Source organism: Strix uralensis, chromosome 1 (genome assembly GCF_047716275.1).
Source record: "Strix uralensis isolate ZFMK-TIS-50842 chromosome 1, bStrUra1, whole genome shotgun sequence".
In the NCBI taxonomy this organism is placed as follows: Eukaryota; Metazoa; Chordata; class Aves; order Strigiformes; family Strigidae; genus Strix; species Strix uralensis.
The window spans coordinates 65417928-65471478 of NC_133972.1; the positions used below are offsets into that span (position 1 = coordinate 65417928).

A 53551-nucleotide genomic window follows, 5' to 3' on the forward strand; every position below is an offset into this window, starting at 1 on the left:
ATGTTACCCATCACTGCTGTGAATATGCTGCAACACTCAGGTACTGTGGGACCTGCTTTGCAGTGGGGTGTCCTTGATCAAACAGATCCAAAATCTTTCTCTGCATACGTAAACACTGAACAAAGCTGAACATAACAGAGCCAAAAGCTATGATTTAGCAGCTACTGTAGTTAACTGATCATGATCAGCAGACTTTATTTAATAGGGAGGTTGCCTCAGCTGATAAGTATTTATAATATCAACTTCTGTGAACATTTTAAAATATTCTTAACATTGTCACTGATGAACTATTTAATGTCTGGAGATTGTTGATTACCTGTAATTTCCCCATTCTCAACCATGAGATTGTCACTACTGACTCTTGTGACACTGTCATATGATGGAGGAAAGGATGCTGAGGACAAAGTTTCAGACTTGTCAGGACTCCTAGCATAGTTTTCACCCATCATAGATGCAATAAGTCCTTCTTTTTCTGGAGCAGCATCTCCAAGAGTGTCAGTACTGCAGGTTCTGTGATGGTACAGGTAAGAAGCCTGCTTTATGGAGCGCAGGAGCAAATGACTCCTGTAGGCACGCTGGATGACAGTGGCAGAAGCTTCCTCTTGTCTGTGTCTGAGCGTAGTAGAGATTGGCTCATAGGACTTTTTTGATGGATTGGCAGCCATGAACTTCTCCTCCATTTGTACTTTTAGAGTATCCAGCTCCCCAGAATCTCCTAACACTCGTTTGGTAAAAGCAAACAAGATATCCAAGCAGTGGATCCTGTCTCCACTGACCATAGGCAGGTCCATTGCTATGAGTTCAACTCTGTTTGGTTTTGGTACACGTAAAGGTTCAGCCAGAGCATCTGCAAAGTCTGAAAGCACAGAGAAAGTTATAAACTGAGTTGCCTCAGGATCAAACTTCTCCCAGATTTCATAAAAGATGTCAAAGTCATCTTCCCCTAAAGGTGCTGTACTTTCCTCAGTAGCAGCATTGAAGTTCTCCAGAATAACAGCTATATACATGTTTACAACAATGAGAAATGATACAATGATGTAACTTACAAAATAAATAATACCTATGGCAGGTTTACCACATTCACCTATAGTACCATTTATGTTTGGATCACAGTATGGTGGCCCAGTGTTTAAAATAGGACTGAGAAGACCATCCCAGCCAGCCGATGTGGTGATTTGGAAGAGACAAAGCATGCTGTTAGCAAAGGTTTGGAAGTTGAACATATCATCAATGCCATCTTCCATCTTCACATAGGCAAAGTTAGCCATGCCAAAAATGGCATAAATGAACATGACCAGAAAAAGCAAGAGACCAATGTTGAATAGAGCAGGTAAGGACATCATTAATGCAAAAAGCAGAGTTCGAATTCCTTTGGCAGCCCGAATGAGTCTCAGTATTCGTCCAATCCGAGCCAAGCGAATGACCCTGAAGAGTGTAGGTGGTAAGAAATGTTCAAATGCTTTACCGATGCCAGAAAGCAGTAAGGCTAAAATGAAAAGGACAATAGTTGGTTAGAATATCACATTTCTGTTTAACTAGTAAGTAGGGTGAAATGATAATATCTGTATAGTTGAAAAATATCTGACGTGTGTGTGGTAAGACCCTATCAGAACAACCTTTAATAGAAGTTAGAGTTGAAAGAATAGCTGTAGAAAACAGCAATTATGAACTATATTCTTCAGCCACCACAAAATAATACCTGTTGCACTAAGGATGGCGAGCACCTTTCTATGCACAACTTCAAATACCCATATCAGTCGACACTCGTTGACTGATGGTTTTCTTTGACACTGGTTGCATGAATACTTCAGCAGGTGCAGGTTATGTATTTACCTTCCAAATCTGACTTCAAATACTGACGTTACAAAGCTAAAATAAGTAAACAAGATATAATAACAATGTAACAGTCATAATTTAGATAATAGGTAGTCAAGATTTGCAAACCCAGTGGTGAACATAGAAGTTGTGCATACCACTCTACAATGGTCTTTAGTTCATTTAGGGACATAGTTACCATATGGATGTTATTTTATCTTTAGTTTGCATGAAAAAATGACAGACCTAGCAGCACTAGAAGAGGTTTCACTTTTCTAAGTTTAGATGGTCTGGATACATTTTTCTGGATTTCCACTCCAGGAACTTAATTTGTCAAGGAAGAGCCATATTCTTACTAGAATATTACTTACCCAGAAACTTAATTAATACTAAAGAAACAAAATATTTTTCTTCCCCTAAATGCCTTCTGCGATTTTGGCAGTACTGGCCCTAGGAATAGTTAAATTGGCAGAAAGTTCAAATTGGCAGAAGAGCTCTTTACCCCATTCTTTCATTGCAATCCTTTCAAATAAAATACATTTGTGGTGTTCATTTCTATCCTGAAAATAAGTGTTCACACTCTGTAACAATCAGCTATGCCTGAGTTTCCAGAAACTGAATTCTCTAGTCTATAATCTAATTCCAGTCAATTCTCTGTTACAAACACAGATGACAAAACCCAGCAATTTCTATCTGATCGAAGATTTCTTAGTTGGCACTAAATCTGTAACAATGGAAATTATCACATAATGTGGTCTTGGTATGATGGGTTATTCATTTTGTCTTTCAGACTAGAAAAAAAACAAACTCAAGAACCATTATGAAAGATTTTACATAACACAGCTACCTTTTTTCTTTTTTAATACTTTTAATAAAAGAAAACAGCAGAAATTTAGAAAATATTATTTAATATTATTTTAATATAATCATGGTGGGTTTTTTAGTTTGTTTTCCTCAACATTTTACAGTATTATGATTTCCATTTCAATGTCCATTTGCAGTTGATAAATTTAAACTATTTTTTTCTGAAAAGAATAATAATTGATTTAGTAAAGAATTTGCCAAACCAATTTTACTTACCAATAAATGACATGATCACAACAACCAAATCAAATATGTTCCAGGCATTTGAGAAATAGTACTGCCTCAGAGCCACCAATTTCAGTACACATTCTGCAGTAAATATGGCAATGAAGAGTATATTGATTTGGTTAAGTACGTTAGTCTTTGTTGCACTTTGCTCATAGGTTTCCACCATCATGGTGATCATGTTAAGGCAGATGAGAATCATGATGACAACATCAAAGGCTTGGCGTGTTACAATGTCAAAAAGGAAACCTTGGTATCTGTTCTAGAGGAAAAAAATACATCTGGCATCAGTTATGAAAGTAGAGAGTACTCATCCATACATCCATACACCCATCCATGTTTCCAACAGCTCCAGTTTTTATGCTGCAAAGTCACTTCACTATCGTGAAGTCAGAGAAATTTAAGGAAGGCAGAATATAAAAATGACATTAAAAATTCCTTCCCATCCTGAAATTTAAAAAGTTCCAAGGTGAATGTAAAACCCAACAATAATTATGCAGAGAACTGAATAAATATTTAACCTGTAAAATCTTTCAATGCAACTTTTTGGTATGGAATTGACTTTAGAGCACTGTCTGAGTATCACTGTAAAGACAGTATAAATAATTTATATGCAATATATAAACATATGCACTTTTCAGTGAATTAAATTGCACTTTTGCAATGCATTTTCCTTCTGAAGAGTTCAGACAGTCTTACCAGTGGTCTTGGAATGGGTTTTTGAGGTTTCTTGGATCCCAACTTTTTCATTGCATTGTAATATTTTTTCTGTTCTTCTGTCATAAAGATATCTTCCCCACCTAGGTATATAAAGAAATTTCATTGTTATTTGGTGAGAAAGCAACACTATTGTCATTACAAAGTCTAAAATGCTGGAAACTAACATTCCTTCCTTTTGCTGGTACCAGCCCTTTTCATAATGCATAACTGTGTCCAGAAAAACAGAGTGGCACAAACTATACATTCACAGAGCAGAAGTCCTGGGGTGAAACTCAGCTAGCTCAGAAAGCATGAAAATAAAGGACCTACTGAACATCTGAACAGGAGCAAATCTTTCCCTGTCTTCCCACATCCTGGTCTTGTTGAATATCCAAAATAGTCATCAGAGCATCTGTACCAGACTGCTTCTGAGTAACTAGTCTCTTGTGCTCAGTTTCCAAAAAGGAGCAAAATTTTAAGGGGCTGCAGAGAAGATGTCATTGCCCTCAAAATGTTGGGAAAGAGCTAGGTGTTCAAGTTATAGGTGAAAAGAAAGGAGGAAGAAACTCACCCTATGTGCTACTTGTGCTAACTTAATTACTAATGCTCTTGTAAATGCCAACAGTATTTTTAGATTCTATGCATAACAAGGACCTTGTTCTCTAAAGATAGCATTGCTCGAGATACAGTAGGTTCCTGGGTGCACAACCAATATACTTATCTTTTTCTTTTGTTGGTTGAAGTTGTCAATAATAACACCAACAAAGAGATTAAGGGTAAAGAAAGATCCAAAGATGATGAAGATCACAAAGTAGAGATACATAAATAGACTATGCTCCATTTGCGGCTGCTCATTTACCTGCAAGAATGAAAAGCAACATGATAAATTACCAGTAAAAACATGGGCTCAATTTAGAATAATCTTCATATTGCAGATCCTCTCACAAATTGATTCCAGGAGGAAACAATATTTACAGCTGTACTGGTAATTCTCTCAAAATTGGTATAGTTTAAAACTACCAGTAGTGCATAATACAATATATTTTATGTATACGATACTTTTAGAAGGGGCATGAAATGGTGGAAGAAAGTAACATTCATATAGTGACTACTAGATGCATCAAAATTCTAGGACCTCTTAGGGACATTATGGCTCAGATGCTGACTGCTTTTCCTTCTGAAATTAAAGATGAACCTTACAAAATGATACACCAAGCACAACACCTGATAGAAAACTAACCAGAAAACACAACTCAAAAGAATAGTACTACAAAGTGTTTATACTATGACAACTTGTTAATTTGATTTCTTTTACAATGTTTGTTTATGTAGTTTCTGGCTAGATCATTGCAGAACAGGATAATTTAATTCATATTGATATATTTGCACTGAAAATCTTGTAGAGAAAACTTAGTCTTGGACTAATGGTGAATGAGGTTTGGTTGTTGGTTTGTTGGTTGGTTGGTTGGGTTTTTTTACAAAAGCTGATCGTTGTGGGTTTTTTTCTATTCAAACCTGACTTAGAATCCTACCATTTTTGCAATTGATTGAGGTCCTGCTAAAGTCAATAGAAACAGTTACTGCATTGGACATTCTTGACATGATTTTCACAAGCGTTTCAGAAGCATCAGTTCAGCTTCTTCCAATAAGAGCTGTAAATTGCTCAGTACTTGAAAAATCAAGAAAACTATTTAGAAGTCTAATTCCAACCCCTCGCCATTAAAAATCTCAGCCTAGATATTTTTTTCTTCTTAGCAAAAAACTTCTTTTATGGTTATAATGGTTTAAAACAGAACCAGAACAAGAAATATAGTCTTTCAAATTGAAACACACATACACCCATTTTTATATATGGTTACTTTTAAAATTATTTGATTCCTTTGAAGTCATGATCAAATTAAGATAGTCTCTTCATTTTAAATTCTTTACCTCCAAAGACATACCACTTTGTTCCATAACACTGGATGATACTTCTGATAAGATGGAAGACATTACTGTTGATATAAACAGTAGGTAAAATAGTACTAGTGATGTCTGACAATGTATTTTAAATGGTTGCTTATCCACAATAGCTTGATTCTTGATAAGTTTGTGTTTATGTTTTGAAATGAGCTTTAATCTATGTCACTGTAAAACATTCAGATTTACTCCGAGTTTGAGTTTCATAAAAGATGTGTGAAGGTAGGTGCCTCCATGTGAGTGGAAACTCTGAACTCCCCTGCTAGCTGATGGACATTCAGTTATCAGTAGAGTCAATGTAGTATAAAGAGGTGTTCAGATGAACAATATAGATATCCAGGGTAAGCTGAAATGCTCCGTAGATCCCTCTGACCATACTGACTAGCTATCCATTAACCATACGGAGCAATTGGAGGTGAACTCATATGGAGACCTTACAGTATAGGTAACTGCCTTTAGGTGAGTGGATCTAGAGTTGAATCCCACTACCCAGATTAAGATACTATGAGTCATTCATAGATGAAATGTTTACATCACCTGATAAAAAATAATTATTGAAACGATCTAGCACAAACAGCAGATATAAAAGTGCAAAATTCATAACACTTTAGCAGAAAGCAGTAGCATTAACAAAAAATACAGTTTGAATACAGTGACTGACCTCTCGTGAATCTACTGCCGCATACATGATGTCCATCCAACCTTTAAATGTTGCCTAGAATGAGAGATTATGGAAGATATGTTGAACTTTCAGTGTAAAAGTCTTCACATCATTTATAATATCTGAATGACACTGACTGGAGTGAGAGCCTTTGGTATGGTCACCCACATATACCACCAAGCTCTGACTTTAGGGAAACTTGCTCCTGCTGTGTGTGTGGCATTCTCAGGATGTGAAAGCTTGCTACGGTGGGACAGAACATGTTGTCCTAGGATGCTGACAGGGCAAAACTTCATTAGCACGGTCTCCTGAAGGCCTTACAACCCTCATGGTTGAAAAAAAATCTGTACTACAGAAGATTAGTTCAGTATTCGCCCCAACTTTTCTCCTGAGATTGAATCCACCTCTCAGTCTCATGAACGTACTGGAGGCTGAAGGAGCACCTGTCTACCAGATCCCTCCTTACCACCTGGAAAATCACAGCAGCATCTAAATTGTCTTCCTATTTCCACTTATGTGCATGAACAGTACTGGTGTTTGAACAGCCAGCTACAAGGGAAGAGCAGGCTGTATGATACCACTCTTTTCCGTCACCCAGAGATGAGTTAGGAGTTGACAGGAGGTCAAGCCCATCTGACATGGTGCTGGGTAGTGAAAGCAAGCATCACTTACCACCTGAAGAAGAGCCAAGTAGCCAGAGCCAACATTATCAAAGTTGACTTTAACATTGACCCAGAATATTTTTCCTGTGTTATTATACATGCTACAGTCTGTTATGTTATTGATCAGACTATTTAATTCTGAATCTTCTTCTGTCAGATTGACACATTTCCCAAACTTCCCAGCAAAGAGGTTCACTCCCATGATGCTAAAGATGAGCCAGAAGATAAGGCAGACGAGCAGAACATTCATGATGGAAGGGATGGCTCCCAGGAGGGCATTGACAACCACCTTGGATGAAATGGAAGAGGAGAAACACACTTCAACAAAGATGTGCTCAAGTATTTGCTCAGTGCAATAAGGAGTCACTTAGTCATCTCAGGAAACAGAAACTTAATCTTTTCCGTGTAAATACTAGTCACAGGTGACATGGGTACCTTGAACTAAGATTCAAAGTTCCATAGTATCTCTTAGGCTTTCAAATGAATAATTGATACTTTTTGGGCTGCTGTGAACCACTACACATAAGTATACTACAGTGCAATCCCATCCTCTTTTGATGAGTTTCCCTTGGTTTTGGAGTGGGGGATGTTTTGTTTGTTTGTTTGAAACTTTTATAACGTAAAATTTCTAAAGTATTCATCCATAAGCACTAGTGCAGAGGATTGTATTATTAAGACTGTAGAAAGTAGTTTTTAAAAGGACCAGTAATAACTCTCCACTAGTATTTTTCGAGATCTATTATTTTCAGCGGATTGTGTTTAGGGTCTTTTGGGGTCTATAACCATGAGCTAGGTACTTTTACTCTGCCAGGTGCTGTATAATCACAGAAAATGTCAATGTAGATTTTAAGTGTATGCTAAGACATAACAGATTGCTTCATAAAATGGGGCAGTGTAAGGAAACAATGAAACTATATCTTTGAGTTTCACAGTGAAGACAATGAACTCAGCAGTCAGGTAGCAAAAGGAGAACTTGATGGACCAGAACAGAAATGAAGCTTTGTGAAGGTTTGTGTAGACCACGTCACATACATTCTGCATAGCAAGACAGAAAGTATGATGGTACCTGTTTCAAAATTGATGCCTGACACGGAAATTTTGATACAGTCTGTTAATTACTTTAATGCAATTTTTCTCTGCCTTCACAGTGACAAGATTGCCGTCAGAGAGCTTTCAGTCTCTCTTTCAGAAGATATCCAAAATCAATCTACATCTCAGCTGCATTGAGGCTGCATTCCCATGTAAAGGTGTGACAGTGATACCGTATGTATTTCTATCATCTGTTTTCACATACCAGAGTGTATTCCATAGACCAGACTTTTTCCCAAATGTCACTGTAGTTATCATACTGTTTCACATTGCAGTGTACAGATGCATTTTGTATGTGGCTGAGGGAATCCTTCTCTGCATTCGCACAATGGTAGATTTGTAATTAAACATAATTAATGCCCAGCATCTTCATGCTGTTGCGGTGCTCTTTTGATGGAAAAAAAGCAGTAGATATTCTACAGACAAACACTCCTGCTTTTTGAAAGAATAAGTCTATTTGGAACAATAATGCGAGCAAAGTAGCTCTTACTAGTCTAAAGTTTTTGTAAATCAATCCAGTAAAAACTTACAGAATGGAGGTGATTCTTTCCTCTGAATTAGCTTGCCATCAGACTTCAAAAATTAGAATTGTGCTCACAGTTCTTATTATTTATTTTTGGCTATCTCAGCAAGACGGGAACACAAGAATGTTCCATCGCTACTCAGTCAAAGTTCTGCCTACTCTAGTTTTAGTTTCAATGGCACTTAGAATCAATCACTCAAGGACAGTCTATAAGGAGCAGCCAAGTACAGAGGAGTACAGAAAAGGTACCTTTTAAAAATTCATTTTATAGGTCCTAAACTGAACTTCGGGTAGACATGTGAACTTCATAAAGACAGTCATGAATTACAAACCCATTACATGTTTATTAGTACTGACAGGCTTTAATTTGTATTCAGTCTTACCCTCATTCCCTCGAATCGTGACAATGCTCTTAAGGGTCTTAGAGCTCGGAGAGTCCTAAGAGATTTCATGGGGCCAAATGAACTGCCAAAGAGGTTTATTAAAGAGACCTGAATGGGAAGACAAAATAAAGCATTAACAATGTCCTGACATACATTTCCTTTACTCTTGTTAAAAGAACCAAAACAAGACAAAACTAAATCTCCCCGTATATTCAATGCCCAGAGTGCAATATCCTGAAACCATCATTAAAGGAGGCAAGAGTACTGTCTTAACTTTGCATCCAGAAAATAATCAGTGATTCTGCTATCATATCCTGTGCCAGGACCTGTGTAGAAACACCGAAGGCAGAACTTACATCTACAATGAGGAAGTCCAGCCAGCACCAGGCATTGGTGAAATACTTCTTGAAGCCATAGGCCACCCATTTCAGGAGCATCTCCAGAACAAAGATGAAAGTGAACATTTTGTCAAGAAATGCCAACATAATTTTAATACTTTTTCTCTCATTTATATGGATATCTTCAAATGCCTGAAATCATAATATATAGATAAATGGCAAAAGTCAGAGACGAGCTTTATAAAATGAAAGCCTAGCATCATTAAGACCCCTTCGTCATTCAGTATGTTTTACACAGATCTAAATACCTTCTTTTACTCAAATCTATGTCAGCTGATAAATGTGTAATTCTCCCTGTCCCTTCTCTTTCTTTTTCTCTATATACTACAGTCCTGTGGACACACACATCATGCACACTGGAATCCTAGGAGGAAAGTAGATTTTTTAGAAATTTTTTTCGAGAACTTTATACATTGAAGAGAACTAAGTACTACTTTTTTTCAGGTATTAAGAGTCACTTATTTGTTTTAATGTTATAAAAACTCCTTTATATTTCACAAATGTGAAATAACTTCCTGATAAAAATCCAGTATCAGCCAGAAGAGAAATAGCTTCCAAGATTTATATATTTTTAGCTTTGCTCACGCTCTAATTTTTAATAATATAACAGACTTGCAATAATTATAGTGAATAAATGACTGCTATGTGAAGCCTCTTTTCTCCTTATGAGTTCAAAGATATTTGCTGTGTTTTCTACTAAAAGAACTTGTCTGAGCTCAAATTAAAGTTAAAAATGCTTCTAAATAAATACATGAAACTGTGCTACACTAACCAGGGCTCCGCTGCTCAGAAGAATCATGAATATGATAAAGGATTCAAACCAGGAGTGTTCAACAATCTGGTAGCAGGTTTTTCTCAGATTCCACCATGTTTCTCCTCCAAACTTTATGGCACTACCCACATAACAACGAAAGTATCGAACACAACCTGAAAGTGAAAGACAGCAATGAACGATTGGAAGGAATGTACATGCATGTGAAGGGCTGCTCAAGAAACTTCTGGGGGCAGGGAAAAGTCAATGGTCACATTAACTGCATCTCATGTTTTGCCATGAGGAAAAAAAAATTAAGAAACATCTAATTTTCTTTGCCTTGTAACTCCTATTTATATACACATAAACTAAGTGGAGTCCTTTGGACGACTTTCCACTGTTTCAAGATATTTCTGTAGATACTGGACACGCTCTTACTGACCTGCTATTTGGGCATACAAAACTTCAGGGTCATGCATTCTGTTTAGAAGGCAGAGACAGATACCCTGGAACAAAATGGCTTGGAGACACAGAAGGTAAACTGTTGTTTTCAATATTGCAGCATTATACTGTGCCTTGCAAGGTCCATTCATTTATTTATTTGTTTCTGAATGTATGGAGTGACTGATCTTATATCATATAGCTAGAATGTGACATAGTCTTTCAGGTTAACACATAGGCTATTTTCAGGCTCACCAAATTATTTCTTATAACAAACAATGACACCAGGGCCCTCTAACATTTCCTGACCACCCCATTACAAAATCCTTGGTTTGATTACTTATTATTTTTGCCAAGAACTAACTCACTTTGGCTAACATCTTCCTTGCTCTGTGCTATTTCATGTTTTCATTATGTCAAAAAATGTCAGTCATTTCCAAGCATGGGAAAAAATGTATATATGTGTCATATATATGTGAAATCTTATATATGATAATACATAATATGTATATATAATTCATATATATGATAGAATATAATATATGTTAAAAGATCTGATCATCTTTCTTTCATAATCCCAGTTTCCGTAGTAATGTGGATCTGGGATACGAGATGAGGCAGGGAATGGGACTTGTACAAGACAGGGGCTTTTTTTTTTTAGCGCAGAAATGTGTGTTAGGTATAGATTTGCTGCACCTTCAGTTGAGTTCTCTAATGGTTTTCCCACAGCAGGCACACTTCAGCCTGGGACTAGAGAGCACAAAACAAGACATTTCACATTTCTTCTCTGGAGTGGGGGGGTGTGTGGTAATAGTTACTTCTTTTGTTCTAACAGCTATACTGGCAAAAAATGCCATCGATAAAGTAGTTTTGAAAAAAACCCTGTAGCTCAGAAATCTGACATCTGGATTATTAATGAATTATTTGTGGGTTTTTTTTTCTGGAGAAAAAAAATTGCAAGGTAGGTACAGTGGATATCTCAGGATTTATGTTGTATAACAGTGAAAATATATATATATTATTACTACATAGAGAATACTTTGCATTCAGGTACACCTCTCTAGTTTCAGATAATTTCTACATGCTTCATTGTTATTGATTCAATCCTAAAACTGTGCATTAGAAGTTTTATTGACCCAAAAAGGGCACAGAGGAAAAAAAAAAAAAAAAAAGGCCAGCTCCGCAGAACAGGGCAATGAGGGGATGGGAGTAATTACAGCCAGATTTGATTTATCCATGTTCTTGTCAGATAAAATATCCAGGAAGTGGCACTTGATTGAGAAGGCGATGATGAGAGAAAGGCTTTGCCTTTGGGAGTGGAGAAGGAAAGCAAGATCAGAGAGATGTGTGACCTGCTGCTGGGCTCCACATAAACAACGCTGGAGAAGTCCCTCATGATCATTTTGTGGTACAGGGAAGCTTGAACGGGCAGAAAACAACAGAATCAAAGAAAACTTGGGGGATGGCTGGTAATTGTGGTGGTCAGCCAGGCTGACTGGGTGAGCAAAGAGAAAGTTGGAGCACCAGGAAGAATTTTGCCACAGTTATAATTTGTTTAATGCAACACACTTGAAAGAAACAAGCCTATAAACTGGATTTATATAGTTTATTCTCTCACAACTAATACCAAGAGTGCAGAGATTACTCCTGGACTTCAGTAATGACTGTTATTTGGGAAAAATCTCAAGAGCTATTTCTTTGCATCTTGTCAAAAACACATGTTGTTACAGATGTTAGAGTAGGAAAAATTCATGAGAGGGCTGAATATACCCCATAACAACCTGTGAAGCTAGATGTATGATGATTTGAGAAGGAATTCCTAGATTAGCACCGTATAGAAATTCAACTTCATCCTAGCAGCTTCTCTCTGCTTATTTCACTCCTTTGTTACAGAGATTGTCCATGAAATGTTATTCAAGGAATAAACATTTATACTGTTGTATTAACAATTCTGATGTGCCAAGTGCCTTGCTCCAGTGGCCATTGCCAGGTGAGATCTGATCACATAGACTTCTCTTATGTTAAGCCCCAGAAGTGACTTGGATGCTGTCCAATAGAGCGAAACTCATCTCACTTCACTATAATAATCTCATTTTTAGGGACCGGGTCTATGCCATTGCTCAGGTCCCAGTTAACAGCAATTGTCTTTAAGGAAAAGAGGGTTTATTTTTCAGGTGTCATGAGCTCTCTCTTGACTAGAGAGGGAAAATGATTTGGACAATTTATCCGATTTCTAGATAACTATAATTAACTGAAAATAATCTGCCCCTATTGTCTCAGCATCACTAGAGAAACAAGTTGGGTTTTGACTCTTCTCACTCCCCAGTAATGAAATCACGAGAGCCTTACCTTCTGGAAAACATTTTTCTGGAGTCTTGAAGTCTTCAGAAAACTCCGGAATCTGTCTCAAAAGATCTTCAGGATTTGTCAGATCCACTGTGCTGCCTTCAGAAGGGCTGATGCTGGCAAACTACCGAGCAAAGTAAGATCAGGTATTGTTTCTTTCTACATTCAGCTCCAAATGAATAAATTAATCCATGAACAAATAAAATTCAAATTAAAACTTGGCTATGTGCTAATATTTCAGGTAGTGTTGGTAATGCAACAAACTTTGTGATTTTAAAACTCTATGAGTTTAGAAGTACTAATAGGTGCATCAAAAGCTGTATAATTACAATATCTATCTACATGAACCAGATGTAACTGCCTAATAAGCTGGTAAATCGAAGCTTTTAAATTGATTATAAGTATAGGTAGTTCTCAAACCAGAATAAACTACTTGGGTTAAAACCATGAAATCATAGAAAGATGCATCCAAACAGGAGAACCAGATAAATATATCTGGTATTGTATCAGGAACTGAACATCCATGACAGTATTTATGAAGTAGAAATTGGAATCATATTATATAGTCTCCAGTTACAAAGCTTTTTGCTGTCCCATTAAACCATATATAATGTATGATGAGTAAGTAGTTTGTTACAAATTACTTTATACTTTTGTTCTTTTCTGTTTGTGTATTGTTGTTTGTTATTTTTTGAATGTATTCTTTATTCAAAATTATGTTAAAAATACTTTTAATTTATTACTATCTTTAATGTCATAGTGAGAAACTCATTTAAAGTATTATGTTTCTTGAAACTGAGATACTTGGGATACAGGCAGACTTTCTGGAATTTCCCACTGGAAGCATATTTCTCTTTCAATACCTTTTTTTTTTTTTCCTTGTTTCCTTTTTTTGTGGGCTCAGATTTCAACAAATGGAAAGTAGCAGAGAAGATGTTATGAATTATTTGTTTGAATCAAATTATTTTGCTGTTTTTCCATTTCTAAACACTCTCTTTCCCATTTTTTCTTAAAAATCAATACCTAGAAACCCAGCATGGCTTTGATTTCATTCACAGAATTCCAGCTCCATCATTAACCAGCCGGACTGACTACTGCAAGGTCAGAGACGCTGCACTCCACTCCAGCAAATCCTTGAACAGAAACGTACCCATGATTGACAAGTCAGTATCATTTGGAAAAAAAAAAAAAAAGTTACCTCTTTTTGTTCTGGTGATGATGGTTCAACCTTCCTATCCTTTCCTAGGTAACGCACACTAAATTCTTCAGAGGAAAATCCTGATCCTTTACTCCAGCTGCCTGAATTTTTCCCTCTTTCTCCCCTTTGTCTCAGGTGATTTTCATCCTGAAAAATAATCTGCAAATTAGAGAGGGTTTCTTTTCTCTTTTTAGGGAGTGGACAAGTTGGAAGGGAAAGAAAGATAGGATATGCATTTCATTTAAAGTGGGACTATCCAGACAAAAGTCATAAGATACGATCATTTTGAGTCTCTGATTTTACCTAAGGATAGAGAAAGGGGCATTTTTCCCAACAGATGTGCAGCAAACTAAGGAATTTTAGTGAACTAATGGAAAGTTAAGGGAGAAGTTTTGCATAGGAATTAAGATGAAAACTTAAGGTGGGAAATTTTGAGACCAGAACAGCAATCTTCTAAGGTTAAAATAGAACTGAAAATTCAGAGAACACAAAGAAATAGCATAATATATGCTATCATATAGGAAACATGACCTTAATAGAGCTCCTCCATACTTAATCTTTTCTAAATTCTTCTAATAATTACTACATACTACACACAGCAAGGCAAATCAAAGAGTGGACCAGAGCTGTAAATTCATGTTATGAATCCATGATAGTGTTCTTTATTCAGAACATACATTTTTGCTTTGTTATGTAAATAATGCCAAGATAGTTGGCATTATCCACATACTTTTACATAAAAATTTCAAGTTCACCAAGGACTGCCACAATTATTTATGGACAATCTATGGGCTATGCAATTACCCATGTGTAACACTGTGTCTGCTAGGCATTCCTGAAGCAAACCCAAAAATTTATGGTCTGTCTTTTAAGACCATGAAAGAATCTGAATTTTAAAAGGGTCCAGGTGATAATTTACCCTGGCTCTAAACATTTGTACCTTTGGCTATACTTCAAAATTTGATAACTCTCTGGAAATGGGTCAACGTATGCCACCCCGTTCTGTTAGAGACAGTCTTTTATCATATATGCATCACAGTATATATATGATCCTATTGTTCCAACACCAATAAACAAATTCATTACCTGTTTGCTGTATTCTATGTCTGTAAATGTGCTCAGTTTATCATCATCTTCAAAACCCTCACTTGTATTCTCTGCCTCAGCAATAGGGACACAAACAAATACATTGGGATTGCTAATAAAATCATCAAGACCTGAATATTTGTCCCCATTCTTATCAGCCCATTCATTATTGTAATTCTCTTTACAATTTTTTATTTCTTCACACTTGAACCCAAGTGTGTTCTGTGCAGTCAATTTGATTTTCTTCCTGTGCGCTTTTTTTATATGCCTGAGCTTTCCACAACAGGTATCCCACGTAACGCTCTTCACAAAGTGAAATCCCTTGTGAATCCGAGCAAAGGCAATCCGAAGATTGTTCATCTCTCCGTCATCCTCTGCTGTCTGGAGACAGTCAGTACTGAAGGAATTCAGCAGTAACGCAATAAAAAGGTTGAGAACCTGAAAGTCGTTGAAATAACAATAAAATTAAGAGTCAGGAGAGTAGCATTCAGAAATCTAAACTCTAACTTTGAAGAACACAGATACTATCAAAGTTCAGTCTTACTGAGCAAACCAGAACAAGGTAATAATGAAATGACTATGACTGATCACATTGTGGTTGATGAAGTAAACTTCTCTCGGAACGTTCAATGTTTCCATGACCCTCTTCCCCCAAAAAGTTATTTAAAACTGTAGCATTATTTGGCCAAAACAACTTTTTGAAGGTTATAGTAGTAACAAAGACTATGGTCATGCTTGTCAGTTTAATAATATCTCTTCCTTCTTCAAACTAGAAATAAATCAGGCCTCTGTGGAGCTTACTTCCAAAATCCTGTGAGATCAAATGCAGGCCTAGAAATTCCATCAAATCTACAACACTGTCACAAAAATCAAAATCAAGAGAATCTTGAAGTGAGGTTTCCTCCCTGCTTTTGAGTACATTTAAACAGAAAAATTTATAAACCCCACTTTTTTTTGTTTGTTTGTTTTTGTTTAAAGGGAATGGGAGAATTTAATTTTTTTTCCTATTGTTTCAGTTTGGGATGGAATCTACATATCTTAATTTTTATCACATTAAAACTGGGCAGATAGCACCCTTGAGTCATCCAGGGACCACAGCTACTGGAAAATATTAGCCCTCCAGAGACCAGTTCATCCCATCTGTCTTAGCTATTGATCTTAGGCTGGAATAAATCTCACTCCCAGATACCTCTCTATTTCCTTTGATAATAAGAAAGCCTAGACAAGGAGTGTAAGCTAAGCATTTAATTGTTTGTCAGTTAACATTATTCAATATGAATATCACTCACAGCATTTCATCACTGAAATCAATCACTGTGGTTTAGAACAGTCAGGACTTTCAAACCAGGAATTTGGGATTCAGCCACAGAACATGTATTTCCCATAAAGAACTGCCTAAACATAATAATTTTCAGCGTTTTTTTTTTCATTAAAATTGGTATATTAATGATACTGAGAATGACATAAGAAACAAAGCTACTAAAAAGATTTTTATGATTTGGGCATTAAGAAAGGATAGAACAAGACCAGGAAGGCAGACTGCCCCTTACACCCCAGCACAGGTGTGTGAGGCTGTGTAGGGTATGTTATAAAGGATCTAGCTCTTGGGTGTAAAAGTATTTAGAGATAATCACAGAAAATCCTGTTTTCAGTGGTAGATGTGTAGATACTGCCATTTGCTCATAAAAAATTCAATACTTGAGAGAAATCTTTAAAAAAGAAAATGTTTTTTAATTTGATTTACAGAGGAACTTAAGCACTTAGCTCCATTAATTCAAGCAGGTAAGCCAAATCCCAAAACGTGAAGAAACATAGTTGCCTGTATTATACTTGTTGCAAAGATATTCCTCATCACATTGCCACATGAAAAGGTCAAGTGATGCTGGGTGCAAAGCACAAAAAATATGAAAATATGGAGAGTGGCTCAAAGGTGAAAGGCAAATGAGGCTTTTGCAGACTATAGCACACACGGGTAACTTTTCCAGCTGTGTTTAGGGAAACTACCTTTTGTTGACAAAATGCCAATTAAGTAGATTCTACCATAGACAGGCTGAAAAGTAGAAAAGATTGGAAAACTCACCACTAAATTTCCTATCACCATGACCAGCAGAAAGACGAGAAGGCACAGTGGTTGTTCAGCAACCACCATGCAGTCCCACATGGTCTCAATCCATTCTCCACACAGAATTCGGAAAATTATGAGGAATGAGTGGAAGAAGTCCATCATGTGCCAGCGTGGCTCGCCATTTTTGTTTATTTTATGGCTGTTCTCCCCATAGCTTCTCCCAAAAAGTTGCACCCCTACTATAGCAAAAATGAAAACGATAATTCCCAGGACGAAGGTCAGATTGCTCAGTGCTCCCAGGGAGTTACCAATTATTTTAATTAGAGTGTTTAAAGTTGGCCAGGACTTCGCCAGTTTGAAGACTCTCAGCTGAAACATAAAACATAGTAGACATCTGTAGAGATAACCCATCCTTGCGCTATTCAAATCCTGCAAAAAGCATTTTATAGATATTCTGAACTATTCCAGCAATGTAATATTTGTGGCACTGTGACGCTAATACTTTTTAAAAAGTATTTATAGATATATTTTAATTTGTTTTTAACTGGGGAATGTTGCAAACATAAACTAACCACCTTGTAAAGGACCAGGCTAACTTGAGTCACTGCTAAGTGTTTGGCCCACACAGGCAAGTATCCGTACAAGGCATTTGATGCAGATCATGGTGGCTAAATTACATGTAACGCAAAGGACCAAAGCTGGGATACTGGCTGCTGTATTACTATAAAAGGAGTCTATCTTTTGGTAAAACAACCTAAATCAGTCCACAGTATATGATATGAATACCTTAACATCATTTCACATCTACTTTTAAGTATTTTTTCTGTATTTGTACTCTGACATTTTTTTCCTAATTTCCTGTGCTAATTTTAAATTTTTGACACCAGTTTTATAACATGTCTACTCTCTAATATATTTTTCCTCAATATTTCTTAGTATATTCAAAATAAATATACATGTCATTAAACTCTGACTCTAACAGCATAAGGAGTTTATGAGTGTGTTTCTTATTCCTAGTTCCAAGAGGAGGAAAAATAAATTAAAAAAAAAAAAATCATTTCCTGCATGCTAACTGCAGACAACAGAAGTATTATTCTATTCAAAATATAAAGTTTTATACAACTGAGTAAGCAAGTAGCATTACCAGTCTGAAGGATCGTAAAACTGACAGGGTTCCTCCTTTTCGCCTTTCTTTCTTGCCTTTGTGCTTGGGTAAACTCAGTTCAATTAAACTCAATGTGACAATTATACTGTCAAAAATATTCCAGTGCTGCTGGAAATAATAATAGGGATCTAGAGCGATGATTTTTAGGATCATTTCTGCAGTGAAGATTCCTGTAAAAACCTGTGACAAAGAAACAGTAACATCAGCCTAAAAGTAGCCATGAATTTATCTTATCTTTAGATTATGTTCCTGCAAATAACATTCATGAACAGGTCAACAAAACCCATTTTTATGAACTTCTAATGCACTTTATATTAAAATGGGAGGATCGTTTTCAGCCTTTTCAGGAGTGCGTTGAAGTGTATCAATAAAATCTAGGAATTATCTATATTAGAAATTTAGGATTTATAAATGCAGAGTTTGCTAATCTTTCATTTTTGCAGTTACTCTTTATGTCTCAAGTGAAAATACCCATCAATCAATCTTTGGTATAAAATGTCACATAGCTGAGAATTTGCTTACCAAGTTGCCTACGTGAAGCATCGATTTAAAATTATCTGACATATTATTATGCTCCAGTGCCATGAATAAAGTGTTCATCACAATGCAAACAGTGATGGTGAGATCGATAAAAGGATCCTTTATGAAAGCAGCCACTTTTTTCTTGATTCTCAACCAAAGCGGACAACAGTCCCAAATTAGGTACTTTAAAGCAAAATCATTCAGGCACGGTGGGCATCTCCGCTGAGATTCTTCAAGTTCTAAATGCAAAAGAAAACCCCACTATAATTAAATAGTTACCACTGAGTAAGATGATGAAATAACAATTGCAAGTATTCAAAAGACCAGAGAAGAAAAAGGAAACCTCATATCTCACACAGAGCCCCAAAACTTCCCTGCACTTTCTATCATTCATGTTGTCCCTACACCAGCTAGTAAATATGAAGATAAAATTCAGAGCAAATTGGATTCAAAATGCATTCATGTGAACTTCAAAAGCCTTTGGATCAGGTTTTATTTGTCTTAGACTCAGATTTGTACTACAATCATCTGACTAAATACAGTTGTTTACGATGCAGAGGCCACATCACAGCTTCTCAGACTCTTGCAGGTTAATATAGCAGCTAAGGCACTTTTCACCTTATCCTTACGTAGAAGTCTAGGACAGTGGCTGTATCACACTCAACATCTTTTTGTCTTCTTTGACTCTTAAGGGAGTCTAGAAAGTCAATGGCAGTCATAGGAGTTCTGATTGTATACAAGGAAAATCCAAATTACAGTGCCTCAAATTTAATCTTAGGCCACTTTTACTGGAAAGGTCATGCCTGCCATTTCCCAGCTGATGCAAATTGCCACACCTCTCCATTTTCTGTAAGTAAAACATAGGATAGAAGTTGTTCTGGCTTTGTCATTTACATCCTTTTGGATTCTTCACCACAATACTATCAAGTCAGTCCTCCAAAATGTTTTTGACCCTGCTGAAGTCCTGTGCAAATTCATTGACAAACTGGAGCTTACTTAAAGCTAAATACAAGCACAACAGGAATTATTAATAATCTGACTTTCAGGGATCTGAAAATTTTTCAGAGATCACATGAGCTCAATCTGACTAATATCCTTTTCTTAGTTGGACCTGACTTTATTTCTTCCCACTGTTTAGTTTTCATTTCTTCTCCTCCAGTCTCAAGTCTCAGATTCCACTCTACACTGCTTATTCCAGTGTGATCACCTTGACTTAACCCCACTCCAGATCTAACTCTTCTTCTGTTCTAGATCAAATGGCTGCTTCTTTATTTATACAGCATGGGTCCGGCAGAACTGGTGTTCAGGACCCAGCAAAGACCCTTTTTGATGCCTGTCCTCAGGTTAATCCACAGTCACTTAGAGCTACAAGTCCTGTTTCATTCCAGTTCACAGCTGAAAGCATGCAACAAAATCCAGATCTTTGGTGAATTACACCACAAAGCAAGTCTCCGCTAGGTGTGTTGCAACCGTGATTCTCCCAAGAAAAATTTTTAAAAATTTAAGACTCTTGCCTCCACAATTGTAACACCTTGCTAAATCCAATACTTGTGGTCCAAGAACTGGTGATAGAGTTCCTCAACAGGGACAAAACAAAATAAGACGTCACCCTGAACAACTCGGGCTGAAAGTTTTCAGTAAGATCTACAACAAACATATCAATTATCAAAATAACTCTCAGTGATAAAACCGCCCAAAAAATCACATGGAAAGGTAAGTTAGAGGAATAAAATAGTGAGGTTAAGTATTCAAAACCCAGAAATTGTCACAACTGATTTTGCTTGCATAATCTTATTGGTGGATTCTGCATGCCTACGTCTCTGCCAGTGACATATCAAAAGTCTCAGGGTCAGGAAGAGAAAACAGTATTCCAGTCCTGCACCTCAGATGCTAGAGAAACTCCTTTCACACACTCTCACTCCAATCCCCTTCACTGTCTGTCCTACAAAATGAGATCTTACGACATGCAAAGGTTACGTTCCAGTACCTAAAAACTGTGATAATGTAATTTTTAAAAAAAGAGCCAAATTAATGATGGAATTCCTGTATACACACCTACAAATCCCTGCTAACCTCTAAGAAATGTATTGACATTTTGGTCATTCATGCTAACATTACCTTAGGATTGAAACAGGTGTAATGAGAGACCACTTACCCTCCAAGACACTGGTAATTATGCTGACTGCACTTGCTGCCCTTTGTCTCTGAAGTGCCTCGTTAAAATACTCCACTGACAGATGAGGAGGCAAATGCGTCAAGCTGCTCTCATCATTTATAGCTGACTGCTTAAAGAAGTAAACGTGATTAGGGGGATACCACAGGAATAAAATGAAGTAGAATGTGATGAGGGGTAACAATGAAAGTTAGTAAGAACAATGATATGCAGCCAAATAGATGTACCTTTTTACAAGTTGTAATAGATGTTGAGAATGAAGGTCTTACTGTTCCATAATAATGCTGCAGTAAATGGTTCTTGCAAGCATGTAATAGCAAAAGGGCAAGCACAAACCTTGGAAATAAGTGTATGAGGGGAAATAGGCCTAGGAAATATTCCAGAGACTAATAGGAAAGGAAAGAGATGAGGGATAAACTGGTAGCAAAGCATCTCTACCCACTTGGGAAACTTACAGAAAAAGCTTCTTCATGATGCTAAAGGTGCTATGAAGGAGGAAGAAATTACAAGTACTGCTGAAAATGACCCTCCTGGACAGGGTTAAAAAGGGATAGAAAGACTCTTTGGTGACTTTTAATTCTAGCGCTAGGAACCTTCAAAACTATGTTAGTAAAAATTGTGAATAGCAGAAAAATAGGGTTTATGACAGGAATGCTGAAGTCTAGTTTTCAGGAACTCATCAGAGTATTAAAAAAAAATTTCTACTGACAACTTATGAACTCCCCACACCATTATGCATCATTTCTTGTCACTGTTTGCCATTACACTGAAACTCTTAAGACAAGAAAAACCTGCCACTTATAGAGAAATCGTAAGATGAAGTATGTATTTAAAATAATATCTTTTTCTTACCAGATCTCGCTTTCCCAGGTCTTCCATTACTGGTGGAAGCAGTACTCCTTCAGAAGACACTGGATCTAGACTGTGCACCCTGTTGCTTCCTCCTCCCATCACTGAAATCACACCATTGCAGTTATCCACATTAGCCCACTTGCTGCTCTGCACACAGTTTGGGGTAGCAGGATGAGAGCTGTGGCTCATTTGACTTTGCATGCTGGAGCGTCTTCCCATCTGGGTGACCGACAGTGACTGACACTGGATTTCATGTTCCCCAGCACTGAGGGTTTCCTCATCACCGAAATTGGTTCTGGAATCAACTTCTAAAGCAGGTATTTGGGAACTGAAAACACTCCCATAACTAAGTCTGTGTTTCGCCTGATTTGCGTTGGGACCATACACCAGGCCAAGGAAAGACTAAAAGTTCAGGAAAAGGAATAAAGAGAGAATGGCATAATATCACAGAGCAAATTTTGACAAGAAATAAATGTTTAGAGTTTCATAACATTTCCTATCAACTATTGCAAGTCCAAAACTCATATTTGATTTAGATTTTTCAGGAAGGATTATGCTTAGATTTTAAAAGGCAGATAATAAGATCCCATCAACTGTAGCATCTATTTTTGTGATAAGCTTTATATTTATATCTTAAGTAAGAAATTTTTATCAGAGAATGATGCACAAAAGTTAAATTCTGGTAGTCACTCACTTTTTTCTATTTCTCAATGTTATAGAAAATGTATTTTAACTGTTATAACTTTCCTTCCTTTCTTCATTTATATTTCCTTTTCAAATTAATTTTTACATATAATTCTTCCTTATCCCAAAAGTTTATTTTAAAGACTTAAGAGTGATCAGTGTTTGTAATGGGAATTGGTTTGTGCTTTCAAACAATTTATTTTAGTATTAAAACTGGGAAAGCTGTAACGATCTCAGATTCAGACAATAGATTACCAACTTTCGTTGACTGTCTGTGGACTGTGACTTGGGAAATTGTTCTTCTTCATTATCTTCTATCCCCAAGGACTTATTTCTCTTTTTCCTATTGCTTCTTTCTTTGATTTCTTTGGTAGACAGAGAAGAGGCTTCAAAGGAGCTAATTGACAGGATATCAATTCCTTTAATAGCCAATGACTGAAATAAAAAAAAAAAAAACCATGGATGATATTTTTGTTGGGTACTTTGAATATAAGGAGAAAGAAAACACCTCTGTGCTCTATATTATTTCCTCTTAACAATTTGTGTTTCACAAAACTCGTTAAAAATCTTCCAATATGTGATAACACTAAAAGAAAGAGGAGAGAATTTCCCCAACATATGGAGTGCTGAACAATTTGCTATTTGCAGTATGTTACATGGTCGTGTGTATTGGGCCTGCCAGGGGCAAAATAATCACATTATAACTCCTATTCCTCCATATGGCAGATTTGCTTACAATAAAAATACACAGTTTGAAAATAATGCTGTAGAATATATCCTTTTCCCCAAATAAATACTTAAACAGTATTAAAATTCTGTCTTTTCACTGGGGATCCTTGGGATTGTATTCACACTGTAGCTGACTTTCCATCCCATACTGCATTTAGGACAATGTTTTCAAAACAGGGGATTATTTTGTTCCAGAATTTTCTAAGCCATTTAAGTTACCAAGAGACTTTTCATTCAACTATAGTATGTTTTGGCTCAGGTGTTCATGCAGTTGATCAACAGAATTACTGTATATTTCTCCGCTCAGCAGCCCACAATAATGAAATAGAAGAAAAATTAAAAGGCAACTACATTTTATTTTGGAAGCTGCTCCTGTAGCTCTAGGAATGGAATTGCTACTTTCAGTAAGTTGTCACTTGCTCCTTCTCCCATGAGTGACTACTATATACAGCTGTACGCAAGGAGTGAAATCTTTTCTTATGTGACTGACAACAGAACACTGAGACTAATGCTTGCAAGGGAATAATTTACGTACCTCCTGCTCCTTCTGTAATAATTCCATGGCTTCCCAAAATTTTCTTTCCTTTGCCTCTGTTTCAGCAATGGTGGCCTTGTTCTGGTCTTCATATGCCATCGTTACTACAGCCAGAATCAAGTTGACTAGATAAAATGAGCCCAGAAAGATGACCAGCATGAAGAAGAGTATATACACCTTCCCAGAAGCTCTGAGGGTCTGTAAGCAACAGATCCAAGCGATAGAAATTACCATAAAATGTACCAAATAAGCTTTCAATGTGTCTCTGAAATTCTTTAGAAGCACTCACCTTCCTAGACACAATGGTTTAGGAAGCTTAAATGGGAATACAGCTTCCTTGGCCTTTCTTCCCTCTCTTTCTCACTCATACCGTTGCCTGTGAATGACTGATCATATAACCCATGAGGACAACTGAGGATGCATTATATTTTTGAAGGATAATATAGGACCCTCTTAGGACTTTTTTTTAAGTCCCTAAGTCAGCAGGGTGATAGGACTGTTGCTGGGAAGCACTTCAGCATCCCTTTTCTAGGAGTCACAGCTTGCGGGAAGGAAGAAGGGATGATGTGGGCTTGATGACTTGCAGCTAATGCTTTTATTTGAGGTTTCTTGTCCTCTCTACACATTTTCTGCTTCAGCTATTGCTCTCACTGGAAGACCAGTTCTGAATTATGCGTAAAGCTGGTACCTGTTGGTACAGACGTTCCCAGTAGTCCTGGGTCATCAGACGGAATAAGGAAAGAAAAGCCCAGCCAAATGTATCAAAACTAGTGAAATCGTAATCAGGATTTGGCCCAAGTTGCAAGCATACGTAGTCTGGAGGACAGGTCCTAGAAGTAATAATAAAAAGTGGAGCTCTTTTAACTGTGCAGATTTCAAGGATAAACTTCAGCTTATGTGAGAATTCTAATTACTATTCAGCTCTGTGTTTCATTAGATTGCAAACCAATTTTCTATGCCAGGTAGCATTGGCTGGAAAGTGGGATGAGAAAAGCAGCGCCCACAACATAGTAACAAAGGAAGACGATGAGCTGAAGTAGACTACCAGCCCAGGACAACTTCCTCACCACCAATCCTCCTCCCCTGTCCTTCACTACAAAGCAGCCACACCTCCCTCCTTGCCCAAACCTGCCCTCCAAAATCCATGTTTTGTTGTTCCAATTTAACACTCATGAGCCTACACAGATAGGAGCATGTCTGTCCTGTGATTCATCTGAGATCTTTCATGTTTTCAGTTCTCTCGTACATCCATGGGGAAGAGAAAGACAGCACTTCTGGAAAGGCTCAATAGGCCAACTGCAGGTTCATGCTTCATTCCCTACAAGTATTAAATTATCTGACTGTTTACTATATTTTGTTGTCTGTGTTCCTGTTTATGTATTCAAGGAAAGCTTGGAATTTCTGCTTTTGTCTCATATGACTGAGCGAATATAGAAGCACCAAGGCAGAGAAAACTTCCAAAGAAGAACTATTAAGTGCACTTACCCAGCACCAGGACCACACAGCAAAATATCTGAGGTCCCACTTTTCCTAGCGAAGTATGCTATAAAAAAGGGGAAAAAAATTAAAACCAAATAACTTCTAGCCTGAATCCTCTATCCTTTAATATGAGTAGTGATGAGTAATCAGTGACCTGTAAGTGTATGTGCATACACATATACAGGTTTCCCATGCTCACAGTAACTGCATCAGATTGCAAGATGTCCTGTCCTCATTTATAAACATACATATGTGTATGCAGAAATTTCAGAGTGAAGACAGTCCTTAAAACAGAATTTTTAAAAATATTATTGCTTTGGCCACATCTGCATAAAGGAAGTGAAGAATTGGAGAGCACAGGTTCAAGCACAGTCCCTGGTTTGGTAATCGTTAGCACAAACTCTGGCACAGTTTTGACTTGTAGTAATCAGCCCTCTCCAGGGCAGCATACAAACATCTTTTGGGGTAGCATAGACCAGTTCTGTTTCCAACGAGCAATAAAAAGCAAAACCCTATTTTGAGGAGGAAGAAAAAGTATTTGACTGTGTGGATATACACCATGCCATGTCACTGCTCTGCTGAGCCAAACAGCAGATCCTAACCCTGCTTAGTAGAGAAATATGGATTTGTCCATTAGGATGCTGGAGCTGTGCCCTTTTTGACCTCTTCCCCTATTTCTCTTAACATGAGTTACTCTGATGCCTGAGCTAGCAGCAGACTTGAAAATAATAGCTTTAGTGCTAAGAGCTAATTAGTTCCATTAAGATGTGGGTTCATTATCCCAGATGAAAGGGACGTCTCATCCTGGTGCTTCTCTAACCTCAGCTGTGCTCATCAGGGAAGTCAGCATGATTCAAGGCCAGAAGGAATCTTTAGTATCAGCTGTATCATACCATGTAAATACACCATAAAGGAATGTGTCACTATCTGGGCTACTTTCCACCCAAATTTTGTTCAGTTCTGCTCCTGCCAACTGCCAAAAGGTTTTTTTAAGAAGATTTAGTGACTAAGCTTCAGAGAATTATAATAACATGTAGTTCTCAATGTTGGAGATGGGAATTTCCCACAAAAGCATCCAATAAAAAATATACAAAAAATCATTTACTAGAAAACTGGGCTTATAGTGCTGTAAATCCTAAATCCTATAGGAAAGTCATCTAACTTTCTTTAAACCTGTCTGGACCCTCCTATTGCTTTGCCCAACATTGCAAATCACCCTGCACACAAGATGTATGGCATAGGATGTGAACAAGACAAAGCTTGTGAAGCAACACAGATTTTTAATCTCTAGAACCTTATTTTCTCCAGGCCATTGCCTTTATACAGCTGCAATGTTCTGCATTAAAAAAAAAAAAAAAAAAAAAAAAAATTAGATGGTTTTGTTTCCTGTTTCTTCAGCACAGAAAATTAATATTTTTAACCCAATTTTGTCACACCCATGGTCTCTTGTGTGGTGTTCTAGTCACTGCCTGGTTTCTTTTAAAGTTTGCTTTCAATTATGATTTTTACATCATTCTGTATATGTAAATGACTTTGTTCTTATGTGTGGTTTTTTGGTAGGTACAAGAGTTTCTTGCAAAAAGTTTTTTCTCAGAAATCTTTTATACAAAGACTTTGTCCCCCTGGACTATGAAGTTATTAAAGAAATCCTGTCTGAACAAATCTTCCACACAGAGTTTACAAACAGCAATCCTGTGCGGCTTTTTTATGTATTTCAACATTTCCCGTGGGACAATGCTTTTCTTCCTGTATAACCGCTGCTACATCTGAACTCGCGGAGATTTTCTTCAGTGATTAAGCTTTCTTCATGTTTCTGGCATAGACAGTTTACTTTGAGTGTATTTTTTCATGTATATTGAGTCTTTTCCTTTAGACAATGCTTTTCTTTCGACAAGGCTTTTCCTTTCTGAATTGCATCTTACAGCTGCTGTTCCTCTGAGAAAGCTTTGGTGCATTTTCAGATCTCTGCTCTATGCTTCCATCACTAGCCTCAGTCAAGACATATACATGAAAGATGTAAGTTGTATATATCCTATATAAGACATAAAGTAAGATACACATGATGTGAAGAAGAGAGTAACTTCAACTTTTAAACACAACCCTCTGTTTCAAGCTGAATAGTAATTTACTGGGCAGCAAAACAAAGATGTACGGACTCTTCAGCATGTGGTAAAAGGTGAACTTTGGGGAATTACAGCAGAGAATGAGCTAATGCATATTTCAGTTATAGTCATATCATTCTGGGAAACAGAGCTGGATGTTAACGGAAAATTTGGGAGTGCTATTTCTTATAATGAAGGGAAGGGGTGCATTCCTGGATGCCTGCAAGCTGCTGTGGCAATCTGAAGGCCATTATCAGGTAGTTACTCATCAAAATATCAATCATCAAAACATCAATATCATTTACATCAGTGGTTATACATGCATGCATAGGTGTCTGTCCTATCATCTAAAAAAGAATTAAGGAGAAAAATTACCTGTATAATTAGCAAACATTTCATAGGAATCCCATGTTTTGTTAAGAAAATAAAGTATTTTACTAATCTCTGTAGTGTTCCTGATACACTTATATCTTAGATTGCCCTTGAAAAGCTGGAGGCCTATGAGGGCAAAGACACTCAGGCAGAAAACAGTCAGGATCATCACATTGGCAAGTTTCTTAACAGACTGGATTAGTGCCCCTACAATGATCTTGAGCCCTAGGAAGACAATATACAAAGGAAAATGGGATGAAAAACTGAGATTCACACGTCATACTTGATTAGAGTTAAAAAAATGTATAACAACCAAAGTACCAAAATTGCTGGATAATATGTGACAAATATATTTGCAATGCAAGTATACTTTGGATGAGAGTAATTCATATGAGAATAACATTTTTTTTCCTCATTTGATTGACCCTACAATTTTCAGATGTTCTCTTAATCCCTGTAAAATATTTAGGGAAGGGTGAGGAACCAGAGATAGTCTATTTTTTCTTATGTAGAAAGAGTAATATGCATAATTCAATGACATTTCCAACACTGGTAATCTGTGAAGAAACTGGAAACACTGGAAGCAATAATGAATATGATCAAAAAGACCAAAAAGAGAAGACAGAGGCAACGCACTGGTCCTTAATTTATATTTCATCATGAGAAAGAATCCAGTAGCTTTATAACTAAGGGGAAAATAAAAGGAAACAGTTTTCCCAGGGATGATGTAAGATGATTAACAATAAAGTCCGTTCAGTCACCAGAGGTGTTTCTGATGAGCCATAACACATAGACCAGCTAGAAGAACATTCTGTAAAACTGACATTATAAAGTGTTAACAAAATCTTTAAAAGCATAACAAAAATGAATTAAATACAAGATTGCTTCTAATGTTTGATTTATTCTGTCTGGGCCAGGTGAACTGAGACACTACGTGTCTGCAAATTCAGCTGTGTCCACAATCAATGAAAGATACAGAAAAAGAAAAAAGAAAAAAAAAAGACAAAAGCCAACATTTTGATTGGAGCAAAGAATCAGTTGTAGGTAGCAGAAAACATTTAGCAAATAGGGTTTCTTACCTGGGACTACTGAAATGGTTTTTAAAGCTCTCAGAACCCTGAAAGTCCGAAGAACAGACACACTCCCCAAGTTACTAAATGCTCCCACATACCTGTAAAATCAGAATGTGACATGTCAAACAGTTGAACAGAGTAAATGGGGCAATTATTTTACAGTGGTTATTCTTAACTGCCAATCCCTCTGAGCATACTTTAAATATTAGTAAACTACATATCAAGGTTTTGTCTAAAAACTTGTAAAATAGAAACACAATTCTTGATTATTATAAACTTCTTTATGAGGTAGCTAGCTCTTGGCTTGTGCACAGCTGGTTTTGAGTTAGCATCTTAAAATATTATGCATTTAAAATATAAGCAAAGATAACACTCAAAAATATTAATTTCAGGCCAAAATGCTGACTGAACTGGTTTGATCTCCCTTTTGTAGCTGCATCTAACCAGTATAAAAGCTTTCTAATTACTTCAAACTGAAGCTCAAACTAGGATTTTTGGAAAAAAAGAGCCCAAATTTAATCCACTGTCCTGGTGTCTATACATGTTGCTCTATTTTCAAACTTACACTTTCATTCACAGGATCAGTATGGCTGCATTTGTCAGCTCAGCTATTACATATCATTGTCTGAAATGCATCCGTTCACATACACTCACCACAGAGCATATCTTGCTCTGCACAGCTCTATTCCCTTCCTGAAAGACTAATACATTGTTCTCATATGAATGATAAAACAAGGGGTAAAGTCAATGTTCTAGATAGTTTCAGAAGCAATTAGGACCCACAGGGGTTTTTTTGTACTGCAGACAGCCTTTTGCACCACAGCAACAAGAACTTCAAATACAGAGTGTGAGCGCAGGTGATCCATATTTTATATGTTCCCACTTACGCCATAACAATAACACTGAAATCCAACCAGTTCCAGGGATCTCGAAGGAAAGTGAATTCATTTAGACAGAATCCTCTTGCCAATATTTTTATCAATGATTCAAAAGTGTAAATGCCAGTGAAAGTAAATCTAAGGAAGGGAGAAAAGTGCCAAAGGAAAACAGCAATATTAGCAATCAACAGAAGAGACACAGTCAGACTATTTACTGTCTAGGCCAAAAAAACAAGCCAATTCTGCACAGAAGTAATGGAAAGACTGCTGTTGATTTCAGTATATTCTATCAGTATCTGATTCATACGGAGTTTGAGACAGTAGTTGACTGCAGTCTGGACACGGCTATTAATGTGTACGCCTCTGACATGGTTTTCTGGCATTCAGCAATTTTTTCCAAATTTTTTCATGTGAGTTCACGTAATTTGAGAAACACAAAACTCCTAGCTACTTGCTAAAATAAAGATCAAAATTTGTATCTTCCTCAGGTTTCAAGTGGCCAACTGAACATGTGATATAGTGTGTATTATTTACTTTGGGAATGTAGCATCCATTTCTGGGCAGAATGTTTAAAACACTTAGAGAAATAAAAAAAGTACCGGATTTTCAATTAAGATGGCAATTATTCTTATTAATGGAAAATTATCAGTAAAAGCTCTTCTGGACTTACTGAGTGCACTTATCATTTCAACAAGGCAGTGATCTCCCCACAGAATTCAAAAGGCATTCATTTGGTAGTCAGAAAATGCACTAAGAAATTATGTGGATATAGTGCTTCCTTTTTCATTTGGGAAGAAGTATTCTGAAATTATTATTGAAATGCATTTGAATGGTAGTCTTGATGGCAACGCAGATACAACTCTTATCTAACCTTTAACGCTCTCATAGGTAGAGAAGTAACTCAACTTCTTCTGAAGAAATGTATATTAATACCATGCAGAGTCCTGTTTCTACTTGCATGAGGATTCGCCATTCCCAAAGGTTTCAGTGTCATGTAATATGGATGTCCTGGTTTGGCTGGGCTAGAGTTAATTTTCTTCCTAGTAGCTGATACAGTGCTGTGCGGTGGATTTAGTGTGGGAATAATGCTGATAACACACTGATGTTGCTAAGCAGCACTTATCCTAAGTAAAGGACTTTTCAGCTCCCTGTGCTCTGCCAGCGAGCAGGTGCACAAGAAGCTGGGAGGGAGCATGGCCAGGACAGCCAAAGGGATATTTTATACCATGGGACATCATGCTTGGTACAAAAACTGGGGTGACTTGTCTGGGGTGGTGCCGATCACTGCTTGGGGACTGGTTGGGCAGAATCAGTCAGCAGGTGGTGAGCAATTGCATTGTGCATCACTTATCTTTCTTGGGTTTTATTTCTCTCTCTTTTTGTTATATTCCTTTAATTACAATTATTATTGTTGTTATTACTATTATTATACTTATTTTAATTTCAATTATTAAACTCTTCTTATGTCAATCCACAAGTTTTACTTTTTTTCTGATTCTCCTCCCCATCCTACTGGGAGCGGGGAGGAGTGAGCAAGCGGCTGCTTGGTGCTTAGTTGACCGCTGGGGTCAAACCACAAAACATAAGATAGTAAGAAACAATTTTAGGCCTGTTTTTAAAACTAAGTATTTTGGAATCTTTTCCTTTGCATTAGAATTATCAGGGTTTGTATTCTAACATTTTTATGCCAAACTGAAAAACTGACAGCTGAAATATTCTTTAAAAAAAAATTATAAACATGGGATTATCTATTTTAAGTGTGACTACAAAGCACGGATTTATTGTGATTTAACACTGCAAGTGTTGGCAACACTGAAGATAAGAGCTTTACTTTCTAACAGCGTCCTGCAGCCCAGGAGCTTCTGACAGAACATTTTATTGGAGAAAAACTCAGCTTTTCAATATTATTAGAAAGAATTTTAGAAGACAGCAGTTCTTGATGTGTTTCTTCAGCATCAGCAACAATGAGAAATGTGTCTGGATAAAGAACAAATAATTACTAAATAACTTCAGAAAGCGGGATAACAAACTGGAGCAGTAGGACAGCAGAACTTAATCTCCACTTACTCTCTCCTATAACACCACAATTATTGTAGATATTGAGTTTAAAGACAAAAATAGACCCTCAAAACAAAATGACAAATTCCTAACACAAGCAACTTTCCTTCTAAATCCCCCATAAATTATCTTGAGTGAAGGCAGCAAGATAAATCTCAATAATTCAATATAACTACAGAATTAAAGACTGCACATACCCACAGATACTTACTCAACATACTTGTTCCATGAAGGTGATGGAGAAGTCTTAGAGGACTCACTCAGAGCCATGAATACACAATTAGTTATAATAGTGCAAATGATAAACAAAGTAAATAATGTAAGTCACAGGAGTGAAGGCAAAGAATATGACATAGATTCAGAAATGTAACCAGATATTTTATCAGTCATAGATATAGTATCTGGTTTTGAGCAACAGTGTTATTGTTCCAGTCTCATTCCCCAGTGCCAAACTGGAGCAATATGCTAGTGATTTGTGTCCCCTAATTTGATTTATGAGGTTAGATCTATATTACCTTTATATTCCAAAGACATTCCCTGCAACAGCATCTCTGGAAATCTTCACTTTCCTATACCAAAGATACATTATTTTAATCTGATTTCCTAAAGAAACTAAGTTTGCATAATTTTACTTTCTATGTTTTCATATGCATTGCTTGCCTATCGCAGCCTTGTTTTTCTTAAAATTGGCCAATGGTTGATCAGCTTTGGTACATGAGTTGGATTTAATTCCTACAATTTGGGTAAACAGAAGATGAGTAAGATGATAGAAAGCTTATTAGTCTTCTCACTGAGAAAGGCTTCAGCATGAGATATTTATGAGACATCAGGAAATCAACATCAGAGAGCATTCTCAAAACACAAAGCTGTAGAAAATCAGGCTTCAATACCCCTAGTACTCACAAAACAATTTATTTCAAAGTAGCACAAGAGCACCAAGACAGTAATAATTTCTAACGTAATTCGTAATTAGAAGTACTCTAGAGCGAAGAAAAGACTAGATTCATTCAATGCTCGAAAATACAAAAGCACAGGATTATGTAGGGTTTTGTAATCAAAAAGAGCAAATTAAGCCAACAAAAGGATATGAATGTACTAAAATTTTAATTGCTGTTCTTCGGATTGGATGGAAAGGACTGAGGATCCATAAGGCACGTGTAGCAGTAAACCTGAAGATTGTTTTCTGTTTGTTTAGCACTATGAAAATCTTTAAAAAAAAAATAAAGAAACATGAAGTAAAGTTTTCAGAAAGTTGAACAGAGAACATATTTTTGTACTGTATCCTTTTGAATCAGTGATGAGCAAGAGCTTGATTTTAATTTAGTCTGTTTAAATGAGAAAACCCTTTGTAATACTTTGTTATCCTTTCATCATAAACTGATGAAAGAGTTAATATCCATTAACTGTCAAGCTGCAAAAACATCCTCAGCATGAACTAATCTTACTTATGACTATTCTCTTAAAATAAACTGAATCTCTCATTGTGTCAAGATATACAGAGGTGGAAGGAAGAATTGCAGCCTTTATCATTATTTGCTGTTGCTGATTGTGATCCTCTAGCTCTAAGTCTGTAGAAATTGGTTCAGAGTATTAAATATTTCTCAAGCAATAAGCATAAATTCCAATGGATTAGTTCCCATTTTTCTGCTCTTTATTGAAAATTATATTCTTCAATACTAGAATATGGAGTTTGAATAAGCAGGTTTTAAGGATTCATCAACTAATATTTTAACATAATTTTTATACTTAGGTGATCATTTATTGTACACATAAGTGGAGTATAAGCATTGAGATAGGAACACATTGTTTCAAACCATGGAGTTTAAGAAAATTTACAAAATTATTATAATTTCTTGTAGATCAGACGCAAAACCCCCTTTTCTTCCTTTATCCATCCTATCTTTTCTGCTTCCATTCTGATTCAAATGTTAATCAAGTTCATATAATTTAATTCCTATAATTCAAAATTAAGCTTTTTTTAAGAAGATTAGAGCATGTCATTCAGCTGTGCCAACTGCCTGCAATATTATAACCTTGAAAAGGATGATAGTTTTTCCAAAGGGATATAAGCAAAACTGTTTAATGGATCATTCACATAAACACTTTTTAGCAACACAATAAAACAAATTAAAATCCAAGCATCTCGGTTGGCTCTAACCTTACGATCTTTGTAGTACGGGTCGAGATCCTCCAGTGGTTCCCCAATGAGCTCTGGAGGAGGATTTCCATAGAGAGCTGGTAACTTCTGGAAAGCTTTTAGGTCAAGCTGAGGACGTGGTTTCTCCTCAGGTTTCTGGTCTATAGTATTTCTTCGACAATTCCTCTTGGCAGCACTTCTCTTTTCAATAGCAACCAAGGATTCGTAAGTGAACTTACGGAAGTTGTTGGTACCAGGTAGTAAGAAATCGGCCATTTTTCATTCTTCTCTTCTTGCCACTAATTCTGTCCAAATAATAGAAACAAGTAACAAGGAAGTCAAGTAACTCCCAAACAGGTAAGTTAGGAAAATTAAACAACTGGTTGCCCATGCGTGGCTAATAAGGTAAACTTTCTGAGTCATCAACTTCTAAAAAGAAAAAAAAAAAAAATCTTTGATCAATACCTTCTTCGGTAAGATGTCTGTTCAGTATTTTTTTTAACTTATGTGTATTTGAGAGGATGTGGGCAGATGTGGCCAACTGTATGAGTTTCAATAAGGCCAAATGCCGGGTTCTGCACTTGGGCCACAACAACCCCCAGCAGCACTACAGGCTTGGGGAGGAGTGGCTGGAGAGCTGCCAGTCAGAGAGGGACCTGGGGGTGTTGATTGACAGCTGGCTGAACATGAGCCAGCAGTGTGCCCAGGTGGCCAAGAAGGCCAATGGTATCCTGGCTTGTATCAGAAATAGCTTGGCCAGCAGGGACAGGGAAGTGATCTTGCCCCTGTACTCGGCACTGGTGAGGCCGCACCTCGATTACTGTGTTCAGTTTTGGGCCTCTCACTACAAAAAGGACATTGAATTACTCGAGCGTGTCCAGAGAAGGGCAACGAAGGTGGTGAAGGGTCTGGAGCACATGTCGTACGAGGAGCGGCTGAGGGAACTGGGGTTGTTTAGTCTGGAGAAGAGGAGGCTGAGGGGAGACCTCATCACCCTCTACAACTACCTGAAAGGAGGTTGCAGAGAGCTGGGGATGAGTCTCTTGAACCAAGTAATAAGCAATAGAACAAGAGGGAATGGCCTCAAGTTGCGTCAGGGAAGGTTTAGACTAGATATTAGGAACATTTCTTTACAGAATGGGTTGTTAGGCATTGGAATGGGCTGCCCAGGGAGGTGGTGGAGTCCCCATCCCTGGAGGTGTTTAAGAGTAGGGTCGACATAGCGCTGAGGGATATGGTGTAGTTGGGAACTGTCAGTGTTAGGTTATGGTTGGACTAGATGATCTTCAAGGTTTTTTCCAACCTTGACGATTCTGTGATGTCCTGGTTTTGGCTGAGATAGAGTTAATTTTCTTCCTAGTAGCTGGTACAGTGCTCTGTTTTTGATTTAGTGTGAGAACAATGCTGATAACATACTGATGTTTCAGTTGTTGCTAAGCAGCGTTTATCCTAAGTTAAGGACTTTATTGTTTCCCATGCTCTGCCAGCGAGCAGGTGCACAAGAGCTGGAGGGGGGACACAGCCAGGAGAGCTGACCCGAACTAGCCAAAGGGATATTCCATACCGCAGAACGTCACGATCAGTATAGAAACCAGGGGGAGTTGAGTGGGAGGGGCAGATCATTGATTGGGCATCAGTCAGCGGGTGGTGAACAATTGCATTGTGCACCACCTGTCTTTTCTTGGGGTTTATTTCTCTCTTTTTAATATATTCCTTTTCATTACAATTACTATTATATTTGTTATTATTATATTTTATTTTAGCTATTAAACCATTCTTATCTCAACCCACAAGTTTAACTTGTTTTTCTGAGTCTCCTCCCCATCCCGCTGGGAAGGGGGAGGAGTTAGTGAGCTTGGTGTTTAGCTGCTCCTGGGGTTAAACCATGACAGCAGACCCCTATAGACTTAAGAGTGTATTTAGAGCACCTTATTTAAGGTTATGTTATCCTAAATGCTCTTGAGCTGTTATTCAGAAAAAAACTAAGGTACTGGTTTAACACAGTATTTGGAAATGGGACAGTAAAGCCCATCAGACTACAACATCAAATATATGGAAACTGTGTCTGTAACAGAAGGATCAAGTATTAAATTAACTAGTGCAGATGTAAATACTCAGATGGATAACCCATCCTGGTGGTGTCAGCACAGGAACAAGCAGTGTCCAAACATCAAAAGATTTAACTTGTGACCCAGAGTCATTACTGACTGACATGGTGGACAGAAATGCTTGATCTGACAAGTATCAAGCAGAAAGTTTATATTTTATGACCACTTGTCAGAACAACAAAAGTGAGATTATACTAGAAAAATACTTTGCATTATTTAATGGAGAAATTTGGCCAGGTGTTGGATAGGATCCATTCAAGTAAAAGCTACCCGAGTCCATACTTTGGCAGTACAGTGAATCCAACCTTATACCTTAACCCTGAAATCTTCAAAGCAAGCCTATGAAGTGCACATATATTGACAGTGAAAAAACCAGAAAATGGTATACATGGTAAGACAATCCAGACTTGCATCCTTGTGCTAAACTCACTCAAAAGCTCTATAAGGGGATTTCTCTAAAATATTTTCTTTGATTATGACCTCTAGAAAGACACTGTTGCTTCAGTACAGAGCTACCAAATCAATGCAGTCCCACCTGCAGAGTGTGAAATGAGGAGGACTTTACCCAGGACAGATCACTGTTGAGACTGTATGGAAGAAGACCACATTAGAGGCACACAGCCAGGTCTTTTCATCCAGAAGCTGCCACCACCACCACTTCAATGTGTCCTTCAAAGTTGATTCCATAACTAGCAATCAGAGCTTAATTTTGGAAAGTTTAAGCTGTCCTCATGGGTCTACTGCCAGATGACCTGCTCTTGTACCTTTCCTTTCCAGGCACTATATGCACTATCCCAGGAAAACACAAAGTCTGAATCAAGGGTCTTTGTTTTATTGAAAATAATTTTACTGCCTGTGTGCTGACTCCCTGTATCTTCCCCTTCTATGCAACACCACTTCATTTCTTCCCAGATACAACATGATTTCAGTTGTATTTATGTTGCTGAACTGCAGGAAACCATTGCTGTGGAAAAAACAGCTGGAGGACAGTGACAAACTAACTGAAGAGAAATCTCCTAATTTTTTCAGTGTGTCTGCCTCTTCCATTAAATAATCACACAAAATCATAAATATGAAAAGTAACCCTTGCTTCCAGCACAAAATAGCAACAGAAATAGGACATCTAGGCAAGAATACTCATTATTTTATGCTTTTCAAGATCAAGCTAACAGTCTGAAAGCTGTGCATAATATTATAGCAAAAATGAAAGCCATAACATCCACTCCCAAGTTTTCAGGTCTTCAGCTAGCCAAAGTGGTATTTGTCTTGTTGATGCTCAGAGTAATTTAGATGTTGTGGTATCAGTAATGAGAGCTGTGAATGATACATGAAATGACACAATTTCCGTGCAACGCACGGAAGGAATACAATAATTATTTTATTCTGCTTTGTGCCAAATCATCCAAACATACCCTTCCCTCCATACAGCACTTCCATGAAAATCTACCTGATCTCAAAAGTTCACCATTAACATCCTGGGTTTGTTGCAGATTTCATTGCAGTTTTCTCTTCTCTCTTCCATGAAACCATCTTTCAAATCCCAGAAAAGAAACTTTAATTGTTACACTGTTCTCCCTCAAGACTATTAGAAGGCAGAGCAAAATCTAGGAAGACAAGATGCTGTTGGCTAAAGCCAGGGATGGGAAAATAGAAGGAAGCATGAGGGCACTTAGAGTCTGCAGGTCCTTGGCTGGAGCTGGAGACCAGGCAGTGGAGTCTTTCCTGGTGGTTTTATAAATTGCTCCACGGGTGAACAAACATTAAGTAAAGGAAATAAAGTCTTGTGCTTGCTGTCTCACACGTCAGTAGCAAAATTTTCATTGACAGCAGCTGCAAGGCTAAACTACACTTTTCATTCATGGGCAATTCTGAGGTACTCAGCCTACTTCTGAATAAAATTTAATGATTATTAAAAATGGAGTAATCCAGAAAAAATGTTCCTTATTCATTCAGGCATCTTTAAATAATCCCCAAAAATAATTTATGCTAGTCTCAGGGAGAATAGCATACGAAGTACAGCTGAGATGTGTTTAGGATTTTTATGTCCAGGACTAGATTTAGCAATTTAACCAAAAGAAGTAAAAAGTGTTAATGCAAAACCATTTTTGTCCTTGACGTGACAGAAGCAACAAAGCACCATTTTGGCCTTTTCTCCAAACTTGAAATACCTACAAAATAGTGTGACATTTAATATCTCTTTAAAATTAAAAGTTTTCTTATCTTTTGACTGACTGAAAACCAGAGAATGCTGAATGAAATCAACACGATAGAAGAAGAATAATAGGAAAACAAACAAAAAAAAGCATTTATGATTTGTTCCTTTAGCTATCAAATGTATTTTCTATGAATTATTTCTCAAATACCAAAATGCATAGCTAGATAACTTTCCAAAGTAAGGCTGCTTTCTTACAAATGTGTTTTCCTCTTTAGGAATATTCATTGTGACAGACTAGGAAACAAGGTTATTGTCAAAGATGTTTTCTCTCCTTTTCTTGCTATTACAATCACTCCAATTCAATCCTCGGTTAATGAACAAAAGTTGTTCTCAATTATTTGATTTCCTGACATCATGATCTATTATGGAAAAAAAGAGGTCAAAATATATTGACAATTACTATGATCAGCACGACCAAGGTAATTAGTCTGAATAAACTGGCCAGGATTACCTTATAACATTTTTTTTTCTTTAATTTGTATGATGCAATACTTATCTGATAAAACTGTCCCTTTGGTTTAAAAAGGCTTTCATAATATGCACAGAAATTACCTCTTAAGTAACTGAAATAACAGTTGTTTGCAAAGAGTCGTTTGTCCTATTGGAATAACGGAAATATTATTATTGTCTTCAGAAGAGTTTACTTTTGTACACTTTTGCATATTATTCAGTGATAATACCCAATGCCTGGAGAAGCAAAGCTAAGGCCTCTAGACTGATTCAGCTGCTTGTATCTACAGTAATTATTTGAGAAGTCAAGAACATCAATATGAACCTTGGAAAGACATGCCAACTGCACCACCCAAAGTTACTATGATAGACTTAGGCTGTGTTGCATCTTTCTACATCTGAATTTCCAACAGATAAGACAAATCTTGCTAGAAGGAATAAGGAAAGATTTAGTTAACAGCAGTTCAAAGTTTCTGTAGAACTGTTCTATTCTTTCCTCAAATACTTTTCTAACTATTAATCAAACTAAACTGACATTGTCTTAATGATCTTTAAAACACGTATGAAAATAACTTTTGTATATTAACACATGTAATTTTTTTAGTCATGGAATAATTCAGGTTGGAAGGGAACTCAGGAGGTCTCTAGTTGAACCTACTCCTCAAAATGGGTTAGTCACGAGGTCAGGCAAATCTCCAAGGACAGAGACTGCACAACTTCTTTGAGCAATGTGTTCCAATACTTGACTGTTTCAATCCATTTGAACCCCTTCTTGTTACAATTTATGCCCCTTGCCTCTTGTCTTCCCACCATGCACCACTGTAATAATAAAAAAGAAATAAAATATTGTATTAATTTGAAAGGTAAAAGGCACCCCCACCCCCAAATGCCTCTATATAAGGAAAAAAAGTATTATACCTACTTCAGTCCATTTAGTCCACCTATTTATAGCAGCCTACAAGAAACATCTCACAGGTCTGAATAACACTATCTAGTGTAGTTCCATTGAGATTGCCAAGGGATACAATGATCAGCATATTTGCTCATCGGTTTCCCACCTTACCTCAAGGTGCTGTGGCACCATCCTTTGAATATTCCAGGTTCAATCCCAAAATTTTTTACCTTCCATAGACAACCTGGCCAAGAGCTCCAGTCCTCTGAGTCTCCCACCGTGGCATCTGAATGAAAGGAGATGACAACAGCTGCTCTAACTACCCTATACCCTCTTTGCAATCAACAAAACTGAAGATACGGACCAGCTAATGATAAGTAAACCTAGATTAAGACACATGAAGAGTGATGAAAAATGCAACTGATTTTTTTTCATTGCCTATAAAAGAAAAGTATGAGATAAACCCCACTCTTTCAATCTGGGATTTAGATCTTATAGTTCCCAGCACTAGGGAATGAAGGTAACAGAGTGGAGATTCACAAAATTATTTACCAAGACCTGATAAAGCCTGTTAGCATTCATTCAGAAAGCCCCTCTGAGTGGGATTCATCTCACCTCACCGCAAATGTCCAAGTTAGACAGCTACATCTCCACTACCTCTCCAACTGCCTGCTGAGACACTTCTTCACATTTCTTTCAGGATTAAATGAATCACATCTCAGACTGCCAGCTGACTCCAGTTGATGACCTGAGATGTCTCAAGTGAGATGAGTTAAATTCAACTCTTTGCATCCATTAGGCCTCCTCTCCTTGCTGCTTAACTAATCGACAACTGCTAAACTTCTAAAGATTAGTAATTCTACAGTCAGCAGTAAGACTGGACAAATATCATTACTCACCAACAGACTGTGAACACATAAAAATTCTAGGATTGCCTTATATTACATTGTTTCCTTAATGACTACTTACAGGACAAGCCTTCTTAGCAATTAGTGAAGTGTTAAGTCACATTTTCTTTTGCATGGTAAGGGTGGACTAATTTTCAGCTACTTCACTATCATAAATAATTTAAATCTGTGCAGAGATGACTTTCTGTAAGTGCTTGAGCAGTCAATTGACAAGTTGTCAAATGGCCAGTTGCAAGCCCTGAGGAAGATAAGAAACACTCTGGCAGCACAGGAAACGGATAGAAAAGAGATGAAAAGCTTTTAATGACCGTAGACTAGTCCATTGCTGTAGGAGTTAGGATAAGTTAAATATAATCAGCAAAGTTATTAGCATAAGCCCATGAACTTTAACTGGTAGCTTTGGCATGCCCAAGAAAATAGCCAAACCATGGAAACAACCTGCTGGTTATCAAGAAGTGCAAAAGCATTCAGAAGTAGCCAGAACAAGATTGTGAACGCCAACAGTAAATGCAACAATGCCAGTGCAGTTTGCATAAAGTAATCATCAACAAGGTGTTCTCTACCATCCCAGTAACTAAAGATAGTGGGGGTAACCAGAAGACAAAGACAGACTGGTGGGAAACTCCATGACCCAACATCAGGTTTCAGGACTATCTCTCCAACCTCTGAGGAACTCAGGAAGTGGAGAAGGCCCAAGGAACCCCACCACCCAGGACAATGCGGAGCATGGCTGGAGATGCAGTACAGGAAAGTCACGTAACCTGTAAATGTGCATATAACTGTGATTAAAGTGTGTTGATATCTGAGTCCATTGATCCTCCACACTATGGTCTTATATGGTGACAACTGCATAGAGACCTGAGATAATAATAATCTCCTTCCTATGCTGCTACTAAGAAAATTGGACAGTTGCTGGACACAGATGGCAGAGAAATAAATCTCAGGTGTGGAGTTTTAAAAAACAGAGACAGGTTATGACTCAGCCTTGAAATATGGAATATATCTTGATTTAGAAGTGCCATACCAAGAAATATCAGCTGATCTGGGGGCAGATTTAAGAAGCATGGCTAGACAGCTGCAAGTTTCTCATTTTTGAGTCCCATGAAGTGGGGAAGAGGAGGAGGAAAAAGAGAAGAAGGAAGGGAAATTCATTCATTTTGCCAAGCTTGACAGGCTGGGTCCTGCCAAAGGGACAACAGTGGAAGGAAGGAGTATGTGCTGCAGGTTACACTTAGCAGCCAGGAGAGGGACAAGTTGTGATTTTTAAGCACGTATACTCTGTGGTGCTGTACTGAACCATCTACAGATTCTATGGATATTCAAGTTTTAGAGCAAAGAGAGGGAATATGAATTCTCTTCAGCCTTAAGGAACGGGAACTAAACTCTCACTACCTCAACTCTGCAAGAGGCTAAGGACACCTACGTAAGAATTGCTGCAATCGTATTCAGATGACATTACTAAATGGTAAATTTTTTTGCATTTTAGGGCTCTAAAAGCCAGACTGCCAATATGTCCATTTTTTTTCTTGCCACATGTAAGCAGTGTTTTAAATGTGGTTAGTGTGATTAATGGTTCTATAAACTTGTAGCTCATATATTAATATGACTTGATTACAACAAATAAAAGCTATAGAAACTCAGTGAAATACATGGATTGGATTTTGGACTGTTATCATTAACAGAAAGTACTAGATGCACTAAAAGTATCACAGATTTGTCATTTTGTAGCTCTGGAGATTGGTTTCATCATGTACATTTTGATACAGAAAGGTATTTTAGCAGCTGAATATATGCTTTGAAGGACAAAACTTTAGATAGAAGAGAAACATTTTTCCCCAAGATCATAACAAAAGTCAAATGGTCTGTGAAATAAAACCTGAAAAAACCCAAACCCCTCCTGTTAATAAAACACATTGAGAAAACTTTTAACATGTAAGTTTTCAAATGAAAATTTGAGTATACAATCTAAATTGTAACTTTGATTGCCAGAAGTTTAGTGATTCCACAAGTTGTATGAAATGTTCAAATTACATGGTCTTTTGTCTGCCACAGGTTTCTACACAGAAACATTTTTCTAAATAAATTAAAATGTATCTAATCAGAAGTCAGTTCTGAACAACCCATTTGCATTAATGTCATTATTAGGTTCCTTAGTTTTCACTATTAGCTTCACCATTTGCCCTTTTCATCCTACAAAGGAAATCCAAATTTCACAGATCTTTTCTCCATTGATATGGAAAATAGACTCAGGTCAAATCAAATAACTACCAAAAAAAAGCAAAATGTAATACAACAAAAAAAATGAAAACCTATGAAACATGGTAAAGAAACAGTATCAGTACCATGGGAAGAACCTCCAGACCACCTGGTTCTGTCAGGTCTCTGTACCAGTTACCTTCACAGTTTATCACCTTATCAACCTAATAAAACACCTTTGCATAACGTACAGCTCTATTCCACTTGAAATAATTTCTCTAGAGGTTTACCTATTGCATCTGTGGTGGACCGAATGCACGTAAGCCACTCCCAGCAGAGAAAAGCTATTGCAGCTGCTTCACATGCAAACCTGAAACGTTTAATCTCTTCTGTTTCATCAAAGCAGAGACACCTGTTTCTATGAGTTTTAAAAGGCTATCTTCTTTTCTATTGCCAATTCACCACCTATCAGTCAAATTTGTATTCTCTTCATTGTATCATTCATTAAATTACTTCCCCATTAATATTCACTTATTAGTTTAGCTGCCTCAGAGTTTATCTTGATAAAAGCATTCACCAAAAATGGTCTAGCATAATCCACAAATAAAACAGAATTAAGTCTTTTTTTACCTAAAAAATCCATTTAAAATAAGATCCACTTCTTAAGTCTCAAAACATAGGTTAGTCTGTATCAGAACAATGTTACTAAGCATAAACCTATGTAAAAGAAAGTTATAAAATTTGTTATTGAATTTTTTATTTTTATTTTGAAATAAAAATTATAACTAAAGAATCTGAACTTTGTATATAAAATGTATATCTTGAACATTATTATGCACAGAAAAAAAACTTCCTTACATACCTATTCAGTCTTCTACATGTTATTTTTGACCCTAGTTAACTCATTTTAGCAAAATAACAAGCCAAAAACATAGGGGAAACTCCTGTGCAAATATATTGCACTGGAGGGAATAAATATTCACTCCTGCCCACTTTCATTTTCTTTTACGTGCCACACACCTAGAAAAAAAGAGTTTCTGCTCACTTTCTTTAATGTTTTTAGGCAAATAAAAGGTCACTGAATCCTATTGAAGACCCTACCACAAACCACATTTTTTCTGAGAGAAAATGCAGTAAACTACAGGACTTACATTATTTTCCATCCCCTCTAAGTGAAGGTTCGAAGAGTCACTTCTTTCTATGCAAGAGAAACATTTCTCAGCCCAGTTATCTCCCAAGAAATAGTTGGAAAAACCTCCTCACTGCCTTTATCATCTCTATTTCCCCTTTCAGCAATCCCTCGCCACTCTGCCAATACTCTTCCTTCAGGAACTGTGTTATTTGTACATGGGGGGGTGTGAGGGAGGCGTCTATTTAGCCATCAAAGTAACTGATGTGATTATACAAGGTCCCATGGGAAAGGCTGTAACCTCAGTAAGCAAAGCTGGGGAGGCTCCAAGCTGAGCATTTCTTTAAGATATCATTCCATGCCTGGATTTCTGAGTGTCTTTCACAGAAATTCAGGAGTGAAGCAGAACAAAGTGCATGGGAAACTTGGGAGCAAATGTGTTTGTCAGCCTCACAGTGAGAGCTGTCTGTACAGGTTTTTCGTAAAGGGCATTGGCCTTTATATTTTATTTGAATATTTGAGTTCTGTGCTTTAGTGAAGTCAAAAAATGTATGATGCTGAATCTGTAATTATACTGAAAGACTGTGACAGAAGCTGGGTAGAAGGCAAGAAAAGTGATGACTGTTACCTCTCTGTGTCTGTGTGTGTATACATGTACATATGTGTGTGTATATGCACATACATATAAATAGAATGCCAGAGCATATTTATGATTCAGATTAATTATATATATATGATGATATATGTAAGGAGTAGTTGAGGAGCCTGGAAGAGTTCACTCACTCCTGAAACCTGCAACTCCTTCATGGCTGAAGCTACTGTTGGATAGGATGTAAGAAAGACTTTATCTTTGCAGCTATGTCTGCACTACTAGAAAAATGGGACAAGGGTCATTCTCTGGTCCTGGAGCTAAATGGCACAGTAAACTTCTGTCCATAAAACTAAATTTTCTTATGTTTCAAAAACAGGGAGGGAAAACAGGAGTCCTCCTCTCCAAGGAGGGACCTGTGCAATTTTAGAGGATCCTGCCTTTCCTGTAGGAGAACCAAGATTTCTCTTACTGAGTGTACTCATTTCTTCATGTGGCTTTGCTTAGGGACAGAGAGTGTAGCCTCACTGATAATCTGATCCAAAGGAACCTGAATGTAGTATTTCTGAATTACCCAGGCTGCTGAACTTTTTAAGGCAGAAGGAACACGCCTTCTTTGCAGTAAACATTGGCTGCACAAAAACAATTTTTAATCATCAGACACTAAAGAGAAAAGTTAAGGCTGATACATTCATTTCAGACTATACTTCACTTTAAGGACATCTAATATTTCACAGAGTTAAAAGGGATGAATCAAAGGAAGGAAAGTCAGCTGACCTCTGGATGGAATATGAGATGGTACCTCTGCAGTGTGAGAATGCATTAAAAATGTGAGCACCGTTTCGACCTATAAGATATGGGTGTCAGATCCTTCCCTATACTAAATATCAGGATCAATAAAACCATTTTTCACCCTATCTGTATTTTGTCCTTGGCAGCTTTGATTGAGGTAGAAGTGAAACTTTCAAGGAAAGTAGTCTTGCAATATACTGAGACAAATGCTATTTATTTTCTGTTGAATTTAGGTTGGTTGCCAATCTACTTCTATCATTAAAGTTACCTTCTTTCAAACTATGTAGGACTGTGACAAGTGGGGGAAAGAAGTCATGATGGTACACCAGGTCTCAGACTTTGATGCATTGGTGGAACATTACCGGCTCTTGGCAAAAGTTTTGGTTCATTAGGCTCTAAATTTAATGAGTGTTGCTGTAGGAAGTTAAACAATGTTGTGGACATTTTGGACAGAGAATTGCATAGAAGGTTTAATTTCATGAGAAAAAGCACATCTGTAATGATCAGGAAGACTATTCACAAATGAAATTTGGAAATATCATGGCAGGTTAAAACAGAAAAAAGATCTGTTAATCCATCTGACTTCACAATTGTCATCCCTATCGCACTTTAACATCACTTACACAATGTAGCATGTTCAGATCAGTCACATGAATCTCAGACTTCATGACATAAATTTAATTCATATTATCTCTTGTTCCTTGCAAGCTATCCATCTGTCATAGGTGTTATATAGCTTTAAAACCATCTGACATTAATTTTATGAAATTTGAGCTGTTTGAAGCTTCACTTAGGTATCTGTGAAGATGGGTAAAGTTCACCTCCTTTGTATAAATATCTGCACCTTGCGTTCATATGGAAGGAATAGACAAATAATAAGGGTAGATTTAAAAATATATTCATACCCCTCAAAGAAACATATGGATACCCAATAGGATTTTCAGTGTCTGAATGACATTGCAACCAATGTGACAAGCTTCTAAACACTTTTAAGAATGCCACTGTAAAGTGTCTCTAACATCAGTTACATAGCTTTCATATCCATCTCCAGTGCTAATTTACTTGCATTTCACCCAAAGTTATAGATGTAAAACAGACCTGAAATAACAGCTACTCTTGGCTTCCTGCCTGATAGATATTCTCCTCTGCTTTGGGGGAATGAAAACTTGCAGTTTCTAGAGGCTAGAAGGAATTATTGTCATCTATGGGTGAAGAAAACAAGAATGGCACCTCATGTTTATCTCAGACTTTCCCAGATCCCAGATCCCAGGTGTTAACCTTGAGATGGACAAGTTACTTGTCAGCTCTGGTCCATACTGAATCAGAGGTAATCTTAGCTCTCAGTAATTAAAAATATCCCAGGCTGTTTTCAAAGGGCACTTTCTTTTACAGGTTGCATTCAGGGTATATTCCTTGTATGTACTGAGTTATCCAAGTCCCTTGACTACTCATGGCAAAGAGATAACTAAGTCAGTTCTAGCAGTCAACCAGTTTTGCCCCAATGATTGCTTGAGAAAGCAGGTGTCTCGCATCATCTGTGCTGCAAAGTGGCTTTGGGTCACAGCTCCCTGTGTAGACTGCAAAGGGCAGCAAATACATGAAAAATGCAGAAATGTTGAATTGTAATAGCTGAAAAAAATGCACATTTAGTTGAAGGTGAGAAGCAGCTGTCTAGGCTCCATTGACTGTACTGATGAAATCTACTCTGAGTATAAATGGGAATTTAGATGTGTCCCACCTCCTTTTAAATGCATAGGGAGAAAATAGAGATTCTTTGCTGGACAGGGAAGGGTGAGGCACCTTTGACATTGACTTTTCCTTCCCTGTCCAAAATTAAATCCTCATTTTGCCCATTGTACTCACATCAAGGCTGTTTGAGTCCCTCTCCTCCATCAGTAGGAAAAGTGGAGAACCTCCAACCTCAGCACATTCAAGTCAATGAGAGCAGCTGGAGGGAAATAAACCTTAAGCTAAAAGAAATTTTAAAAAGTAGAAACATAAATGCTGCCATGACAAAATCTCAACCTTGTTAAATGAAGAAAAAGAGCCAAAAACTATTCCCCATTTGTAAAGAAAACATATGGAAATAGCCTATAAAAAATCAAGGTGATTAGTGGTAAAATGTATAGAGGTATTTAAAAATCTGAGCAATAGCTGCATTTACAAATGATACAGAAATGGCTTAATGGATGTGGGCAAATATTTGACATTAATGGATATTTTAACTTAAGAAAAATTAATACTTAAAGACAAGTGAAACAAATTCATGTGATGTATGTTTGCTATTAGAAAAGAAGAATATTCATTAAATGTAAAGTAGTTTAATCTACAGTAAAGCTGAACAGTCAGCTTAAATTGAGATTCAAATTGCCCTTAAATTTTACCCTCCACAGCATAGCAATAACTTTGGGGTAGGGAATGGTTACTTAAAGATAGTGCAAAATAATTTCATTTCTTAGCTCTTTTAAAAATAACCACCAACTTATTTCTGTATGTTTCCTGACGATTCTGGAATTGGTATGTGTGTACGTACCTATCTGTTATGATAAATTATGCTATTTTATAGCAATCTAAGAAATAATAAATAGAAGGTAGATTGTGAAAAATTATATAACATGTGCAGCAATCAGTCAGTACTTATCCATGTTTTTACACAGATTTCATTGCTATAGTAACAGGGACACAATAGTGAATACAATGATAGCTTTAATTGGGAGAAAGCAGATGATTTGCACAAGTGCAATAATTTTTTAACATATTTCTGGAATTTCACAACATCACCAGGTTTAGTAAAGATTAATTTCTGGTCCTTTCTGAGAAGTTAGATATGATTTGGATATCTTAACTGTAAATTCCTTCTGCATTTCACTATCATCTTCCTTTAAGGATATAGTGTGGGTTTTCATTTTGTAACCAATCCTAGTTTTTAATTTCACAAAGATGTATCAATCAGGACCATCTCAGCTGCGCAGTGTAGGAGAAAGGAGATGAAAACCAAATAGAAAATGTTAATGTCTAATGTATAAAATAAACCTGAATTTTTCATCTGGGAGAGGAAAAATGTGAGTGTTGTGATAACTTTTCTTCATTGCTGCTAACAATATCTTATGTTAAAATTCTTTGACAGATTTCAGATATGTAATGCAGAATTATAAAGTCATTAATCAAAAGAAACCTTACATACTCTGAGCAGCGTGCCTAGAACTAAATAATAAATGATAGCTTTTCGATTACAAGTATTGTGGTTTCAAATGCCAAACAACACAGCCTGGAAAAAATTAATTTTACAACTTCTGTATATGTAGTATTTCAGTGTAACAATTCCAGTTAATTTAGAATTGCTTAACTGATATGGTTTCAAACAGATAAATGAAGGACTGTATCTCTCATCTTATGCTTTCTCTTTCCCATAAAAAAATCATCATGATGAGATATATATCATAAAATCTCCTTTTTTTGGGGGTTGTGATGTTGAATTTATTCTGTCAATGAAATTATGATGTGGAAACTGACCTCCAAAATGCATAACTCTTTGTCAGCTCAGGAGCTATGTTCATCTGTACAATGTTCCTGTGACTTTACAAAACTAGAACCTTTTCAGTGTCTTTTTTTTATTATTATTATTATTATTACACTTTTATAATACAATGGAGACTAGGAACTTCTGGTCAAGAGGGGAAACTCTCATAAATTGCTGTTTATGGGATGAGTATATGAGACTCGTAGCCCAGCCTTAAACTGAGGAAATGTATGTGAGACTCGTAGCCCAGCCTTAAACTGAGGAAATGATGCTACAGAGAGCTTTTAGTGATTTATGAAAGCCTTTTACTGCACAGAGATTAGAATAGCTTTTATAATATATTACATTGCTGCTTTATTTTAAAAGAATAGCTGAAGCTATTTTCTGATTCACATAATAGTGAAGTCTAAGTGGTATAAAGTAGTTAATTGGCATTTTTGTCAAAATAAAGACCTAGTATAAAGGAATCTCATTTCCTTTTATCAGAGAATGAAATTATATTAAAAAAAATCCTGGTGATGTAAAATTCAGACTCTTTTGAATGGATAATTGGTATTACAGAGTAACAGGAAATTGCTTTCTTTGTAAGTATGTATTAAAATCATTCTGTTACATACAGTAATCTTCAGCTTTTTAAATGGTCCGATGCACATTTCAATCAGGAAAATTTGCTTATCATCTACTCAAATGGAAAAATATGGATTGCTTTTTTCTCTCTCCTCAGTGGTTTATCAAAATAATACTAAAAGAATTAGGGTAGTGAAGTAAATCAAGTTTAAAAAGTAATATTCCTAATACTATTTCATCAAGCAGCATTAAGTATATCTAGAGATTTCTCTGTCTGTATCAGACACTGGATATTTACTCTTTGAGAAACTTTTTTTATCCATTATATTTCTATTTTTTATGAAGCAAATCACAAAACCCTGATTATCTGATTAAATCAGAGGCAACTTTAGTTAGTTGAAGGTATTACACCCCGGAATGAAGGTCCAGGCTAGTAAGAATAAGCTATAGCCTTCAGGAGCAACCAATTTTAAGGACTTACACACAGAGAACAAGTGGATAAGCTATTTAATACATAATAAGATGATTGTCTAAAGCACCTGTTTGGCAGAGGATGGTGATTTAGAGACTGTATTATTCATCAGATTGAAATAGCTGAAAAAAATGAGTGACAAATACTGTTCAGAAAATGAAGTCCTCTTCTGTGTGCAAAATAGTTGTAAAAGAAGATCTAAACTGAACAATCCCCAACTGCTCCTTATGTCAGCTCTGCTCTTTGAACCACATCATTTATTCTTTCCACCTTATCTGGAACAGAGGAGCTTGTCACTGCCTGTTATCTTCAACAGTTTTCTGTAGGAATTTTCACTTTTTCCTCTGTAATTTCTGTAACATAATTCTGCATCTATTATTGGTTTCTGTGAGGTCTTTCTTCAGCATCTCTGCATCTTATTTTGTGGTTTCCTGTCTGATGATCGTCTCACTGGCTCTTGTAATCTGTGGTAGAAGAGAACTAGTATTTTTTTTCCAATTTTTGTGCATTTTCAGTTGATCTTTAAACTTCTTATGTAACAAGAGTGTGAGAAGAAGCAAAATTCATAGCCAAGGCACTGGTTCACTACCACAAGGTTTTTCAACCTGGTATCTCAAGACAGAGCCCTAATCCTGCTGATTTGAATTGAGCATGTTCATTCCAGGCAAGGTGTCCAAGTCCTCTGACTGAGGGCCCAAAGCTGCTCTTGAGCATGGTCTACCATTAAATCTGGAAACAGCAGAAGAAATGATTTGGGGAAGGAAGAGAAGTTTTGCATAAAAGGAGCCACATTAATACAGAATAACTATACGGGTATTTGCAAATTGAGAAATTGTTGTGTTCTTTGAGCCAAAAAGTAATTTAATTTGATGATATTAAAAAATAATTTCTTTCATTATTAAAAAATAACTTTATTTCATTAATTAATTTTTTTAAAGTTATGCTCATGCCAAAATTAAGATCTTTTAAATATCAGGTATCAAGAACTTTCTTTACAGAACAACAGGAAATGACTAATACAAATATACAGTGAAACCATTCGGTCATTTGCACAAAGGAATCTTCCTCCAGCTCTTTAATGGACTAATGCATGCTGAATTGTAATGGGGCTAATTTGCTCAACACCTACTTAAGGAGAAGACGCTGGGGTGCCTGATTTTTCCCCTCTCTTGGGTCTGAAAAAGCAATATATTGCTTACATGAAAGCATCTGTGACACTTTGATAGATACAGTGAGCTGCAGCCAATGCATAATTGGACGATGCTAAGAGAAGTGTCTGTCTCTCAGAAGACATGCTTTAAAAGTCTATCAAATTCAACAAACAGACTGGAAAAAATCTAGGATTTGTTTCATCATTCATCTCACCCTTGCCTTTTAAAGCTAAAAGTGGAGCTTTGAATTTGTGGAAATAGGAACACATGATTGGAAGGTCAAAGGGAACTTCTCCTGCTATTGAAATGTGTTATGTTCTAAGCATCTGTGCTTTGTCAGCCACAAGTATTTTTATGTCAAAATAATATAAAGGCCAGAGGAAGTAATAATCTGAAATAACATCAATGTCTCACCTGTGTTAGTCATCCAAATATTTCTTGCAAACGTGAGCTTTATTATCCTCCCAAAGAAAAAATTCAAGTAATCTGTCTACTGCAGTTGGCATTTGTTGTAACGTATCATAAACACAGAAGTGTATTTGCACAAATAAATGTATAAATTTTGGGGTTTTTTCCACATAAATTAAATGTCCTGTAACCGGGGTCACATTTTTTATTTTTATTTTATAAGCACTTTCATTCTTATTTACTTACAATAATACAAACATTTTCTAGATACTGGACATAAAACACATACACCACAGGACACTTAGAGGCTGATTTAATTCTCATATCTTAACCATAAAGTTTTTATCATGCAGTTTCTTGCCACACATAAAATACAAAGAAATTAAAGTTCAAAAGGAAAAAAGTTGGGAAAAGGTGAGAGGGAAAAGGAAGGAAGTGCTTATATTTATCTACTAGTTTCATACAGTTACTGAAACAATTCAATTTCTTTTTTCAGTGAGGGAGATTGACTTTTGACATAAAGGATCTTTTCATTTGTAAACAGAAACATCAGTTCATAATACCAGAACTGGTCCATTGGGTAGAGATTACTTTTTAAGGTAGCAAAACCCAACATTTTTCACAAAAAAAAAAAAAAAAGGCTTTATAGCAACCAGTATTTTGGTATGTTAAAAGCTTTTATTTGTGAAGTGTTTGGCCCATAAACACTTTTTGGCTTAAAATTCTAGAAAAAGCTAAAGAGATGGTGTTACATCACTGAGTTTGATTACATCCAAAACTCTTAAAAGTATTGGGATTTACGGGAACATGCAAGCATGCTTCCACGCTTCACTTACAACGCCAGGGAACTGTAAGACTATCTTGGTTTATTAATTGGGGTACATATGCCACATATCATCCAATTGCTAAGTGTTTGGGAAGGGCAGATCTTCTTATAAGATCTCTGGGGGTTTACTTCTCTTCCTGGAGTCTGAGGCCAGCCAAGACTTTTCTCTCTACTGTGGTAAAGGACTTAGGAATTCAACTTTGCATTTAGTAGAACTGGCACCAGCAGAAGACCAGCAGTATTATAAACCCGGTAAATACCTTTATGCTCTTCAATACCATAAAAAGATGGAATAAGATGAAAGCCTTGCAAGAAGGATGGAATGACATTTGGTTATGCAGAGAAACAGGTTTACTAAATCACCTTCAGAAAGCCAGAAAGTGTCTTGTGAGGAAATGGCTTATTACTCCACAGATCCTCTTTGCTTAAATCTATGAAATATGGGCACTGTTTAAGCAGTGGCCATGAAGTCAGATTTTAAGCCATTGCATTTTCCGGTGAGAAGTGGCTCGTTGGATGGTGTGCACTGTTATAACATGAGTGGGGCAACGGTGTGGCACTGGGAAATGAAAGCCTCTGCCAATCAAGCCCATTGTTTTCTCCTTTACTACAGCTGGATGTAGTATTAAAATCCACTAATCAGCATCATCAGAGAAGGAAATATGGAGATAGATTTCACTTTACTTCTTATATATTATTCATGGCATGCTATGAAACATTATGAAGTTAATTTAATTGCACTGCAATTAAAATACCTGTTTCTGTATACATAGATAAACATACAAAATTTATAATCTGAAATGAAGATGGTTATTGTCACTGTCTCTATAATCATTAAGATGAGCAAATAGGTTCTAAAATCATAATTTTTTCTTTTACCATTGCCCCATCTTTAACAAATAGAAAAGCTTTTCTCTAAATATTTGCTCATTTATATTCTTGACTCTGGATAATTGCAGAAAGAACAGCTATGCCTGGTTGGCAGAGACCCATACTCTCTGACCAGATTCTTCTAGATATTCCACATGTGCAGGATGTGATGTTTAATATCAAGTTTACTTATTTGAAGATATTTGATGTTACATGGGATTTTTGATTTAGCACAGTGATACATAATACGCTGAAATCACTATACAAATGTAAGCTTACACTTAGAAAACTACAGCAATTGCAATATACAGTTCAATCACAATACCAAAATGATCTTCGTTACTCTCTCTATAATATGTTCACCGTCATGATGCTGGACATCCCCAATCACCAGGAAGAAGTATGTGGGTTGAAACAACTCAAGTCCATTGCTCTATTTGAAATTATTTTATTAGCTGTTCAGTTTTTATCCTCTCTGTTGGGCTGAGCCATGTATACATTCCCCCCATGCTGTTCTCGCTAATTCAAGTAGAC

At 36.8% G+C, this 53551-nt stretch overlaps 1 protein-coding gene across 1 annotated transcript; it reads right to left on the minus strand.

The window, feature by feature from the left end:
• Positions 1 to 287: 287 nt before the first annotated feature.
• On the minus strand, positions 288 to 34200 carry LOC141948121 (sodium channel protein type 5 subunit alpha-like). Its single transcript, XM_074880589.1, has 27 exons — positions 33946 to 34200; positions 32880 to 32994; positions 31999 to 32110; positions 29739 to 29867; positions 28858 to 28949; positions 27782 to 28003; positions 26396 to 26408; positions 25311 to 25355; positions 24514 to 24655; positions 23826 to 24023; positions 22817 to 22996; positions 21878 to 22279; positions 21008 to 21134; positions 18853 to 19091; positions 18310 to 18510; positions 17181 to 17534; positions 15101 to 15538; positions 12820 to 12940; positions 10051 to 10205; positions 9237 to 9410; positions 8881 to 8988; positions 6896 to 7174; positions 6224 to 6277; positions 4321 to 4462; positions 3604 to 3704; positions 2896 to 3166; positions 288 to 1486 (listed from the first exon to the last, which is right to left on the minus strand). The coding sequence occupies exons 1-27, from the start codon at positions 34198 to 34200 to the stop codon at positions 288 to 290; spliced, it is 5868 nt and encodes a 1955-aa protein (XP_074736690.1).
• Between the last annotated feature and the right edge of the window lie 19351 nt (positions 34201 to 53551).

Bases quoted from the DNA above. Each gene is read 5' to 3' on its own strand.
- LOC141948121 (XM_074880589.1), bottom strand. From the start codon at position 34,200: ATGGCCGATTTCTTACTACCTGGTACCAACAACTTCCGTAAGTTCACT. The intron at 22,997-23,825 runs GTACGTAAATTA...TTTTTATTTCAG, and splicing joins TATTACAGAAGGAGCAGGAG to TCATTGGCTATTAAAGGAAT. The intron at 1,487-2,895 runs GTAAGTAAAATT...TTTTCATTTTAG, and splicing joins TGTGATCATGTCATTTATTG to CCTTACTGCTTTCTGGCATC.